Source organism: Triticum aestivum, chromosome 1A, assembly GCF_018294505.1.
Source record: "Triticum aestivum cultivar Chinese Spring chromosome 1A, IWGSC CS RefSeq v2.1, whole genome shotgun sequence".
In the NCBI taxonomy this organism is placed as follows: domain Eukaryota; kingdom Viridiplantae; phylum Streptophyta; class Magnoliopsida; order Poales; family Poaceae; genus Triticum; species Triticum aestivum.
The window spans coordinates 88,898,845-88,970,765 of record NC_057794.1 but is presented as its reverse complement, the minus strand read 5'-3'; the positions used below and the strand labels follow the sequence as shown (position 1 = coordinate 88,970,765).

Below are 71,921 nucleotides of genomic sequence, written 5' to 3'. Positions count from 1 at the left end.
AAATGCCCGTGGTACCCCTGAACCGAAAGAACCGCCTCAAATCGGTGGGGGTACTTTCGTAACTTACCCCACATTTCGGACAAGCGCGTCTCTAAGCCATGGTTCCCCACTGCCATCCCATCCGCCCACCCATTCGTACACCGAGGCCGCGAAAACCCGCGACGAAACCCCACACCCTGCTCCGTCCGCCACCCAGCCGGAGCCTCTTCCCCGACGACGTCGTCCACAGCAACACCTCGACGTCCCTCATCCACCGTACCGGATGAGGATCCGTCGTCGATCTCATCGTCCCGCCGGTTCAGCCACCCCGTCCTCCACCTCCAAGGAGCTGCCCCGACGTTCCCCTCGTCTTTCGCGCCACCTCCATTCCCACACCGCCGTCTTCACCTGCACCACCGGAAGAGCATCATCATCACCGTTTCCTCGGATGAAGCTGCGGCCTAATCGGCGCCACCAAAGAGGTTGTACACTAATCGCCGCATTTTCTTCTTGATTCGATCTCATGGTGCTGCCGGCGCTCGGTCCCGAGCCGACACGGCGCGGCTCCATCCACGGCGGCGTCGCCGGCCACTTCCTCCATGGCGTCGCTCCCTCGGCGGCGACGTCCACATCAGTAGGACCTGCTGCTGCTTTAGCTCTCGCTCGCGCTGCTGCTCTGCTCTTGCTCTCGGTCCCCTGCCTGGTCTGCTCTTGCTATTGCTCTTGCTCGCGCTGCTGCTCTCGCTCTTGCTCTTGCTTGCGATGCTGCTCCGATTTAGCTACACTTCACTCCGATGCCGCCGGGGTGAAGGAAGAACCAGCCACAGCGGGGAGGGGGCTCGCCGGAGAGGTACCCCACTATCTATCTTAGGGTTCAGGATGGGGGCGGTGGTCGCGGCGGTGGCGGGCGTTGGCGGGGCGGTGGCGTGGGGATCGCCGGAGAAAAAGCTCGGCACGGGGGGGCCTAGAGGGATGGCCGGGGCGGCGGACCGGCGGTGGGGAGTGTTTTCGGGCGGGCGGGGCGGCGCACCGCCGGCCGCGGGCGGCGGGGGGCTGCTGTTTGGCCGGCTCAGGGGGGTGGAGGTTGAAGATGAACCGTAGGCCCTTGATTTCGTATCCAACGGCTGCAAAATCGACTGACCAGAGATGAAAAAGTCAGTCGACCGACGTGTAGCCTCACCTTGCTAGTGCGTTCAGTTTCGACAGCAAAATTCAGTTTCGACAGCAAAATTCAGTTTCGACAGTTAAGTTCAGTTTCGACAGTTAAATTCAGTTTCGACAGTTAAGTTCAGAGATGAGCGGCTGATGTATTTTACATCTAGCACTTTGTGTTTATGTATTTTACGTCATGTATTGGAGATGCTATTAGAATTCCACTCAGGTTAACGTTGTTCGTTGTCTCTCTTGTCCTGCTTCAGCCTCGGCGTCGTACAACTCACCGGAGCTGCTCCAACGACGAAACCCTCCATCACAGCGGAGCAGTACCTCGGGCTCCATCTCCAGACGCCTAAGATCTTCTTCCCCTCCTCCGACAGCCAAGTCAGCCGGAGCATCCTCACCGGCCAACCCAATCACGCTGAGATCGACATGGCTTCGCCAAAGAGGTTGTACACTTGTTGCATCTCTTTTTTACTCTACATGTTATATATATTGTCCACTGAGCACACGGATTTGTTCCTTTAGTGTCTCCTTGAAAGAAAAAACGTAGGAATTTTAATTTTCACTTGTCCTCCTTTTCAAATTCCTATTCATGAAGCACAAGACTAAGAGATAGTAGCATAATAGCATTATAACCGTACATTTTCTTGTGGTTTGACTTAATCTCACCATGCTTCTTTGCATCCTGTGATCTTCCAATTGTTGTGAATCAAACACCCAGATTGGCAGAAATCCTGTGTTTTTAAATTCTCTGTTTTGCACGTGCATTCCTATCCTATTCCTGTCTATTTCCTATCCCTGCATTGTTGGAATCCTCCAATTCAAACGAGCCCTTACAGAATTACTTCTCTTACAGATAGTTGTCAAAGAAAACCTTGCGTGGTTTGTCCCGCTCCTGCTGCGCCGTCGTCCACCCCAGCTCAGCTGCTCCAACGACAGAAGGGTCCAGCACAGCAGGGATCCGGCCTCCAGACTGTCTTTCGCCGCCTCAGATCTTCTTCCCCGCCGCTGGCAGCCATGAAAACTGCACTACCATCATCAACCGAGCAGATGACCTCGAGGACTACACGGGTCCGCAAGAGAGGTCGCACTCTTTCGTGTCTGCTTACGTTATGCATCGCTTAATATTACATGCTACTTTATCGTCCTGTTCACCGATTAGACTCTGAGTCAGCTCCAAACTAATGGTCAAACTTGAGTTTTTAAATGGTTGTGGGGTACATATCGGGGCCGCTATCAATAGTATCTATCTACTATCTGGTTAATCTCCGGTGTCTACTATGAGTTTCATGTTGGGTGGGAAACAAACAGTAAAGAAGCCATTATCTGTATTTTTTAACTGAAGCCATTATCTGCCTGCTATTATTGGTTTTGGGTCTATCCACAGGTTGCTACCATCACTCTGGATTTCTGCATGCACTCCTTACATAATCTCACTATGTTTTATTCCTATGCATGACAGTTATTGTAAACAATGGAACTGAACATGTAGAGCAAAAGAGACGAGCCTTGCGTGGCAATAAAATTTCATGCAGACGTCGCTCCATGGTAGGCGCAAAGGCAGCCCCCCTCCACGCATTTCGGATTGTAATCGAGAGGAAGATATCTGTTCTGAGGGGGATTCAGAAGGAGAAGACAACTCCTATTTACCCCCTGAGGTCTTCGCTCTAACTTGGCATGCTGATGTTGGTTATATCATGCATATGGTGTCTTGCATTGCTTACTTTATACATCAAATATGTCATCTGCTTAGTTTAGACATCCTTTGTGCGAATGCCATCTGTTTAGTTTATTCATCGTTTATGTGAATTATGCAACGCCATCTTGTTTAGCCAGGCATCATATATGTGAATTTTGCAATGCCATCCTGCTTAGCCAGTCATCTTATATGTAAATTATATCAGGCCATCCTTTTTTTCGTTACATATTACATTTGTCAACAATGTTATTACATTCAACTGCTCTTCGTGTGCATCAGCCATTTGACACGGTGATGGCAAATTCTGGAGTGAAAACAAGGTCTTCAGAGCAGACTATGCTATCTGACGAAGCGCATATCTCGCTGGTTACGGATAGCTCCTCAGAGGAGGATTCAGAGACAGATGACCAGTCCTATTCCCCCCCCCCGAGGTGTATGCTCTAACTTGGCAGGGTTATGTTGCTCATATCGTGCGTATGGTGTCTCGCATTGCTATGTCATTTGATTAGTTTAGACATGCTTTGTGTGAATGCCACCTGTTCAGTGTCTAATTACCATATATGTGAATTATGCATTGCCATCTTGTTGCAAGACATTATATATGTGAATTATACAATGCTATCTTGTTGCAAAGGCATTATATATGTGAATTATGCAATGCCATGCTGTTTAGCCAATCATCATGTATGTGAATTATATCATGCTATCATTTTTTGTATTACGTGTTCCATTTGTCGACAACGTTTGTATATTCAACTACTCTTCCTGTGCATCAGCCATTTGAAGCGGTGATGGAAGTATCTGGAGTGAAAACAAGGTATTCAGAGCAGACAATGCTACCTGCTGAAGCAGACATCTTGCTGGTTACAGAGAGCTCCTCAGAGGAGGATTCAGAGACTGATGACCAGTCCTATTTTCCCCCTGAGGTCTATGCTCAAACTTGGCAGGGTTATATTACCCATGTCATGCATGTTGTCTTGCATTGCTTAGTTTTTACATCATATATGGATTGCCATCTGCTTACTTGCTTACTATATAAATCATATATTTGAATTATATCATGCCATCATGTTTACATAGTACATACACATCATCTATCTGAATTATGGCATGGCAACCCATTTAATAAAGACATCATATAGTTATATCATCTCATCCTGTTTAGTGTTTACAGTCATCATATTTTGAATTATGGCATTCTATCCGTGAATGTATGTGAATTATGGCATGCCAACCTATTTAATAAACACATTATATAGTTATGTCATGTCATCCTGTTTACATAGTCTCATATTTTGAACTATGTCTTTCCATCTTTTTTAGTTAGCCATCATAATGTGAAATTGTGTCATGCTATCCTGTTTAGTTAGCCATCATATATGTGAAATTGTGTCATGCTATCCTGTTTGGTTAGACAACATAAATATGAATTATTTCATGCCCTCTTTTATTCCCCACTATCCATTGCACCTGTCTATCATACAATGTCTATACTTTCAATTACTTTTCTTGTTTATCAGCCATTTGAATTGGAGAGCGTGATGGCAGTATCTAAGGGAGTAACAACACGGTCTTCAGAAAAGATAGTGCTACCAGTTGATGCAGATAGAACCACGGTTGTACTTGCCCAAGGACCAGATCCACCACACATAACCCAGACTCTCGCAGATTGTACCCCTACCCAGTTGGACAGAGAACCAGCTACACCCCTTCTAACCCCAACCCCGGCAGATAGTAACCCAGTTCCAGTTGACACAGCACCGTCTCCACCACAGAGCACCCAAACACGAGCAGTTAGTAAGGGAACTGCAGTGCCCAAAGCACGAGGACCACCACTCCGAATCCCAACTCAACGCTTAAAGGAGAAGAAGATTTGTTCTCAGGTCAGGTTCTGTAGCTATGGTTCATACTCCTTTGCTCTTGCATGACTGTATTTACTCATACCAACTATTTTCAAATTTGAAGGATGGAATTGAAACTCCAATGGCGCAACAGGTATGTTTTAAACCTGTTTCTTTAACTGGTTTGCTGTTGTAACCTGCTCTATGTTGATTTCAGTTTCAATTGAATAAACAGTTATGTTCTCATGTCATGCACATTACAAGTGTTGTTATTGCTCTATAGTTACCCACACTTATATTCTGTCTATTCTGCTTTGTCTTGAACAAATATTATTTGAACTGTGTCTCTATCTTGATTTGGCAACAAAAACTAGAATGATATAGACCATAAAGTGACCATGGTACATAGATATATGTTTGTTTCATGCTGTTATCCTGTCCACTTTACTACTGAACTCATTTACCAAAATGAGTTTCATATACAACATGGTAAACATGTGATGTGTCTGCTTGTTTCTCTTTTAGAATGCGGACAAAATATTGGAGAACAGTACCGCGTTATCCAATGGTAAAGGAAGTAATGCAGATAAGGTTCAAGATAGTGAGACATCCCTGTTGGTCTCCAAGAAAGCTGATAAAAACTATCTTGACGACAGTGAGGGAACCCAAAAGTCCTGTCTTGATGTAGTGTTCGAGTTACTGGCCACTACTGCTGGCACAAGCTCTTCGAACTCGCTGCCTGAATCAGTTCGTCTTCTTGAGTCTCAACTTCAAGTTGAAAGACATCGATCAGATGTGCTGCGACAGGAAGCTGAAGGACTGAGGAAGTCCCTGCAGAATTCAGATGCATATTTTCTGGTGCAACAGCAAGCGCTGGAGGATTTAAGCGCCAAACAAGAGAAAGTTAATAAGCTTGCTAAGCATCTTGCCAGCATTATGGGTACCCAGGATATTGTTTCTTGAGATCTTCTGAAGTGGTTTCAGTTCTGGATTTGTTTTGCTGCGGCGTTTATTTGCGCTGGTCGCCAACTTTGACAACCAGTGTATATGATATGCTGCTTTGTTCCCTATATTTGCACTGGTGGCGAACTTTGATGCCCAGTGGATGTAATATGTGTAATAGCCGTGATAGCCTAGCGTTAGTTGCTTGCTTATTTATTTCCTTGTTGTCTTGTTTATTTGTTTGCTTGTAGTCATTGCAGTTCTTTTTCCGCGGTTAGCTAGTGGCTGCAATAACCTATTTTTTAAAACTAGGCCACAATAACCATGGGCTAATATTTACTGTAGTGACACTGGGCCTCCTACTGGCCGTAGAAACAGTGGGCCTTCTACGGGCCGTAGAAACAATGGGCCTTCTGCGGGCCGTATTATCAATGGGCCTTATACGGGCCGTATAATCGATTGGCCAAACATGGGCCAAACAGACCGCATTATGGCCGTAAACGGGCTAGAGTTGGAATCGTCCGTTCATGGGCCGACCATAACGGGCCATCGTTAATAGGCCGTATTTGATGACGCTATGAAATCGGCCCAACGTATTAACGGACCACAAACGGGCCGACTGTAACCACGGGCTGAATTTGGCCCACAAGCAGAAAATGACAGTAACGGGCCGTAAGTAAACGAATGCTGGAAATGAGCCCAAGAATAAATGGGCTCTGAGAAGGCCGAAAGATAACATGGGCTGGAAACGGCCCAACGGAATAACGGGCCGTTAATGGGTATAAAGTGATACACTGTTCATTACGGGCCAGTTTCACCACGGGCCGTTAATGGGTGTAAAGTGATACACTGTTCATTACGGGCCAGTTTCACCACGGGCCGTTAGTAGGCCAAGAGTTACATAGGGCCTCATATGGGCCGAAAGACGTCATGGGCCATACATGGGCCAGAAGTGAAAACGGGCTGGAATCATATTGGATGGCCCAGATGACGCTACTGGGCCTAATTCGGATAGGGCGTAACGGGCCTTGGGTTAGCGGGCTGTAAATGGGCTATATTCGAACAGGCCGTTAACAGGCTTTCCATGGGCCGGCCCGCCAGCTTTTGACCAAGTCAAACGGGCCGGCCTTTTCACAGGAATGGGCCTCTGTTGGGCCGTGCCACGTGTCGACGTATCATAGGCGCCTTCCGTCCAATGAGTGGTTGACATCTGTCCCAACGATGAGCCGACACATGTTTCCTCCAGCCAATGGTGATTTTACACGTGGAAAATCCCCATTGGTCGGGGCTGTTAATGGGTTATCGGACCCAAAACCTGGCCCGATAGCTTAACGGTGTTCCGTTACGGTGGATGCCACATGTCGGTCACCCTTGACGAAAGCACTTCTGTGACGCACGATTTATCGTCATGGAAGTGGACACTTCTGTGATGATAATTTTGGTAATATCATGGAACACTTCTACGACAGCACAGGTATGACTATCTTGATTCTGTCATAAATTTGTCATGGATGTACATGCATGACAGAGAACGCGACCTACTGGGACAAACACGTATCATCACGGAAGTGTATTTTTTTTGTAGTGTCGTCGCCTCCTGCTGCTGCAGCCCATGCCCCATCCCCCATTCTCGCGTGGTTGCCAACGAGGTATCCTACTACAACAGTGGTCACCGCCCAAAACTCTCTCCGGATCATTTTGATCTACTTTTGCACATTTGTTCTTTATCTCATGAATTTTGTTATGTAGGAGGTGAACAATTGTTGATCCTGAAGTTTCATCACATGATTTTTTGTCTCTGAATGTTGCACCAATTCTTGATCCTAAAGCATCAATGCTTGAGCACTGATTTTAGTGTGTTAGGTGGGTGTACAGTGCGTTCGGCATGTGTTTTTATTTTATGTTCTGAGCAAAAAATCAACTACAAAAATTGTGCCATGCAAAGTTCATGTACACCTATTGAGGTGGTTCTAAAATTAAAACTTTTAAAGTTAAAAAATAGGAAATCGGTTATTTGGTTGTGGAGGTTCTTTTGTCCTTGAACTATATAAGAGTTCAACTTTTGCTTGCTTTTCAGTTCAAATTTTGCATTCTTTTCAGTACATCAACTTTAATGTGCAGAACATCAAGGAAATCTTGAAAAATTATATGTGCACTCTATGTATTTTCTTATGCTTACAAGAATTCTGCACTCATACTGTTATGCATCAGTTCAAGTCGCTTGTGGAGTTTTATATATATGCAATCGGATTAGAGCACCATGCTCTCAACTAAAAGTTTGAAAAACCATTGCTTTCAGTTCTGGTAACATATATTTTGTTTCAGTTTTGCTAATTCTTTCTCCAATGGCCTTTATATATTATCTTTCATATGTCTTACTATATGAAAAAATGTTGCCTTCACCAAGCAATCTTGCTCAGTTTTCTGGTTTAAAAAACAGACAACATGGATTACTACCATGGGAATTCAAAGAAATGTCATCTATAAAAACAGTACAATTTGTGAGCTTCTTGCAGACTAATGATGAGTTACTAGATAAACTAAGAGTCATCGTTTGTGGGCTCGTGGCCGGAACACGAAGCTCAAGTTGTGGTCCAGTATGTCAGAAAATTTTAGTTCACCTTCGTAGGCTTTTTCACTTCATCTTATCAAAAGCAAAAAAAAAAATCAAATGTGTTTCATAGGATTTGTTATATATGTGTACACCTTTGTAGGCTTTTTCGGTTCAAGTTTTGCTATCAAAAATAGATTTGTGGCAGTTCAACATAGTTTGTTTTCAGAAAAGCTCCTTGGTATTTCTTCGGCTGCAACATGTACATGCATCCCTACAAAAAAATGGTGAGCATGCCGCCAGTTGCACGCTGCTGCCTCCATCCTCTACATTTTTCTTCTTGGAGCCAAGCTGTTGTTGCTAATACATTTGGATTTGATAAATAATAAAGAGAATAAAAGGGACAGGGTGAAGAGAGAGCAAGTAGAGGAGAAAAACTGCGGGAGCCAGGATTCTTGAAACATTGTATCCGAGTTGATTCTGGCTGCCTCACGAGTTTACAACTAACTTATTTTTGTGTGGTTCGTGCAGTCCTATAGGTGTTTGTGTTCATGCCTACAAGTGATTTGTTGTGAAGTTAGGCAAGATGAAGCTGGGACAAGGCCGAATCGTGTGGCAGAACCGCCTCCTTCTAGTGCGTCGCCTCCTCTTTCCAGCATGCCGCCACCGCTGCAACCCTCCACCGTCAATGTCGCACGTGTGTCCTCCTCGGTCCAACCACATGGCATTAGGGTGGTCGAGTTCATCACGAGTAGCGGTCCATGGCTGTCGGGTTCAACTTTCCTCATCACGAGGCTTGTACTCTTCTCCTATGAGCTCTCTCTCACTTCTGTTGTTCATTTTTACTGCTGCTTCAATTTCCTTGTGATGCAAAATGTTGTTGATGAACATTACTGGTTATATATATTGTTGTACTCTTCTCCTATGAGCTCTCTCTCACTTCTATATATATTGTTGTTCTGTATGCAATCCCATCGCACAACACACACGTCTTATTAGCAGCAATTGTCCGTGTTATTATCGGTCTTCACACACATTTCTAATTACAAACATGTTTGCCGCGTACCACACACATCTTGTTAAGTTGAACCGTTTCTGTTCTCATGTCTCAACGCAAATAGTTCATCCGAGTGAACCGCATGTCGTATATCGCACACACCTTCATCTGGCTGACCATTTCTTTTGTGTTGCCTAATCACAAACAGTTCATCCGAGTGAACTGTATGTTGTATATCGCACACACCTCCATCTGGCTGCCCGTTTCTTTTGTTCCTCCTCATCGCAAACAGTTAATTGAACTGAACCGTATACCCTACATCACACATGCAACTAAAATCTGAACCGTGTTTGATGGCTCCACCATCGCAAACGTTTTGCACCTTTTTTGACGGTTTTTTACACCATCGTTTGCGATTATGGCATCGCACACAGTTTCGTCGAAGGGCCTCTGATCGTAGTGTCACGTTAGCAGCATCTTGTAGTAGTGATGTTGCAGTTAACACACCTTTCCACTTGTTTTTCTTTACTAGCGTGCTTAAACCTGCACATTGAAGCTATCTTTTGGAGATTATTTTGTTTGTCGTGGATATATTTGGTTGATATTTAGCCTGTTGTGCTTAACATGCCTCTCGATGTACTTATAGACGAACAACTGTTGTTTTCTATTGAGGTTAGTTTCATCCCATGGCTTATATATACTCATTGTTCAGGATATCGGTAGCTGGTACCATATAGGCTGGGGGCTAATAAGGGACTAATCAGTGAATCGGACTTTTAACTGAATATATATGTAACCCATTTATCGTTAGGTTAACTAGGGCCATATGTAATATATCTGAGGCTACATAGCAACATGCATTGTACTGATCATGTCTAAATATGCAATCCTAGGCTACATAGCAACAAGGAAGAGTGTTACCTTAATGTTCTGATGATGTCTAGATATACGTAGAAGAGCAACAGCAACAACAACAACACAGCCTTGTTTGGATACTCTAACTTAGCTAGAGGTTAGAGTTAGTTTCTAGCTAACTAACCCTGAACTAACTCTAGCCAAAGAGGTGTTTGGATGACAGGGTTTGATTGACAATAAATGCACTAGGAGAACTAGCTCCAATTAGAACCTCTTGGGTGGGATAGTTTTTTTAGGTGGGTTAGATGCAACTAGCTCAAACCAGCCCTCATGTTTGGATATACTTTAGGGCTATTTGAGTCCAAACTAGCTCAAACTAACTCTAACCCATGGATATAGCAGCAGTTGATCAGCCGATAATTTGTAAAAATGCAATAAAATCCCTTCGGCCCATAATTAAGATGTTAATTCATCTAATATGTGAGTATATTGAATGTTATAAGATATTATATAAGAGTATTGTACTACATCATTGTGCAATTGTTGTTTAGCTTCTAATATTAACTTGGTGCTTTTAGGTAGATATGTCATTGGTAAAGATCCGCAATTCGACCCTTTCTGCGTATGAGGCAATGAGATATTGATGAACCAGCATCAAGTGAGGAAGTTGATAAATATTGTTAGTAAAATGGGTCAAAAGATGGCAATTAAACTATTTGTTTACACTTTATCCAAGACAATAGTGAACTACAGGATGGTAAGTAAGAACTCTGCATCCTTATTTTTACTGCCCATAATGAGTTGTGTTAGATGACAATGTCTGAATTTTTTTCCTTTGCAGTGGTTCACAAAGCAGTTTACTCAAGGTTACCTCTCAAACTACATGATTGGTGGGCATGCAAAGGTTAAAGTATTTCTATCAGAACACGATGATTATCTAGATGTGTTCATGAAGACAGTGAAGGATGGGCCGTCGACCATCACAAGGGGTTGGACTAGAGTCGTGCGTGCCTTCTGCATGGAGGAGGGCATAATACGGGCATTCCGCTTCACCTTGTTCAGCAATCAGAATGTATTTCGCCTCTTTCTTTACCGTCTTTAATAGTACAAGTATACAAATGTGGTTCATCATTCTTTATTTGGTGCTTATGTAATTCTTGAACATATGTACTTGTGAATCGAATAATGTATTGGTTGTTTGAACCTAATGGATACGAATAAAGCTATAGCATATTTTCAAATTCAAATCCGGTACAACTTGAAATAGCGGCAATTACATAGTCAAAAATAATAGCAGCAATTAAATTACGGTGAAATTATGCTCTGCAGGTTGTTATGGCGCACGCGGTCGGTAAAACACAAATGTTTGTGATATACACCATAATCCAACACGGTTCACAGAGAGGAAACGTGTGCGAGCATGTACACAGTTGCCGTTTGCAACGCGTGTGTGATGTCAGACAATATCACAAATGGTGTGGGCAAACTAAACGTTTGTGATATTTGCCTTATCATACACGTTTTGCAACCATGAACTGTTTCTGATGTGGTACGGATCGTAAACGTTGCACCACGGAATAGCGTGTGCGATAGTTGTCATATACGACGATGTTACGATGGTACGACGTTTTGTAATCCTATCCGACACTCGTACGACGATTAGCTGATTCTTAATTAGTTATCGCATATGGTTCGGGCAAAGTGAACGTGTTGATTGTCTACTTATCATACACATTCTATAATCGTGAACCGTTTGTGATGGGCCGCGCATCGTAAACGTAGCACCACAGAATACCGACTGCGATGGCAATGCGAGCACAAACGAGTTGCAAGGATGGAGCGTTTGGGATATTTGAGATATCAGAAACAGTTTTATATGCACAACTGTATGCATCTTTGCTCCCTATCCCCGGCGATTATTGGGTCATGTGGGAAGGACCCCCTGTCGGTGTCAAAACCGGCGGATCTCGGGTAGGGGGTCCCGAACTGTGCGTCTAAGGCGGATGGTAACAGGAGGCAGGGGACACGATGTTTACCCAGGTTCGGGCCCTCTTGATAGAGGTAAAACCCTACGTCCTGCTTGATTGTTCTTGATGATATGAGTATTACAAGAGTAGATCTACCACGAGACCAGAGAGGCTAAACCCTAGAAGCTAGCCTATGGTATGATTGTATGTTGTCCTACGAACTAAAACCCTCCGGTTTATATAGACATCGGAGGGGGCTAGGGTTACACAAGGTCGGTTACAAAGGAGGAGATATCCATATTCGTATTGCCTAGCTTGCCTTCCACGCCAAGTAGAGTCCCATCCGGACATGGGACGAAGTCTTCAATCTCGTATCTTCACAATCCAACAGTCCGGCCAAAGGATATAGTCCAGCTGTCCGGAGACCCCTTAATCCAGGACTCCCTCAGTAGCCCCTGAACCAGGCTTCGATGACGATGAGTCCGGCGTGCAGTATTGTCTTCGACATTGCAAGGCGGGTTCCTCCTCCGAATACACCACGAAAGAGTTTGAATACAAGGATAGTGTCCGACCCTGCAAAATAAGTTTCACACACCACCGTAGAGAGAATAATATTTCCACAAATCTAATCTGCTGACACGTTTTGACAGCATGACATCACGCCATGGCCCAGTCATTATTTGAACCGTTTTTCTTTAACCAGCCCCGCACATAACGCGAGGCGGTTTCTTGACACGTCTTGTCAAAGCAGAGATCGTGTTCCCCTTATCACGGGATTCTCATCAATACAAACGTGGGTAACCCAACCGTGCCAGTTGGTATGACTCCTAGATCTTAGGTAAGTCTCGAACGGCCACGAGGAGGATGCCTGATATTCATCCCCTTTATAAAGGGACAAGGCCTTTTCTTTTTCCTCTCCCGTGCTCAATCGAATACTTCCCCCGCCTCGAGTTCTAACACCCAAAGCTCAGGTCAGGTGCTTCGGACCTTCAACCATGTCTGGATCCAGCCTTCAAGGCTGGTGGATGCCTTCCTCCATCACGGAGGACATCAAGAAGTTGAGGGAGGCCAGATATCTGACCGCCGAAATTCCGCATAGGCTGCCCGCCCGAGGGCAGGTCGTCCCTACTCCTGAACCCAACGAGAGTGTTGTGTTCGTCTCCCACTTCTTCCAAGGACTAGGCCTTGCTCTAAATCCCTTTGTTAGGGGTCTCATGTTCTATTACGGGCCGGATTTTCATGATCTGACCCCGGATTCCCTTCTTCACATCTCGTCATTCATTGTCGTATGTGAGGTCTTCCTCCGCATTACCCCTCACTTTGGCCCATGGCTCAAAACCTTCGATGTGAAGCCGAAGATGGTCGATGGGCAGTATGCAGCGTGCGAAGGTGCTTTAATAAGCAAAATTGCTGACGCTCCATGGCCAAAGGGTTCCTTTCCAGAGGTGCCCAGATTGTGGCAGCGGGAGTGGTTTTACGTCACAGCTCCCCGAAGTGCCAAATGGGTAGCTGCCCCCACCTTTCGCTCGGGCCCCCCACCACAACTGATGTCATGGATCAGCAGGGGGCTGAGCTGGGGTCCAGCCAAGGACGTGCCAATACTGCAGAGCCGTATCCGAGATCTCTTCGAGGGAGATTTCAGTCTGGTTATGGTAATGCAAGTTATGCTGGTTCATCGAGTCCAGCCTTGCAAACGCCGACCCCTCCGCATGTGGGAATTCAACCCGGAAGGACCGCACACTATTCAGCATTTCCTCGGCATGACGCATGAGGAGATGTACAAATCATTCTTTGGACCCCAAATAGAGTGTCCGGACACCATCGAGGACGTGGGCCTAAGTTGCAACTGCCCCGCTGCCCAAGTAAGTAATCCCATGGCCGAACACACTGTCCTTTTATTTATCATGACATCATTCTGAAGAATCGCTCTTTGACCAGGACTGGATAACGAAGGCTAAGCTGATCCGGTGTTCGGCTCCCCTTCCTAAGGGCTTGGACAATCCGGTGCTGGAAAAAATGCTCGAGCCAGCGCCTTGTCTAGTGCCCTCAAAAGAAGATGAAGGGGGGAATAAAGAGGGCGAAAGCAGGCCTCCATCGCTATCTATTCCAATCAAGGGAATGAGCGCCTCCACGAGGGAGGATAACCAAGGGGAAGAATCTGACATTCTCTCTCCCCAGGGAAGGAAGAGGACTACCTCTGAAGATTCGGAAACTAAGGTTTCCAAACGGGAGAAGAAATCTTCGCCAGAGGGTCCTGCCTCGGAGGGTATTCTGGCCGCACAATGTCCGCGCGGGGATCAGCCCTCTAGCGAGTTGTAAGTAATCAAAAAGTACTTACTAGTGAAGATATCCTATCTTACTTCCGAAGACAATGACCGATGCTTATAAATTGTAGTCCGGATCGCAGCCCTTCTCGACAAAGTTCATCTTTGGGGGATCTTCTTCCGGAGATGATGGAGAGCGAAACACCTCCTCCAGACTCCCCAGCTCAAGAAGCGGGCGACCTTGAAGTGTCGTCGCGAAGGGTATCTCCGGATCCACTAGGGCCAGAGGATAACCCTTTGGCTGCCCGGCATCCCCAGTATCCGGCTCCTGAGGGGAGCGACAGCAAGGGTCCGTACAGTGTGCGGTCGGACGCGCTAAAGGATCTTCTGGGGCAAGCTGTCGTCTCGGAAGCGCATCGTACGCTAATGGGTATGGTGATTGAAAGGATTTCATCCGCTGAAAGCGGTTTGCATGAAGCTTTTATGAGTCTGTTGAAAGGCTTCGAGGTACGTGAAACAATGTATGCCTTTAACAGTACCGCATGCGTTAGGTATGCCCATGTAGATAGTAGCCCCTGAGACTCTGGTTGTCTTCGGGAACGGCGGTAAACAGAGGATCATAGTCCCAGGTAATAACCAGATTGCCTTTATGTGCAGGTGGTTGAAGCTCCGGTGGTTAGCCGGACAGATGGTTTTGCCGAACTAAAGCGGCAACTGGATACGGCAGATGCCGACATCATGCTTGTCAACAAGCGGCTTGACGAGGCACAGGGTGAGTGATTTTTCTGGTGATCGTCATGTAATAAGAGCAACATGATGCCAGTATCGTTAATATGTTGTGACTGCGGATGGAGCGGCCACCGTGGAGACCCTTCGGGCGGAGCTTGCCCGAGCCAAGGAGCAAGCAAGGAGTAGCAATGCGGCCGCTTTAAAGGCGGATGAAGAGTTAAGGGCCGAACAGGCCGCGCATTGCGAGAGCAAGGAAAAAAATAGCCAAGATGGCTGTAGAGTTAAAAGATGCTACTGACCATTATCGGCTTCTTGAAGAAGAACACCGGGCGAAGGCGACGGGCCTGGAGAAGGCCTGGGTGGCCGCCAAGGAAGCCCGCTCCAAAATTAGAGCGGCGAAGGAGGAGCTGAATCAAGTTGCAGATATCGTGTCTAGGAAGCCCTTCTTGTTGTGGACTAAGTTCAGAGATCCGAAATATACTTCTCTGGACCGGCTATGGAGTTCTGCAGATGCGTACATGGATTTGGCTGCAAGTGCTGCTGACGCAGTCGAGTACTTCAAGGATCAGAAAGGTCCCGAAGTGGAAAAGCTGTTCTGGTCACAGTTTCATGCTCCAATCCATCCGCTGCTGCTGAATGAGCGATTGACCGGTTGGGCTGAGCTCCATAGGTTGTCCGGACTTGCCATGAGGTCCGTTGTGGATCACCTGTGGCTGGGAGGGCCAAGGCCGAGTAGCTACTTTAGCTTAGGGAAACAATTCCTTGAAGCTGTGCCACACGTCGATGTTGTAAAGAGATCAGCGTGCATAGAAGGTGCGAGGATGGCCCTTGCCCGTGTCAAAACATACTGGGCAGAGATGGAGGCCACCACTGTTGCGGCACAGGGTTCGGCCATAGGTTGAGTTGCTGCTGAGCACTACTTTGAAGAAGTCCTTAAAGGCGCTCGTTCAATAGAGGCTTAGTGCTCGAAGAATATTATTTTCCAGTGACATGTAGTCCCATTGTACAAACAATGTTTTTCTGAATTAATCAAGGCTGTATTTATACTTTTGCCCGGAAGTACTATGATGCCTCCTGTGAGGCCGTTTATGTATATATGTATATAACCTGAAAGTTTGCAGTCATCGGCTTCCGCCCCCACGCATATAATGCGGGGGTGTTTGCAAAAGATGCATATCCACACTTGATCCAACGTCTTGGTCCATTAAGGAGGTGATAGCGTAGCGAACGAGGCAATCAGACTATATTGCTTTAACACTTTCACTTAGCCATAGGAGTTTGACAGTGGGGCTACTATATAGCCCCTGGTACTTCTGCACTCGTCCAAATACGGTGCGCGTACGTACATGACCGGAAAACGGCCCTTCGTTAATGCGGAGGAATCACGAAGATTCCGATTAGTCGTCGAGTGGTTGACTAGTCTCTCGCTATATCATGACAGTCAGTTTTCGGCTTTCTCTACTGAGGTGCTCATCCGGGTGAACCAGGGCACAATCGCAGTAGTTCTCCCAGTGCTACCTTAGCCGATATAATAGAACGTAAGGTACCTAAACGTGGGAGCCGGGCAAACCCAACATTTGACCAAAGACATGATTCGGAGTTGATGCATATAGGTCCAAACTCGCGACGCCGAACACTCCCTAAGGTGTTTGGTCTTTATAACATATACCGGGCTAAACAATGCCCTTTATAAGAAACCCCATGTGTTCAGGTACGTGCAAAATCCTGGCGTGGCCACATGCCAATAACGTCGGCATCCTTCTCGGTTGTGTGGAGTATTCGGAGGATGTGAGCAACAAGAGACAGTAAAAAAGGTTTACGTAGGGTCTTAATCTAAAAAGAAACCTTTGGGCGGGTCCCTAGTGCATGTCTGCGCCTGTGTCTCCGTTGTACCGTGTCCTGGACGGGTGTAGCACGAGCGTCATCTGCAAAAGGAAAGAACTTAGGTGAAAGTTGTCATGCCAACAAGAAGAATGAATTATCAAAAAAATTCCAGAGAATCTTAGTTGAGCCGGGCTGGCCCTAATTACACATGGGAAGCCCCTGGTATCGTTTTATGAGGGTTTGAAAACCAATCTCATTTATATATGATGGAGCGCCGGACTCGTCTAACCGTGTCCGTGGTCTTGACGACCTGCTATTTTTTTTGGTTGGTGAGGCCGTCTAATGTGCGGCTGTTAGAGCCGCCGCGTCCTCCTCCGTTCATAAGGAACGGTTGGTATTTCTGCTAACTGTGATGACGCCTCGTGGACCGGGCATCTTTGAGCTTGAGAAAAGTATAATGTGGTATTGCGTTAAAACAAGTGAAAGCCGCTCTTCCGAGCAGTGCTTGATAATCACTTCGGAGTGGAGCGATGTGAAAAGTTAATGTTTCGCTTCGGAAGTTATCGGGAGAACCGAATACCACCTCTAGTGGTAGAGAGCCCGTACAACGGGCCTCTTGGCCTGGTATTACTCCCTTGAAGGTAGTATTACTGTGGCTTATTTGTGTCGGGTCTATCCCCATTTTGCGGACTGTGTCCTGATATATCAGATTTAGGTCACTACCGCCGTCCATTAGGACCCTTGTGAAATGGTACCCATTTATTATTGGGTCTAACACCAAGGCCATCAGTCCACGCGCCGGATATTTGTATTGTGATCCCTACGATCAAAAGTGATTGGGCAGGCCAACCAGGGGTTGAGCCTAGGGGTGACGGGCTTTATGGCGCATGTGCATCGGTGTAACACCCCGGATATGACTTTCCCAATATGTATTCCAACTCTTGTCGTTTCCGGTGTTAAGTTATTTTATTTTCTCGGGTTCGGGTCTTTGTCTCCGTGTGTTGTTATCGTTGTCATGCTTCTCATATCATGTCATCATGTGCATTGCATTTGCATACGTGTTCATCTCATGCATTCGAGCATTTTCCCCGTTGTCCGTTTTGCATTCCGGCGCTTCGTTCTCCTCCGGTGGTCATTTCTACCTTTCTTTCGTGTGTGGGGATTAAAAATTTCCGGATTGGACCGAGACTTGCCAAGCGGCCTTGGTTTACTACCGGTAGACCGCCTATCAAGTTTCGTATCATTTGTACTTCGTTTGATACTCCAACGGTTAACCGAGGGACCGAAAAGACCTCGTGTGTGTTGCAGCCCAACACCCCTCCAAGTTGGCCCAAAACCCACCAAAACCCTTTCCATCATCTAGATCATTCGATCACGATCGCGTGGCCGAAAACCGCACCTCATTTGGACCCTCCTAACTCCCTATATGCCTATATATAGACCCCTCATTCCAAATTCCGGATCCCCTCTTCGAAACCCTAAAATCCTAGATCCGCCGCGCCGGACAATGTCCGTCCCGGGCCGGACACACCGCGCCGCCGCGCCCAGCCAGTGAAGGGCCGCCACTTGTCCCGCGCGGGGCCTCCCTCCGCCGCCGGCCAGCGAGGCCCAAGGCGGGCCCTCCTCCGCCGTCGCCCGGGCCGAGCCGCCCCAACGCGCCGCCCGCATCTTCCCCGTCGCCAGCCAACCCCGCCGCCGCGCGCCATCGCCGGTGAGGCCGCCACATCCGGCCGCCACGAGCCCGCCCGGCCGCCGCCTCACCGCCCTCCTCGCCGCGCTGCCCTCATCGCCGGCAGGTGCACCGGCGACCAGATCCGGTGCCGCGCCGGCCCTCTCCCTCGACGCCGTCCTCGTCGTCCACTCCGGCCGGCAACTCCGGCGAGTTCTTCCACTGTTTCGGCGAGATCTTGGCGAACCTCGGGAGACGTACCCTAGATCTGGATCTGGAAGTTTGGATCGGTTGACTTTTTGCCCGAAACCCTAGTTCATTTGCTCCTGTTCATCGCATCGTAACTCCTCATCCGTAGCTCCGTTTTAGGCATATAGCATATCAAAATGTTCGTCTCAGAGAGCAAATCATTTCATTGCATTGCATCATTTTCATTTGAGTTCATCTTGATGCCCGAAATGCTGTTAGAAGAGGGCTACTTGAGATAATTGTCAGATCTGTTGCTCCATTTAGATATTTGTCTTTTTTGCCATGATTATTGTGTGCATGATATGCCCCTGAGCTCTACATATGTTTTGTTAAGGGTTTTGCCATCTTTTGAGAGGTGCAACCCATGTATTTTTGTGATGTGTGTGGTGTCTAGCACAAGCTTGCAAAGTGAGGCACTTGGTAATGCTGATTTCAGGGACTTAGCATTTCCACCAAGTCTTTGAGTTGTTTATCTCATATGGCCATATGTTCATGTTGTTTCCTAGTGATCCGTGCCTCTTTTGAGGATGATCAGTAAGGATGTTTTGTTAATCTTGTAGTGCTCTATCCATCCATGTCTTTGTTTGCAATTATGGAGTACCCTAGCTTGAGTCAATCGAGCTCTACTTTTGTCATTTCATGAATCTAGGCAGATTGTCTACTTGTTAGCGATTTTGCCGAGGATGTTGTAGTTGATCCGTGCATACTATGTTATTGTTCTTGCCATGTCTAACTTGAATTTTGTGTATTCTTGATGGATGTATGCTTAGCTTTTCATGACCTGCTCCGTAGTGAGTGCATCGAGCTCGTAAACATGCCTACTTGATATCTGTTTTCAGCATGTGCCAGTTTTCACTAAGTCTAAAAACTGATTATGTTTTTGCCATGTTCACATGCTTGTAAATGTGTTTTCTGATCCCTTTTGGCTCAAGGTCACTAAGGGACTTTTGTTAAGCTTTTTGAGTAGCTCCATTCCATGTTTTACTTTTCCATGTTCAGGTCCTGTAGCATGTAGTTTTGTTGCTCCAAAGAGTGCTACCTGATCTGAAATTCCAGACAAGTGTTAATTTCACTAAGTCTGAGATCTGTTTGTCAAATGCATTTTTGCCATGCTTGTTTGAACCTGTTAATGGATGAATTGGTCGTAGCTCAGTGCTAGACTTTTGTTAAGCATCATGAATGCATCCCTGCCATGTATTTTGATGCCATGTTTGGGTGCTGTAGCATGTTCATCTTGTTGCATTTAGATGGCTACTTGGTGTAAATCACAGAACGTGGTCATATTTGAATTGCTTGCCATTTCCAAACCGTAACTCCGATTCCGGCGTTCTTTATATCGTTTTCAAGCGGTTTCATCTCATCTTTCCAGTGGCACACTTGGATTTCCAAGTTGAGGCCTGGTTCATACATCCCTTGTCAAATCTTGCATATGCATCCCGCATCGCATCCCGCATAACATACCATCTTTGCATCATATTGTTTGAGCCTTGCACGTGGTTGATTATGTCCTTGTTGCTTGTTTGTCTTGTTTGGGTAGAGCCGGGAGACAAGTTCGCTAACGAGGAGCCCGTTGAGTTTGCTTTCGAGGATCCAGTCAACTCTGACAACTTTGCAGGCAAGATGATCATACCCTCGAAATCACTACTATCTTTGCTTTGCTAGATGCTCGCTCTTTTGCTATGCCAATGCTACGATGCCTACCACTTGCTTTCAAGCCTCCCAAATTTCCATGTCAAACCTCTAACCCACCATGTCCTAGCAAGTCGTTGATTGGCTATGTTACCGCTTTTCTCAGCCCCTCCTCTAGCGTTGCTAGTTGCAGGTGAAGATTGGAGACCGTTCCTTGTTGGAACATTATTTATTTGTTGGGATATCATTATATTGCCAAGTTATCTTAATGCATCTATATACTTGGTAAAGGGTGGAAGGCTCGGCCTCTCGCCTAGTGTTTTGTTCCACTCTTGCCGCCCTAGTTTCCGTCATATCGGTGTTATGTTCCCGGATTTTGCGTTCCTTACGCGGTTGGGTTATAATGGGAACCCCTTGATAGTTCGCCTTGATTAAAGCTTTTCCAGCAATGCCCAACCTTGGTTTTACCATTTTCCACCTAGCCTCTTTTTCCCTTGGGTTTCCGGAGCCCGAGGGTCATCTTATTTAAAGCCCCCCCCCCCCCGGGGGCCAGTGCTCCTCTGAGTGTTGGTCCGAACCGAGTAGACTGCGGGGCCACCTCGGGGCAACTTGAGGGTTGGTTTTACTCGTAGGATGTCTCATCTGAGTGTGCCCTGAGAACGAGATATGTGCAGCTCCTATCGGGATTTGTCGGCACATTCGGGCGGTGTTGCTGGTCTTGTTTTAACCTGTCGAAGTGTCTTGAAGAACCGAGGTACCGAGTCTGATCGGAACGTCTCGGGAGGAGGTCTATTCCTTCGTTGACCGTGAGAGCTTGTCATGGGCTAAGTTGGGACTCCCCTGCAGGGATTTGAACTTTCGAAAGTCGTGCCCACGGTTATGGGCAGATGGGAATTTGTTAATGTCCGGTTGTAGATAACTTGAACCTTAACTTAATTAAAATGAATCAATAGTGTGAGTTGCCGTGATGGTCTCTTCTTGGCGGAGTCCGGGAAGTGAACACGGTGTTGGAGTAATGCTTGCCGCAGGTTGCCCCCTAGTTATTCGACCGTGCTTTGCCTCCTCTTCTCGCTCTCTTTTGCGAATAGGTTAGCCATCATATATGCTAGTCGCCTGCTGCAGCTCCACATATTTACCTTGCCTTACCTATTAAGCTTAAATAGTCTTGATCGCGAGGGTGCGAGATTGTTGAGTCCCTATGGCTCACAGATTACTTCCAAACCAGATGCAGGGCCTGATGATTCCGCTCCAGGCGACGCGCTTGAGCTCAAGTGGGAGTTCGACGAGGACTCTCAATGTTACTACGTGTCTTTCCCTGATGATCAGTAGTGGTGCCCAGTTGGGGGTGATCGGGACCGTGTCGCATGTTGGGTTATCTTTTATTGTGGCGCCGTAGTCGGGCCATGAGTGTTTGGATGATGTAATGTTATTTATGTACCTTGATTGACGTGGCGAGTGTAAGCCAACTATGTTATCTCCCCTTTATTATTTATATTACATGGGATGTTGTGAAGATTGCCTAACTTGCGACATTGCTTTCAATGCGGTTATATCTCTAAGTCGTGCCTCGACACGTGGGAGCTATAGCCGCATCGAGGGCGTTACAAGTTGGTATCAGAGCCTTCCCCGACCTTAGGAGCCCCATTGCTTGATCGTTATTAGCGACTGAGTTGTGTCTAGAAAAAATGTTTTGAGTCATTTAGGAATTATATATCGGAGAGTTTAGGAATTCTTTTTACTTCCCAGTCTCCTCATCGCTCTGGTAAGGTATCCTGACGTAGAGTTTTGACCCTTCTCTTCTCAAATTTCACTAAAAAAATTTAGAATCACGCGGGTATCTTGGAATCGTTCCGATGGTTTTATGATGAGAACATTGTCTTGGTGCCTCCTGTCAGGGGTTTTGTGGAAGTGTCCCGGGGAGTTGAGCTCTGAGGTGTTGTCGTCATAATTTTATCATTGCAGTTCTGGAATACCTGAGTTTAGTACGCCGACATCGAAAATCTCTTTTATGCAGTTCGTTGGTGAGATAACCTCGACGCCACCCAGTACTGGGGCGGGAGTTCGGGAGTATCGCCATAACTTGTATAACGAATGCTTTTCGAAGGTTGAGGTAGATGGTTTCCAAAGTTTTTCTCAGTTATGTGTTGAAGGATGGATACAGCTGGATGTAGGATTTGCTAGATTTGGGTGAGATATTATGCTTCCCCTGTATCTCCAACACCTGACCTGATTGCATAACCGGAAAGGTTCGGGAGTTTCATAGGTGGGAATTCAAGTAGCTCTAGCTCTTCTTCCACGGATATTTGGTTTGAGATTGGGATTTCTTACCGAGTATTCATTCTTGATCCGTACCTTGTTGATTTATTTCTCTACCTAAATTCTAAGTGGCTTCTCAATTTATGGATTTGTGACCATTTCAAGAGGATTGCATTCGTTCATTTTGTTCGGATGTGAAGACTTTATGTTGCAATTTTCATTCCGTTGGATTCAGCTTCATTTTATCTGTCAATGTGCTAACGGTGGTCAACCTCTTCAGGATGGCTCCCGCTAAGAGCACCAATCAGAATCAGAATCAGGATCCGCCACCACCTCCACCTCCTCCGGAGGCATGGCAAGCTGTGATGGCCGCAACCAATGCAAACACACAGTTGATCATGCAAATTCTTTAAGAGCGTAATCAAGGCAACCAAGGGAACCAAGGCAACAATCAGAATCACTTTGCTACACTCAACCAGTTCCTTGCTAACGGGCCAAAGACTTTCAGCAATTGTGCTGAGGCAACCGATGCTGACGATTGGCTCGTGGATCTGTGCAAGCATTTCGAGTGCAATAACGTCAGGCCTGAGGACTTCGTCAAGTTCGCTTCCTTCCAACTCAAAGACCAAGCTGAAGAATGGTTCCAGCAGTACAAGGATTCCAGAGGAGGACGTGCGATTACTTGGGATGAATTCCGTCAAGATTTCAGAGCTCACCATATCCCTCAGAGCGTGGTTGAAAGCAAGCGTGAGGAATTCCGCAACCTGAAGCAAGGCTCTTTGTCTGTCTATGACTACAATAAGTTGTTTCAGAAGCTCGCCCGCTTTGCTAAGCAGGACGTCCCTGATGATAAGAGCATGATATACCAGTTCAGGGGTGGTCTTAGAGAAGAAATTCAGCTAGCTCTTGTCCTCTTTGAGCCCTTGAGGTACTATGAGTTCTACAACATGGCACTGAAGCAAGAGGCCGCTCAACTGAGGTGTGATGCTTCCAAGAAGCGAGTCAGAGATGCTACTCCTTCTTCCTCTACTCAAGTAGCCAAGCAGCAGAAGTATTGGCTTCCTCCTCCTCCGTTTCCTCAGCCGTATCAGCATAAGAGCAAAGGTGGCAGTGGATCTTCCCACCCACCCAACCCTGGCTTTCAGAACAAGACTTCGTCTCAAGCTCCAAGATCGAGTGCTCCGTATCACCGTCCGCTTTCAGAGGTCACATGCAACAAGTGCCAATAGAAGGGTCACTATGCCAACAAGTGTCTCAACCAGAGGCGTCTTCCTCTTCCTCCTCCTGTCAGATCGGCAAGTACATCTGTGGTCAAGCATAACCCCAAGCACGCCAAGGTCAACTTGATGAATGCAGCTTAGGCAGAGGACTCGTCAGATGTCATCATGGGTAACCTTCCTGTTAACGATGTTCTTGCAAAAGTACTTTTTGATACTGGTGCATCGCATTCTTTCTTGTCATGCCCTTTGCATCGAAGCACAATGTTGATACTGAGATCATGCCCAAAGCCATGCAAGTTGTTTCTCCCGGCAAGCTTTTGACTTCTAGTTTGGTTGATCCCGATATCTCTATCACGTTGGGCGACTACAAGTTTCTTTCTTCTCCGGTGGTTCTTGGTAACTCGGATATTGATCTTATTCTCGGAATGGATTGGCTTTCTAAGCACAAGGCGCATCTTGATTGTGCAGCCAGACAGATTCAATTGACTCATTCGTCTGAGGATGTAATTGTCTTTGCCACTTGGGATAATACCATCCTTCTGTTTTCTCTCAATGAGAAGGGTGAACTGGATGCTATCTCGCAAATTCCAGTCGTTTGTGAATATCAAGACGTCTTTCCAGAAGAGCTCCCAGGAATGCCTCCGCACCGGTCAGTTGAATTCGTCATCGATCTTGAGCCTGGCACGGAACCAGTGTGCAAGCGTCCTTACAAGCTTGGACCTGAAGAGTTGAAGGAGCTGAAGAAGCAACTCGATATTCAAGAGCGTATGGGTCTCATCCGGCCTAGTTCTTCTCCGTGGGGTTGTGGTGTTCTTTTTGTGAAGAAGAAGGATGGAACGGACCGACTTTGTGTTGATTACTGTCCATTGAACAAGAAGACCATCAAGAACAAATACCCACTTCCCAACATCAACGAGTTGTTCGAACAACTCAAAGGTGCCCAAGTATTCTCCAAGCTTGATCTCCGTATGGGTTATCATCAGATTTGAATCCGTGAGCAAGATATTCCCAAGACGGCTTTCAGGACAAGCTTTGGTTCATATGAATACACTGTCATGTCTTTTGGCCTCGTCAACGCTCCTCTGACGTTCTCTCGCATGATGAACTTCATCTTCAACGCCTACACCAATGACTTCGTTTTGGTCTATCTCGACGACATTCTGGTTTTCTCGAAGAACAAGGAAGATCATGCCAAGCACTTGCGTTTGGTACTCGATAAGTTGAGGGAACACAAGTTCTATGCCAAGTTCTCCAAGTGTGAATTTTGGCTCGATGAGGTTCTTTATCTTGGTCATATCATCTCTGCAATTGTGAATTGGGAACCTCCTAAGAACGTGAAGCAACTCCGTAGCTTCCTCGGTCTCGCAAGCTACTGTCGAAGATTCGTTGAAAACTTTTCTAAGATCGTGAAGCCTCTCTCAAATCTTCTCCAGAATCACGTCAAGTACATTTGGTCTCCGGAGTGTGACATTGCTTTCAACACTTTGAAAGAGAAATTGATCACTGCTCCAGTTCTGACTCCGCCTGATGAATCCAAGCCGTACGAGGTCTTTTGTGATGCCTCTCTCCAAGGTCTTGGCGCAGTGTTGATGCAAGAGAAGAAAGTTGTTGCTTATACCTCTCGCCAGTTAAAGCCCAATGAGAAGAACTACCCCACTCATGATCTCGAGTTGGCGGCAGTTGTGCATGCTCTTTTGACTTGGAGACATCTCTTATTGGGAAGAAAAGTGGACATCTTCACTGACCACAAGAGTCTCAAGTACATCTTCACTCAGCCTAATCTCAACCTCAGGCAAACTCGATGGGTCGAAATGATTCAAGAGTATAATCCGGGTATCGAGTATACTCCAGGCAAGGCCAATGTGATTGCTGACGCATTGAGCAGGAAGGCTTATTGCAACAGTCTGATTCTCAAGCCTTATCAACCCGAGCTTTGTGAAGCTTTCCGCAAACTTAATCTGCAAGTTGTTCCTCAAGGTTTCCTCGCCAACCTTAAAGTCTCTCCTACCTTGGAAGACCAGATTCGCCAAGCCCAGCTTCTTGATGCTATGGTGAAAAAGGTGAAGATTGGGATTGCCAAGAGTCAACCCAAGTACAAGTGCTACCGCCTTGATGACAAGGACAGTCTCTTCTTCGAGGATCGTATTGTTGTGCCCAAATGTGACCTCCGTAAAGTGATCATGAACGAGTCTCACAATTCTCTCCTCTCCATCCACCCTGGGAGCACGAAGATGTATCAGGACCTCAAGCAGGCTTATTGGTGGACTCGAATGAAGCGCGAGATTGCTCAATTCATGAATGAATGTGATGTCTGCAGAAGAGTGAAGGCAGAACACCAAAGGCCAGCTGGTCTCCTCCAACCTCTTGCCATTCCAGAATGGAAGTTTGACCACATTGAAATGGACTTCGTGACTGGGTTTCCAAAGTCCAAATGTGGCAATGATGCTATATTCGTTGTCATCGACAAACTCACCAAAGTGGCTCACTTTCTGCCTATCAAAGAGTCAATCACTGCAGCTCAATTGGCGGAACTATATACCTCTTAGATTGTCTCTCTGCACTGTATTCCTCAAGTGATCTCTTCAGACTGTGGCAGCATCTTTACCTCCAAGTTTTGGGATTCTTTTCAGAAGGCCATGGGCACCAACATCCACTTCAGCACAGCTTTCCATCCTCAAACTAGCGGTCAAGTCAAGCGTGTCAACCAGATTCTTGAAGATATGCTTAGGGCTTGTGTGATCTCCTTCGGCATGAAGTGGGAGGATTGTCTTCCTTATGCTGAATTCTCCTACAACAACAGTTTTCAAGCAAGTTTAGGCAAGGCCCCTTTTGAAATTTTGTATGGCAGGAAGTGTCGTACCCCTCTCAACTGGTCTGAAACCGGTGAACATCAGCTTTTGGGCAATGACTTAATCACAGAGGCAGAGGAAATGTGCAAAGTCATTCGAGATAACCTCAAAGCAGCCCAATCCCGCCAGAAGAGCTACTATGATAGTAAGCACCGTGATTTGGCTTTCGAGATCGGAGATCATGTTTACCTCCGCGTCTCTCCTATGAAAGGGACTCGTCGCTTCGGTATCAAAGGGAAGCTTGCCCCGAGATACGTGGGACCTTTCAAGATTGTCAGCAAGAGAGGAGATCTCGCCTATCAACTCGAGCTTCCTTCAAACTTTGCAAATGTTCATGATGTGTTCCATGTCTCTCAGCTCCGAAAGTGCTTCAAGACTCCTGACCGCATCGTCAACTGCGAGGACATTGAGCTCCAAGAAGATCTCTCTTACCGTGAGCACCCAGTTGCTATTCTTGAAGAGACTGAACGCAAGACTCGCAACAAGTCAATCAAATTCCTCAAAGTCAAGTGGTCACACCATTCCGACCGTGAAGCTACCTGGGAACGCGAGGATCACCTTCGTTCTGAGTACCCGGCGTTCTTTCAGTCCTAGATCTCGGGACGAGATCCTTTCGTAGTGGTGGAGTGTTGTAACACCCCGGATATGACTTTCCCAATATGTATTCCAACTCTTGTCGTTTCCAGCATGAAGTTATTTTATTTTCTCGGGTTCGGGTCTTTGTCTCCATGTGTTGTTATCGTTGTCATGCTTCTCATATCATGTCATCATGTGCATTGCATTTGCATACGTGTTCATCTCATGCATTCGAGCATTTTCCCCGTTGTCTATTTTGCATTCCGGCGCTTCGTTCTCCTCCGGTGGTCATTTCTACCTTTCTTTCATGTGTGGGGATTAAATATTTCCGGATTGGACCGAAACTTGCCAAGCGGCCTTGGTTTACTACCGGTAGACCGCCTGTCAAGTTTCGTATCATTTGGACTTCGTTTGATACTCCAACGGTTAACCGAGGGACCGAAAAGGCCTCGTGTGTGTTGCAGCCCAACACCCCTCCAAGTTGGCCAAAACCCTCTCCATCATCTAGAGCGTTCGATCACGATCGCGTGGCCAAAAACCGCACCTCATTTGGACTCTCCTAGCTCCGTCTATGCCTATATATAGACCCCTCATTCCAAATTCTGGATCCCCTCTTCGAAACCCTAAAATCCTAGATCCGCTGCGCCGGACAATGTCCGTCCCGGGCCGGACACACCGCCCCGCCGCGCCCAGCCAGTGAAGGGCCGCCACCTATCCCGCGCGGGCTCCCTCCGCCGCCGGCCCGCGAGGCCCATGGCAGGCCCTCCTTCGCCGCCGCCCGGCCGAGCCGCCCCAGCGCGCCGCCCGCGTCTTCCCCATCGCCAGCCACCACCGCCCGCGCGCCATCGCCGGTGAGCCGCCGCATCCGGCCGCCGTGACCCGCCCCCGGCCGCTGCCTCACCGCCCTCCTCGCCGCGCTGCCCTCGTCGCCGGCAGGTGCACCGGCGACCAGATCCGGTGCCGCGCCGTCCCTCTCCCTCGATGTCGTCCTCGTCGTCCACTCCGGCCGGCAACTCCGGCGAGTTCTTCCACTGTTCCGGCGAGATCTCGGTGAACCTCGGGAGACGTGCCCCAGATCTGGATCTGGAAGTTTGGATCAGTTGACTTTTTGCCCGAAACCCTAGTTCATTTGCTCCTGTTCATCGCATCATAACTCCTCATCGATAGCTCCGTTTTGGGCATATAGCATATCAAAATGTTCGTCTTAAAGAGCACATCATTTCATTCCATTGCATCATTTTCATTTGAGTTCATCTTCATGCCCGAAATGCTGTTAGAAGAGGGCTACTTGAGATAATTGTCAGATCTGTTGCTCCATTTAGATATTTGTCATTTTTGCCATGATTATTGTGTGCATGATATGCCCCAAAGCTCTACATATGTTTTGTTAAGGGTTTTGCCATCTTTCCAGAGGTGCAACCCATGTATTTTTGTGATGTGTGTGGTGTCTAGCACAAGCTTGCAAAGTGAGGCACTTGGTAATGCTAATTTCAGGGACTTAGCATTTCCACTAAGTCTTTGAGCTGTTTATCTCATATGGCCATATGTTCATGTTGTTTCCTAGTGATCCGTGCCTCTTTTGAGGATGATCAGTAAGGATGTTTTGTTAATCTTGTAGTGCTCTATCCATCCATGTCTTTGTTTGCAATTATGGAGTACCCTAGCTTGAGTCAATCGAGCTCTACTTTTGTCATTTCGTGAATCTGGGCAGATTGTCTACTTGTTAGCGATTTTGCCGAGGATGTTGTAGTTGATCCATGCATGCTATGTTATTGTTCTTGCCATGTCTAGCTTGAATTTTGTGTATTCTTGATGGATGTATGCTTAGATTTTCATGACTTTCTCCGTAGTGAGTGCATCGAACTCATAAACACGCCTACTTGATATCTGTTTTCAGCATGTGCCAGTTTTCACTAAGTCTAAAAACTGATTATGTTTTTGCCATGTTCACATGCTTGTAAATGTGTTTTCTGATCCCTTTTGGTTCAAGGTCACTAAGGTACTTTTGTTAAGATTTTTGAGTAGCTCCATGCCATGTTTCACTTTGCCATGTTCAGGTCCTGTAGCATGTAGTTTTGTTGCTCCAAAGAGTGCTACCTGATCTGAAATTCCAGACAAGTGTTAATTTCACTAAGTCTGAGATCTGTTTGTCAAATGCATTTTTGCCATGCTTGTTTGAACCTGTTAATGGATGAATTGGCCGTAGCTCAATGCTAGACTTTTGTTAAGCATCATGAATGCATCCTTGCCATGTATTTTGATGCCATGTTTGGGTGTTGTAGCATGTTTATCTTGTTGCATTTAGATGGCTACTTGCTGTAAATCGCAGAACGTGGTCATATTTGAATTGCTTGCCATTTCCAAACCGTAACTCCGATTCCGGCGTTCTTTATATCGTTTTCAAGCGGTTTCATCTCATCTTTCTAGTGGCACACTTGGATTTCCAAGTTGAGGCCAGGTTCATACATCCCTTGTCAAATCTTGCATATGCATCCCGTATCGCATCCCGCATAACATACCATCTTTGCATCATATTGTTTGAGCCTTGCACGTGGTTGATTGTGTCCTTGTTGCTTGTTTGTCTTGTTTGGGTAGAGCCGGGAGATGAGTTCGCTAACGAGGAGCCCGTTGAGTTTGCTTTCGAGGATCTAGTCAACTCTGACAACTTTGCAGGCAAGATGATCATACCCTCGAAATCACTACTATCTTTGCTTTGGTAGATGCTCGCTCTTTTGCTATGCCAATGCTACGATGCCTACCACTTGCTTTCAAGCCTCCCAAATTGCCATGTCAAACCTCTAACCCACCATGTCCTAGCAAACCGTTGACTGGCTATGTTACTTCTTTGCTCAGCCCCTCCTATAGCGTTGCTAGTTGCAGGTGAAGATTGGAGACTGTTCCTTGTTGGAACATTATTTATTTGTTGGGATGTCATTATATTGCCATGTTATCTTAATGCATCTATATACTTGGTAAAGGGTGGAAGGCTCGGCCTCTCGCCTAGTGTTTTGTTCCACTCTTGCCGCCCTAGTTTCCGTCATATCGGTGTTATGTTCCCGGATTTTGCGTTCCTTACGCGGTTGGGTTATAATGGGAACCGCTTGATAGTTCGCCTTGATTAAAGCTTATCCAGCAATGCCCAACCTTGGCTTTACCATTTGCCACCTAGCCTCTTTTTCCCTTGGGTTTTCGGAGCCCGAGGGTCATCTTATTTAAAGCCCCCCCCCCCAGGCCAGTGCTCCTCTGAGTGTTGGTCCAAACCGGGTAGACTGCGGGGCCACGTCGGGGCAACTTGAGGGTTGGTTTTACTCGTAGGATGTCTCATCCGAGTGTGCCCTGAGAACGAGATATGTGCAGCTCCTATCGGGATTTGTCGGCACATTCGAGCGGTGTTATGGTCTTGTTTTAACCTGTCGAAGTGTCTTGAAGAATCGAGGTACCGAGTCTAATCGAAACGTCTCGGGAGGAGGTCTATTCCTTCGTTGACCGTGAGAGCTTGTCATGGGCTAAGTTGGGACTCCCCTGCAGGGATTTGAACTTTCGAAAGTTGTGCCCGCGGTTATGGGCAGATGTGAATTTGTTAATGCCCGGTTGTAGATAACTTGAACCTTAACTTAATTAAAATGAATCAACGGTGTGAGTTGCCGTGATGGTCTCTTCTCGGCGGAGTCCGAAAAGTGAACACGGTGTTGGAGTAATGCTTGCCGCAGGTTGCCCCCTAGTTGTTCGACCGTGCTTTGCCTCCTCTTCTCGCTCTCTTTTGCGAATAGGTTAGCCATCATATATGCTAGTCGCTTGCTGCAGCTCCACATATTTACCTTGCCTTATCTATTAAGCTTAAATAGTCTTGATCGCGAGGGTGCGAGATTGCTGATTCCCTGTGGCTCATAGATTACTTCCAACCCAGATGCAGGGCCTGATGATTCCGCTCCAGGCGACGCGCTTGAGCTCAAGTGGGAGTTTGACGAGGACTCTCAACGTTACTACGTGTCTTTCCCTGATGATCAGTAGTGGTGCCCAGTTGGGGGTGATCGGGACCGTGTCGCATGTTGGGTTATCTTTTATTGTGGCGCCGTAGTCGAGCCATGAGTGTTTGGATGATGTAATGTTATTTATGTACCTTGATTGACGTGGCGAGTGTAAGCCAACTATATTATCTCCCCTTTATTATTTATATTACATGGGATGTTGTGAAGATTGCCTAACTTGCGACATTGCTTTCAATGCGGTTATGTCTCTAAGTCGTGCCTCGACACGTGGGAGCTATAGCCGCATCGAGGGCGTTACAATCGGGGTGCGTGATTGCTTCTCCCCTTTGTCACCTGGATCATGTTTACTGTTTTAACCTCTGGTGGGAACTTTTTCTGTCCTCCAGCGCTTTGCTGGCGAGGTTCATCCTCGTCTTCGCTTGGTGTCTCTTCCCCTTTGTGTTCGGCGTTTAGCTTATCGGCCTGCTTGAAGACCCAACATTCTCTGTGGGTATGATTTGCATGTTTGTCTGGGGTGCCGTGAATCTGACAGAGTTTGTCAAGAATTTTGTTTAGGCCAGATTGTCCTTCTCTGTTGCCCTTGAAGGGATTTTTCCGTTGACCTGGTCGAGAGCCCCTGAATCTGGCGTTTACCGCCGTGTTATCTGGGCTACCTTCTTTATTTCGATGCTTGTTTTTGGTGCGTCGTGGTTTACCTTTGCCATTCCTGACTTCGGATGTGCTTGGGTCGCTGGTGCTGCTACGGGCCAACTAGCTGTCCTCACCCGCACAAAAGCGGGTCATGAGGCTTGTTAAGGCCGCCATTGTTCTCGGTTTTTCTTGACCGAGGTGTCTGGCGAGCCATTCGTCTCGGACGCTGTGTTTGAAAGCTGCTAAGGCTTCAGCGTCCGGACAGTCGAAAATTTGGTTCTTCTTAGTGAGGAACCTGTTCCAAAGCTTTCGGGCGGACTCTCCGGACTGTTGGATTATATGACTTAAATCGTCTGCATCTGGAGGTCGGACATAAGTCCCTTGAAAATTGGCCCGGAAAGCGTCCTCGAGCTCCTCCCAACTTCCAATTGAGTTTTTGGGGAGGCTTTTCAGCCAGTGCCTAGCTGGCCCTTTAAGCTTGGGGGGCAAGTATTTAATGGCATGGAGATCGTCTCCATGAGCCATATGGATGTGGAGGATGAAGTCCTCTGTCCATACTCCAGGGTCTGTGGTTCCGTCGTACGCCTCTATGTTCACCGGTTTGAATCCCTCTGGGAATTCATGATTCAGCACCTCATCAGTGAAACATAAGGGGTGTGCGGCACCCCTGTATTGGGATGCGCCATGGTGTTCGGACGATTGTAGTATTCGGTGTTGGTTGTGTACCGTAGCGCGCTTCCTAGATCCGTAGATAGATCGGGTCGCGCCGGATTTTTGACGCAAGTTCTCCGTAGATCGTGTGTTGACTTATGCGTGACTTTGTTAGCTGCTCTATCGCGTTCCCAGGGTGGTGGATCCGGTCGGTTGGCCGTATCACTTTTCGACTGTATGGGCTCTAAGGCCTCATCATCGAATTCCGGTAATAGCTTGCGCTTTGGGTAGCTTTTTGGATGGTAACTTCCACCATACTTTGTTACTTTGTTCCACTTGTTGTTGAGCGTATCTTGTGTGACCTTGAGCCTTTGCTTCTGTTTCTTCAGGCTTCTCGTTGTGGCAGTAAGCCTTCTGCGGAGGTTCTCTTACTCCGAGTGTGTTTCCGGGATGATGGGTGCATCTTCGTCCGGACTGCTTTCTTCCCTAGCGGGGATTGATGAGGCTTATCTTTGGTGTCATCGTGTTCGGATGTTGGATCCGTACTATGTTTGCAGTTTGCATCTTGATCGTTTTCTACCACCCGGGTGGTGCAGTTGTCGTCTTTTCCAGAGTCGCGTGGACTATTATTATCGTTGTTCTTGCTATGGCGGGGCTTAGAGCGGCGCCGCTGACGTCGGCGCTTGGGTTGCTTCTTGGAGGGGTCATCCTCCGTCTTCTCATCGCCATTGGCTTCTTTGGGGGTGTCCACCATGTATATATCATATGATGAGGTGGCGGTCCAGTCCCTTGAGGGTGGTGGATCCTGTTCGTCTCCGGCTTCGTCCATACCGTCGAAGTCTTCGGAGCCGAAGTCGAGCATGTTGGTTAAGTCGTCGACAGTGGCTACTAAGTGGGTGGTGGGTGGGCAGCGAATTTCCTCGTCGCCCGCATCCCATTCTAGCCGGACATAGTTCGGCCAAGGTTCTCTTGACAGGGAGAGAGACCTTAAAGAATTTAGCACATCCCCGAAGGGTGAGTGCTGAAAGATGTCCGCGGAGGTGAACTCCATGATCGGCGCCCAGTCGGACTCGACGGGCACAGATATGAGCGGCTCGGAGTCCGTGGCCGTAGATGAATCCAGTGGTTTGGCGACACGGCTCTCGTAAGGGGTGAAGTCAGTATCCAGCTCTATCGCCATTGAGAGTGCGGCCTCCATGGCGGGGTCCATCCCTCCGCTCTCGGATGGCGCGACTTGCTCCGGATTGATGGATGGAGTAGCTGCGAATGCGATCTCCCGAATACTGTCCGACGGCAGAGCTACGTCATGCTCGTCAAGACTGTACGGCGCGTCCGACATGGGCTCAAATCCGTCAAAGATCAAGGCTCCGCAAATGTCGGCTATGTAGTTCAAGTTTCCAAATCTGACCTGATGGCCAGGGGCGTAGCTCTCAATCTGCTCCAGATGGCCAAGCGAATTGGCCCGCAGTGCAAAGCCGTCGAATATGAAGATCTGTCCAGGCAGGAAAGCCTCACCCTGGACCGCATCTCTAGCGATGATCGAAAGAGCCATCAAGCCTTATGGTGATGACACAGTGGAACTCTCAATGAAAGCACCAATGTCGGTGTCAAAATCGCGGATCTCGGGTAGGGGGTCCCGAACTGTGCGTCTAAGGCGGATGGTAACAGAAAGCAGGGGACACGATGTTTACCCAGGTTCGGGCCCTCTTGATAGAGGTAAAACCCTACGTTCTTCTTGATTGTTCTTGATGATATGAGTATTACAGGAGTAGATCTACCACGAGATCAGAGAGGCTAAACCCTAGAAGCTAGCCTATGGTATGATTGTATGTTGTCCTACGGACTAAAACCCTCCAGTTTATATAAACATCGGAGGGGGCTAGGGTTACACAAGGTCGGTTACAAAGGAGGAGATATCCATATCCGTATTGCCTAGCTTGCCTTCCACGCCAAGTAGAGTCCCATCCGGACACGAGACGAAGTCTTCAATCTCGTATCTTCACAGTCCAACAGTCCGGCCAAAGGATATAGTCCGGCTGTCCGGAGACCCCTTAATCCAGGACTCCCTCACCCCCCATCACAGTCACTCACTTGACGACGGTTCCAAATGCCATTGCGGAAAGGGGTTAAAAACCATGTGTATAGCACATGTTGTACCATTGTATACCAAGGATCTTTTCAAGAAGTTCACATGCAAGAAAGCAAAGGTATGAAAATACCCATGCCTACTAGTGGACATCTTGACTTGACTAAGGATGCAAAACCGGTTGACCAAAAGGTTTAATGCTCTATGATTGGTTCATTGTTATATCTATGTGCCTCCCATCCCGATATTATGCTAAGTGTGTGCATATGTGCATGATATCAAGCGGCTCCAAAATACTTTCTCATCAAGCGTTTTGGTGAATATATCCTTCGCGTCCATCGCCATCACCGAGGAGAAGTAGAATACGGGAGTCCGCCACCGATTGGGTCCCATGAAGGCCGCCACGTAGGTGACACCGGCGTACACAGCCGGTGTCTTGCCCGGTTCTTCTCTTTGGAGGACCTCCGTCGATCCCACATGGGCTTCACGAAAGCGGAGGCGCCGCCTTCCCCACCCGCTGAAGCATCAACCGGGGGTTCTACTCCGATGAGTGGCAGGGAAGCGAGTCGTCCTTTGCGCTGAAGCATATACCTCCAGGGCTCCCGGCAGTCCGGTGATCGGGCTGCCGGACATGAGGAAGACAAAGAAATCCGCGGGCAGCGATTTAGATTAGGTATTAATTATACCTTCAGAGCAGGACTAGCACCGTTGATGTAAATGTACTGAAATCCTCATGTTTATATGAAGATCCGCCTTTTTATATGAAACTCGTCATATTTGCATGAAATCCGGCTGTGTTTGCATGAATTTCGTCCGATTGGTTTGAATTGTTGTGAAAATGTATGTGGCTAGCATTGGATGGCTGCCTCCCGCATCTGTGTCCCCAGACTAGTCCTCACTGTCCGTGGACGGATGCGGGAGGTTTTTTGCGGGTTACCGTTGGAGATGCCCTAAGGATGCATAGGAGCACCCGTTTTTTCAAAGATAACAAAAAAATTCACGATTAACTAATATGTAGTGGGAAACATGTAAGACATTTTATCATCAATTCCATTCATTTATATGTTATATAATCTATATATGTCCCAATTAGGTGTTGTGTTGTTTGTACCAAACACAAATTTGCGTAGGGAGGTGGTGTCGTTGGGCACCGCGGTGACGTCGACGGATGGACAGACTGGCAAAGATGATACAAATCTCTTTCCTGAAGATGGATCGGCGATTTAATCATCGTGGCGGCTTCTAAAATGTGTGCACGTGGTGTACGCTTTAGGTTTGCTGCACCGGCCATAGGTTTCGATACATTATGGATGGATCGACGACGACGCCGGTTTTAATATGAGGAGTGAGAGCACTATATATTATCAAGTTTATACGTGTGAGTGGTAGCTTCGGGTGACTTGATGTATGTTCTTATCAGACATTTGTTAAATAATTAATAAAAATGGTCGATTGATGTTTTGACCTCCTTTTTCAAAAAAAGTTCCGCCATATATTCTTATCGGTGATTTGAATGTGGTGTTTTGAATATCGTGTATATTGTCAAAGTGTTTTGTTACTCACAAATGAAAAAAGGGGCGTGCTATGTGACGCGAGCCCTTCTTCTTTAATTTCTTGCAGCAATACTCTTGTTGCGAAACCTCCTCGTTTCTAATTTCCTGCAACAAGACCTTTATTGAAAAACCCTCTTTTTTCTAATTTTCTACAACAAGTCCTCTGTTGCAAAACCTCTTCTTCTCTAATTTTCTACAGCAAAACCCTTGTTGCAAAAATTGCAAACACATCCACCACCGTGTCTAATTTTCTGTAACAGGACCCTTGTTGCCCTCGCAAAAAAACCCTTGTTGCAAAAGACGCAACAACATCTCCGAATGAATCACGCACTAACATAGTCGTCTTTTGCAGCCGCCATTCCGCAGCACCGTTGTTGTTGCATAAACTTGGAGTAGATGTGGACGTATGGCGTGGTGATGTGGCTGCTGCCAGTGCCGGTGGTGTCAGGAGGACAGTGAGGTTGATGGCGCTCTATACCAGTGTGGCGGATCTCCGGATCCGTTGATCCGGTCGTCGGGAGGCGTTTGGCGACAGAGATTCAGCATGGATGCACTCACGACGACGACCAACAGGCGGTGACGCTTGGCAAAGACGACCTACAAGTAGCAACACTCGACTTGGCTACTGGTTGTGAGTGCTCGTTCTGCAACATATTATTTGTTTCAATCAAGCCAATTGAAACAAGTAAAAACTGTACTATAATAGAGATTGCTTGTGAGTCATTCGATCCAAATCAAATCTGACGGCCACAAAGAAGATCGCCGCGCGCACAAACATCCGCCAGTTGAGCGGTAGTGTTTCCCATTAAAAAACAAATGGGTGCTAAAATTATTCTCTTCGTCAGGAAATATAAGATATATATGTTTTCCAAAAATTTGGTTTTAACTGACAATTTGTCTAACTGTGTCGATTATCTCATACAAAAAGAAATACCAATGGGAGAACCAGTCTCTTCCTACCCATGAGGCGACACAAATAGGTGATTAAGGTTTCCTCCTTCAGTCGGCGCCACCGTCGACCCGTCCCGCCTCCGGCATCCCTTCAGCCATGGAGGTGCGGAGTACCCTGGCCACTCATCGGCAGGAAGGATCCCATTCTTGATTTAGGTAGTGTTAGTGTCTTGTAGGGTTGCGAGGTGGCGACGATGTCCCATAATAGAAATAATGTCTCCCACATCCCATCCTTGTCACCACGGTGCGTCTAGCATCGGCGAAGAGAGCGTGAGTGTGTATTTGGCAAATCTCACGGGATTCCGTCACCGCTGGTCTTCGGTGGATCTGCTTGGATTTTGTCTATGTTCGTCTGAGGCAAATCCATATGGATTAGATTAACCAACATTTTCATCAGTTTGTTTACAGCCTTGACCCTTCCGATTTACGCTTATCATCATCGGCAATGACTGTTGTTCTAGTGCCCTGGTCCTGTGGGACATCTTAACACGATGACTTCTCGATTGTTTACTACAACAATATTTGATCGGCTCCAATGATAGAGTGATGATGACGGCACGACTTTGACTCGCTCCAATGCTTGTAGTCGTCGCTAGGTGGTCCACTGATCTCGTTGTAATTTTTGTTACTTCTAGTATTCTTTGTACTGCCATGACATAGTATTAATAGATCGGAAGATTTTTCTGAAAAAGTGATACCAATGGAAAGTGCTTTTCAATACAAATCCAACGATATAATTTTTATAATATAAATGACATTGTTGGACCAATCTTTTTTCAACCTTTAATCTTAAAAAAACATGGACGCTGTATATTTCCAAATGAAGGGAGCATACATCATGGCCATAAAACAAAATTAAAACAAGTGAATGGCCATATATTCAGTTTATAGTCTAATTACCGTTCTTTGTCCTTTTTTAAGAGACTGTACTCGTGTTATCTATAGGTGGCAATGGAGGGGAGACCCATGGGCACTTAAAAACATAGTTCTGGTAACATCTTGCAGTGCTTGTATCATAGATTTCTCATTAGCTTGCAATTTAGTTATATATTTTCTTAAATATATGGTGCCAAAATATATTTGTTATGCATATATACTATTTTAGTACACAATCTTAAAAAGTTTTATCTAGATGATATACAAAATATAAACTAAATAGACAAAACAATAAGATATTTCTTTTTTCTATGTCCATGCATGGAACTTCATCACTTGTGTTGCCCCTCCATCCTATGTCAGGGGAGGAACCAATGTAAAGTAACACCCTTAAATTATTTTATTGTACTTACTATCTATTATTTTAAAGAAAATATAACCTTTCAATTACACTTATACGATTTCATGCAAAAGAAAGAAAATCAGGAAAAAAAACTAGGCAACGAGACCACATAACCCTGAAAGAACAAGACCCTACAAGATATTTGAGTAATATTCTTTCAGTAATAATTTTTCAGCCATGGAACCCCCTCCCAGGGCGACACATGCAGCTCCTAAAACCATAGCTGGCGGGCCTCACCCTTAGCTTCTCTTCCCCTAGTAGTTGTTTGAGGAGGCCGCAGAGCAAAGCCTACACGACATGGTCAATTCTGCTCGTTTCATGGCGAACGATGGTGGGCTTGCACATGATGTGAGAGTGGCAGATGCAAAGGGTGCGACGAGGTGCTATGATTTGAAGGTGAGACATGGTGATGTGAAGAATTGCACTAAGCATCCCTTGAGGGAGCTACTGGGTGTGTGGAAGTTACATATCTAAATGAGGAGCTCAAGTTTAAGGCCGAGGAGAGGAATCCTGGCTTGAAGGCGTGTTGCACGACCCTGTCCGGGTGTGAATTTGCGGTCCTGATAGGTCGCTGGGCGACTTGAAGTGCCCGATGGGCCACCGGTCTAGGTGGTGGCGAGGTTGTAGTCAGTTTTCCTTTAAGAAATTGAGTTTCCTCTAAGAAATCATGTTTGTATGATTTCTAGTCCTGTTTCTGTTATAAATTGGTCAACTGATGCTCCTTCCACGCCTACTATATCTCGTTGTTACCGGTGACTGGCTATTGCGGTCTTCAAAGCGTTGTATAGTGTAGGTGTTTGCAGGTGTTTCCATCTCTTACCGTCTAGAAGCAATTTTATTTTTTACAGGTCGTTTTGCGTCTGGTTGTCCTTCTTCTTTTGTATCGTTTCCTGTTTTTTACATAAATATCTGATGCACTTTCTACAAAAAAAAAAAAACCAAACACAGAACACAAAAATAGAAAAGGAATATGGAGCCAATAAAAAAAAAGCGCCTTATCACCAGCCCCCCAAATTTGCCCATTGCTTGCTTTCTCATCTCACCCCTGGCCCCTGGCTGGCTGCCATCTCGTCCCAGAATTACACGCCAAACCAGACCCAAATCGAATTGAGCTATATATACTCGCGAGATAAATCGAGTAGCCTAACCTAAAACCCTCACCTTATCCTCTCCTCCCCTCTTCCCTCCCCTCCATCTCCTCCTCCGACGACGGAATCCGACGACTTCTGCTGCTGCTTTGCTTGTGGGCGGAGCAAGAGGCGGCAGCATGGCGACCACCGACGCCCGAGTCGCGCCCGTGGCCGACGAGCGGCCTCCGGCCGCTGATGCGGACGAGGCTGCGGCGGCGGAGGGGGCCAAGAGTGCAGGGGCGGCGGCGGCGGAGGTGGGTGGAGTAGGGGAGGGCGAGGAGGTGAGATTTGAGGGAAAAGACCGGAGCTTTACTGGTTCGGAGGCCAACAACGGCGGGGTGGTGGAGGCGGAGGACGGCGGGGAGGTGGAAGCAGCGGTAGGAGATGGGAAAGATGCAAGTGAGGGGGCTGGAGAAGAGAAGGAGGAGGAGGCGGCTGCGGCCAAGGAGGAGGAAGGTGACCGGGAATTGTCGGTGGAAGATGTGAAGGCTGCGTTGTTGGTGCAGGCGCTTGTTGCAGCGAAGTCTGAGTCCGACAATGGTGAATTGGGCGAGGGGGATGCTTCCCTGCCATCCGCTGATGCGCTGGTAGGTGATAAGAAGCCTGAATTGACAGACGAACCAGAGGAAAGTGCCTCTTTGGAGGTGAAGGAAGTGGGCAACGTGGCACTCGATGCTGAATTGTCCGAGGAGAAACCAGAGGGTGAGAAGCGTGCAGAGGTGGCCGCTGGAGGCGAAGATGATGGTGAGTTTGACAGTGAGAAGGCGGTTACGGCGTCCACCACGAGCATGGAGGCGGCGGAGCCGGAGGATAAGGTGGCTCCTACAGCTGAAGCCAATGGCAGTTTGGGTGGTGAGGCTGAAGCGCCTGCTGAGTTGGTGGTGGTGGGAGGTGAAGAAGCTCCAGAAGCATCATTGGAGAATGAGGCTGATGTGGAAGACAAGGCTGCAAAGCAGGGACCTGAAAGCGATGCAAGTCCAGTGGTAAGTGGGCCTCTTCAATCTGATAATTTTTGTTGATAGTATTGATATTGGTAAGATATCTTATGAACAATTCAAATGACCCAATCCAGGTTGCTGACGATGGTAACCGCGCTGATGTTGAAGACGAGGCGGCAAAGCCCGAGCCGGAGAGCGATGCAACTCCAGTGGTAAGTGGGCATATTCGTTCTAGTTCTGTTACTAGTTGTCTTGACACCAGTAGAGGATGTGAACAATTCAAATGTAATGAAGCAGGTTGCTGATAACGGTACCGTGGAGAACCATGCTAATGTGGAAGACGAGGCTGCAAAGCTTGATCTGGTGAATGATGCAAGCCCAGTGGAGAACCATGCTAATGTGGAAAACGAGGCTGCAAAGCCTGATCAGGTGAATGATGCAAGCCCGATGGTAAGTGGACATGCTCAATATAATTTCGTTGCTACTACCTAGTAATGTTGACACTACTGGAGTTTAAAACAAATAAATGATCCAAACCAGGTTATTGACAATGGTAGCCTGGATTACCAGGCTAATGAGAAAGATGAGGTTGCAATGCCCGAGCCAGAAAGCGACGCAAGTCCTGAGGTAAGTGGTCATGTTCTATCTAAATCTTTTGCTAGTAGTGTTAACATTAATGTGGATTTTGGGGATATAAAGAATTCAAACGATCCATACCAGGTTATCGATGACATTAGGTCGGAGAGTTTGGTGAAGCTTGCTCCTTCAAGCGTGGATGTTCCGCTTACCGAAAGCAATGAGAAGGCACAAAATGCAGAGGACCAGGTGGTTGCTAGTGGAACTGTGGAAAATGTTGGTGTTGAGAAGCCTACAGAGGTTGAGAGTGTTGTTGCTGGTGGTGATGCTGTTATCTTGTCTCGGGAGTTGGCTCCAGAACCAGTCAAGGAAAACAATGATGATGTCGATGAGAATGAACCTGCTGCAGAGGTGGTTAGCCACAAAGAAGAGGCTGGTGATGATGAGATAGTTGTGGCTGCAGTTGCAGATGATCAGAAAACTGTAGCTGCAGCTGATGACGAAGACACAGGTGGTGAGGAGAATGAAGGTGCACAAGATGTTACTGACCGTGAAGTAGAGGCTGTTGATGATGAGATAGTTTTAGCTGCAGCTGATGAGAAAGATGGGAGTGGTAATGAGGGTGATGAGGACGATGATGAGGTGAGCTTTGACAGGAGTCCTGCACGTGTTGCAATCATAGAGAACTCTGAAGCTGCAAAGCAGATCATGAAGGAGCTTGGTGAAGGATCCTCAAGTGGTAGTCCTGTGTCTGGCTTGAGCAGCTCAAGGGAGTACACTAATAGCATGGATGGACAAATTGTTCTTGATGATTCTGAGGACGATGATGATGACGACGATAATGAGGATGATGATGAGAAGGGTTTTGACTCTGCTGCTTTAGCTGCCCTACTAAAAGCGGCTACCGGTGCATCCCCTGATGGGAACATCACAGTTTCTTCGCAAGACGGTTCCAGAATCTTTTCCATGGATAGACCTGCTGGTCTGGGCTCCTCAGCCCCATCTTTGCGGCCAACTGCCCCCCGCCAACCTGCCCGGTCAAACCTCTTCAGCCCCTCTGAGCTGGCAGTGACTGCTGAGCCTAATGACGAGATGACAGAGGAAGAGAAGAAATTGCATGACAAGGTTGAGTTGATTCGTGTAAAGTTTCTGCGCCTTGTCTATAAATTGGGGGCGACCCCTGAAGAGACAGTAGCAGCACAAGTGCTGTACCGTCTGAGCCTTGCTGAGGGTATCCGACATGGAAGGCAGACAAACAGAGCTTTCAGCCTCGAGAATGCACGGAAGAAAGCCTTGCTGCTTGAAGCGGAGGGAAAAGAGGATTTGAGCTTCTCCTGCAACATACTCGTCTTGGGAAAGATTGGAGTTGGCAAAAGTGCAACTATAAATTCTATATTTGGCGAAGTGAAGTCCAAAACTGATGCTTTTGGTGCAGCCACCACCAGCGTGCGTGAAATTGTTGGTAATGTGGATGGTGTCAAGATACGGATCATTGATACACCAGGCCTTCGGCCCAATGTGATGGACCAAGGAGCCAACAGGAAAATTCTCGCATCCGTCAAGAAATATACCAAGAGATGTCCCCCAGATATCGTTCTATATGTGGACCGTCTCGATAGTCTGAGCCGTGATCTTAATGACTTGCCTCTTCTAAAAACCATTACTTCTGTTCTGGGTTCTTCCATATGGTTCAACGCCATTGTTGCTCTCACCCATGCTGCTTCTGCTCCTCCTGAAGGCCTCAACGGTGCCCCTATGACATATGAGGTATTGATGGCACAGCGATCCCACATTATCCAGCAATCCATCAGGCAGGCTGCAGGGGATATGCGTCTGATGAACCCAGTAGCCCTTGTTGAGAACCATCCTTCTTGCCGGAAGAACCGTGAGGGTCAGAAAGTGCTTCCAAATGGCCAAAGTTGGAGGCATCAGATGCTGCTCTTGTGCTACTCATCAAAGATATTATCAGAAGCCAACTCACTTTTGAAGCTTCAGGATCCTTCTCCTGGGAAGCTTTTTGGGTTCCGCTTCCGCTCCCCGCCACTTCCTTTCCTGCTATCCTCCCTGTTGCAGTCAAGAGCTCACCCAAAACTTTCACCTGATCAGGGTGGTAATGAAGGAGATTCTGATATTGATTTGGATGAGTATTCTGATATAGAACAAGATGAAGATGAAGAGGAATATGATCAGCTTCCTCCCTTCAAGCCTTTGACCAAAGCGCAGCTTGCAAGGCTCACAAAAGAGCAGAAGAATGCTTATTTTGATGAGTATGATTACAGGGTCAAACTTCTGCAGAAGAAACAGTGGAAGGATGAGCTCCGCAGGTTAAAGGAGATGAAGAAGAGAGGCAAGTCTGATATGGATGCTTATGGCTATGCTAGTATCGCAGGTGAAAATGATCAGGATCCTCCTCCAGAAAATGTTTCAGTTCCCTTGCCTGACATGGTGCTGCCTCCTTCATTTGATTGTGACAATCCGACATACCGTTACCGTTTTCTGGAACCAACCTCTACTGTCCTTGCAAGGCCTGTTCTAGATGCGCATGGGTGGGATCATGACTGTGGCTATGATGGTGTAAGCGTTGAAGAGTCGCTCGCTCTCCTTAACAAATTCCCAGGTACTGTGGCAGTTCAGGTTACCAAGGACAAGAAGGAATTTAGCATCCATTTGGATTCTTCCATCTCAGCAAAGCATGGGGAGGATGCGTCTTCCCTTGCTGGTTTTGACATCCAGACTGTTGGGCGGCAGCTTGCTTATATTCTCCGTGGTGAGACCAAATTCAAGAGCATCAAGAAGAACAAGACCACTGGAGGATTCTCTGTGACTTTCTTGGGTGACATTGTAGCAACTGGGCTGAAGGTCGAGGACCAGCTCTCTGTTGGTAAGAGGCTGGCGTTAGTGGCAAGCACAGGCGCAATGCGAGCTCAAGGGGATACAGCCTATGGAGCCAACCTGGAAGCACGCTTAAAAGACAAAGATTATCCAATTGGTCAGTCCTTGTCAACCTTGGGCCTGTCCCTCATGAAGTGGCGCCGTGACCTTGCCCTGGGGGCTAATCTTCAGTCCCAGTTCTCGATTGGAAGGGGTTCAAAGATGGCTGTTCGCCTTGGGCTCAACAACAAGCTGAGCGGACAGATCACCGTCAGGACAAGCACATCGGAGCAGGTCCAGATCGCGCTACTGGGTCTAGTCCCAGTGATAGCCTCCATCTACAGGAGCTTCCGGCCCGGTGAACCATCGTTTGCTTATTAGCTTGTCAAGAAGAGCATCTATTTACTTAAATCATCAATGTGTTGTGTTAGCAATTTTCCTAATTTCTTGAACCGGTAATCTGTATCAGTTTCATTTTTCCTTTCTGCCCCGCAGATTGTTCGTATCATAATTTTGGCTGGAGAGTGTTGTTATATTCATCTGGAACTATAGTTCAATAATGTTGGTAGATCTATATGATCCTTCTACCATTCTATCAATCACCGTTGTTGCTGTCCATCTTTTTAATGTTCTTTACCGCATGATGAGGAAATAAGCACTGTCTGCATTTCAAGATTGACTTGGAACAAACCCAGAACTTGTTTTATTTTGGGAGGGAGTACCAACCCAGAACTTGCTTTATTTTGGAAGGGAGGTACTCACTCTCTTCACAAATGTAAGACATTTTGGCAGTTTTAAACAAAGGGAGTAGTAATTAACAGGTTGTATCATACTCTGAATCTCAGGTAGTGTTACTTGCTACGGCAACAATCATGCTTAATATCTCCACTATACCGACTGTGCGGTTTTTGAGTATGAGAAAATAGACAATAACTAATAACTATTCAGATGAATCATACGAACAGGTGGATCCTCGTCTGAACAACAAAAGATGCAAACCCATAATGATCCTGGTACAGTAGTTCTATAATTCTGTGATCCTTGTATCACTCTATTACTGATGTTGGGTCTGACGAAGAAATTTCAGTTCGGTTCAAACTTTGGATTTGGATTACTGATACCTGTCACCCTACATGTTTCTGCAGTTCTGCTTTCTGCTGGTGATTATTGACTATTACCTGGCTCCTTAAATCCCATGCATTGCATTTCGATGGTGATTTTTCTGTATGTTGAACGTCAACTAAAATTTATTCGAAAATTTTGTAAATATGTTGAAACCGTGTGGATTCAGTTTGAAGTCGCGTGAGAATTGAGAATCCGATCTTCTTAAACTAATAAAACCTACTCTTGCTAGTTAGTACTGATAGTATGCTGAAACGTTTGTGAGATTTGTTCAAACTTTGACCCCAAACCTCAAATCACCATTGAGCCTTGTTGAAAGAGAAGAAAACACCCACAGAGCTTGCTGGGGGCAATGAAACTTCTTAGGGCTTCTTTGATTTAAAGGAATTTTATAGAATTTCTGGAGGATTGAAATCCTTAGGATTTTTTCATATGTTGGTCCTTTGATTCATAGGATTGGATTCCATAGAAATTTTTCCTATGAAATCTTCTGTACTACATTTCATAGGAAATTTAACATCCACTTGAACCTCTTTTTACAATTCTTTTGTTTTTCCCGTGGCATCAAACAATCATTGCTAATTCTATAGGATTCAAATGGGCATGCCACTCCAACCCTACATTTTTCCTATTCCTATGTTTCCAAAATCCTACGAATCAAAGAGCCCCTTACTACTAAGAGCATCTTCGACGACTCTCCTTTTCCCTGATAAATTTCCCGTGTTGAGAAGGAACCACTCGTTGACAGGGCTAGCTATACCTTCTACTATTGGTCGAGTGGTTTGTAAGGACTGTCAAAAGGCATCTCAATTAGCATCTGCAATCTGCGTAATGGGCATGACCTAAGGCATGTCTTCAAGCTGCTGCCCCATATATATGCCATGTAGATTCGCATGTCAGGGGGTGATGCCCTGCAATGTGTCGGATTCTTTTTTGCAGGTTGCGAGTGCTTCACCCGTGAAAAAAAAGGTTGCGAGTGCTTGATGTGGTTACGTGCAAAAGTTTGGAGTGGAGGGCGAGAGAATAGATATGCATGTCACCCATGTGTATGGGAGTTTTTTTTTTGCTGGACATGGATTATCTGCTCCCAAGCTTAAATACACACGCATGAACAATAAAATTCAAAAACAGTAAACATTTTTTTTTAAATCTTAAATTTTTGGATGAACATCAACATATGTTCTAATATCATGTAAAAATTCACCTAGAAAAGACATCTATGGAGGCTTGTAAAAAAAGGTCAGGACTAAAAAAAACCGCATTTGAAGCACTCATTTTTCTGTTTTTCCGGCACATGCCACTATGGGTGACTTTTGGTGGTGAAATTTTGCATGATGCCAGAACACTCGTTGATGTTTATCCACAAAAGTTTTCAGAATTTTTTGATTGTTTTTACACACTTTCAAAAATTATTGTTCATGCGGGTGCATTTGTGTTGGGGATTAGATCCGATACTTTATATTTTTTGCTATCTTTCTTTTATTTGAGGCCCACTAGGTAGCAACTTGGGTTGAAGAAATAAAATTAGTAAAGTTGCCTCAAGTTACCTTTTCCTATGGGGCAGCAAGATAATGATGTCTTCATAACCTATACCGTTAGCAAGTGTTAAAGCGGTCCCTATAAGGGAATGAAATTGTCTAGCATCAACACGGAAATTAAGATCAAGTTTGCTAAAACATCATACTTTTTTCATAATCTAGGGAAACCGTAATTTGGACGGGCCGTAAAAAAGAAAGTGCTTATGATATGGGACATTGGCTATTACTCCATCTGTTTCAAATTACTCGTCGCAGAAATGGATGTATTTAGAACTAAAATACATCTAGATACATCCATACCTGTGACAAGTAATTCGGAATGGAGGAAATAGATTTTTTAAAACACGGTACGACACATATGCTCATATTCGCGTATATATACTCATCTTCATAAACGCACACACTCTTTTTTTTTGCGGCTGGTGAACGCACACACTCTAACCTCATTGTCGATGCAAGCGACATGTCCCACGGAACCAGTATCAACGAAAAATTGATTTTTTTTTTAATAAACATCAATGTCAAATCTAGAACATAACCTCCAACGGATGGTTCCACTGCAGAAAAACCAAAACCAAACCCCCACCTGAGCTACGCGTCCAGTTGGGGCCTTGTGAATTACTCGGAGGTTATGTGGTCGACACAAAACCGGTGGTCTTGTTGCGGAGAAAGCCTCTCCGTCAGCGTCAGGTTTTCGACAGAAAGCCACAGATCTCTAGACCTCGTCTCGAAACTTCCAGCAGCGTAGCAGCACCACAAAACATATTCCATTCCAAGAACACACACAAAAAAAAACCGAAAAGCGTAAAACACGGCGAACGCCGTTCACACATCGCGCACCGCCCCTCGTAAACGCAAAACCGCCCGTACACGTCACACCGTCCCCCGTCTCCCTCACAGACGCGCCGGCCCCACACCCAACCGCCTCCGCGTCACGGCGCGTAGCCACCACCCACACCCACTGGGACGCGGGCCCCATTTTGCCTGCCCCACTGTCGGCGACCCGCAGCGGGCCCACCCACACCCCCTTCTGGAAGCCCCGGCGCGGACGCGAAACGGACAGGCGCAAAATTCCTTAACGCGGAAGGCAAAAGAAAAAACAAACGCGTCCGATCGGTTTCATATTGTCTCTCTCTTCTCTTCCCTATAAGACCCCCGATTCCCCACCTCTGCCAAATCCATCCACCGAATCCCCAAAACCCTAGCAGCGAAATCGCCTCGATCGAAAAAGTTCTTCGTCTCCCTCTCGCGGTATCAAGCGCAGCTCCGTCGATCCCCCACCTAAGAGCAGTGATGGCGCAGTCAGGCAACAACGACGCCGCCCCGATCAGCACCCAGCCCGCGGCGGTAAGGGATCTCGCCCCGAGATTTGTTTCGGCTTTTCAATTTCGGTTGTGATTTGGTGCTGATCTGTGGTTTGTTTTGTTGGCGCGCGCGCAGGAGGAGGTGACGGTGGAGAGGACGCCCGAGGAGGAGGAGGCCAGGCTGAGGTACCTCGAGTTCGTGCAGCAGGCGGCGGCGCAGGCGGTCGTGCTGGCCGCCGCGGCCTACGCCTACGCCAAGCAGGGCGCAGGCCCGCTCCGCCTCGGCGTCGACCACGTCGAGGGGACCGTCAAGGCCGTCGTCGGCCCCGTCTACGACCGCTACCACGCCGTGCCGCTCGACCTCCTCAAGTTCCTCGACCGCAAGGTGAGAACAATTGAGAAACTTGAACTTTATTTCTTAGCTGTATGTGATGATTTATTATCCGATCCAGTTCCTGGCTGTTGCTTTTTGCGACGGGAGTATCTAGTTCTGTGCTCCTGATTTCACATCGCATCTGCGTAGTGTTATGAGCCGTTATGTCAATTAAACTGCTGGATTGTTTATCCTGTGAATCTAGTTTTTTCTTAGTAATACTGATGATGTCCTGATAGTTTGATACTACCTAGGAGAATCAAGGTGTTCTTGCCAATCTGTTGATCACATACCTTGTCTGAACACCAGAGGAACTGACTTATTAGGCACTAGTTATAATTTGTTGTTGGCAGCTGTCTGCTTCATTTTCTATCTGTAGAGTTGGATTGTAGGATCTTAGTTGGTACAGGGCAAAATTGAGTTGATGTTAACTGAGGATATCATATTTTGCTTGCATCTATCTGGGCAATTCGAAATGGGATTGGCTACAACTCTTGCATCAATCAATTTATGTCCAATTTATCAACACAATAGCCTGTAAAGCAAATATCATTATAACATGGGCATTTGAATTCAGATGTTGCTAGTTCTTGCAACTGATTTATTGGTTAGCGCGAGGCAAGGCTTATGCAGTGTTAACTAACTGTTTCTTCATTTCTACACTTCCACGTGCATCGTATTTTAATCATTTGATTGCTATTCAAGTAACTAATGTCTGCATGTGCTTGTGCCTTGCAGGTTGATGAGTCTGTCCAGGAGCTTGATCGTCGTGTCCCACCGGTCGTGAAGGAGGTGCCAACCTATGCCCGCTCTGCAGCAGCTGAGGTGCAGAAGACAGGCATAATGGGCACAGCAACTGGACTGGCCAAGTCGGCCATTGCTCGCGCTGAGCCAAAGGCCCGCGACTTGTATACCCGCTACGAGCCTGTGGCCGAGCGCAAGGCTGCCGAAGCCTGGGCTGCCCTGAACCGCCTCCCGCTCGTCCCCTCAGTGACCCGTGCCGTCCTCCCCACAGCTGCACAGCTCTCAGCCAAGTACAACTCTGCCGTGCTTGATGGTGCTAAGCGTGGCAACTCCGTCGCTACCTACCTCCCGCTTGTCCCAACGGAGCGCATCGCAAGGGTTTTTGCCTACCCGGCAGCTGACCCTGCGCCTGCCACAGCTCCTGAGATGCAGCCCATCCCGACGCAGTAACAATAAGAGCTACCCGGAGTTTTATTATTACCTAATAGCTGTAGGAGTCGGTATCTCGATGTAGTGTCTTGTCTGGCTTGTGGTGGACAGTGGTACTATATGTGGATGGTCACTGTGGTATCCGCCTCTGTTGAGGGGATTCGAATGCTGTTGCTGTGCAGCAACACCTGCTTTGTGTTTTAGTTTGTTCTTCATGAACCACTGTGTGTAATGCTTTGAATCAAAGTTACAGGAAACACCATCTGTAAATTCATTACTGTTTTTATGCGAGTGTGTATCGACTGTTGGCACTGTTTTATTTGCTATTACAAGAGCAGTATGCATTGTTTACCACTGCTGTTCAAGTTATTTGCATGTTTATGTAGATTCCTTTGGCTGATAAAGTGTGGGCAAATGATTTTGAGTGTTGTTAGATGAATGATTTTTTGCATATTTCTGGACTGATTAGCAGTCTCAGAAAGCTGAGTTCCATTGAAACTTGTGTATCACCATGACATCTGCACAGATAGGATGGCAATTTCGCTTGAGCTTGGTTAGTTATCATGTTTACTTGCCAATTTCGCAAGAAGTTGCCATTTTTTGGGAACTTTCGATATTGCTAATTGTTGGCTTGCCAAGTATTGGCAATGCCAAATGTTGGCATCAAACAAATTATCCACAGAATTTTATGCTGGGCTATGCAAACGCTACAATCCAGATTTTTTGGCCATGACAAAGGCGATTCTCGGAGCTCTAGATAGTCATGCATTATATAAGCAAAAGGTGAACATTTTATAAGCTTCAGGACACGACATGGCCAAAAGAACAACCACAAACGGAAAACAAGCTGCACATTTCTAGCCTTTCTCTAATGAATTGTAGTAGGAGTATATGCAAAGATACTGAACCGTTAGTAGGGCCTCCTTTTCTTCTCTCGAACACACAGGTCAATTAATTAGAAAATTTGTTCAGTACTCCCACAAGGGTCACAACCACGTTTTCAGGTTTTGAATATCCCTTGTTTGATTTCAGTGATGAACCAGGAACAGAATTTCACAGTAAGCTATGCAAAGGCTATACTCTAGAAATTATTTTGCCATGACAAAGGAAGTATTTAGATTATCGGAGCTATAGATAGTTATGCATTAGAGGGCCAAAAGAACAAACACAAACGGAAAAGCTGCTCATTCAGCACGAGTATCTGATATCTGATGAACATCCACCACTCCGCCATTAGTACTCAGTAGCAACTATGCCCAATACTGCTAACAAGAAGATTCAGCAATATCAGGCTCCCACCTCATGAAACATATTCAATACGCCCCAGTACGCTTGATAAGATGCCACATACCACTCACCACGTTCCCAAACACATCTAGTACTATCGCTTGAACACCTGAACTATATACATGGAGATATATCTCACTGTATCATCTCCTAAACCCTCTTTTTCATCTCAGCAATGATCTCTGGGAATTTCAGAACCAGCAACGCATAACCATCGGTGAAGATGGCCTTCTTGAAATTTTACTCCACCACAAAGAAGTCAATGCACCTGTTCTTCAACTCCTGGCAATTGTAGATTTCAGCCCAAGCTAAGATAGTTGCAACTGTATCTACCGACACTTTATCCCATAACTTCTGGGCGCAAACAATCTTCAGTCTGTCCAGTGAATACCGATCGGCCCCAGCAAGCAGGTTCTGGAACATCTCGGTGGAAGAGTCCTCAAGCTCGTCTTCTAGGGGCAATTCATCTGTGTATATGAACCGGAGCATAACTTTGAATGTTGCAGGTGTGATGTCGTGCAGCGTGATGGATGGCATTGTAGCTTCAGACATGGGCTCTGCTCTAAAGACTGGTGAGCGGGCAGCAAGCACTGCTCGGTGAGCATGGAATGTCTCATGGTCAACGATGAATGACACATCTGTCCCATCAGCGTGATCTAGCAGGCGGCCAAGATGGGTCCCGATGTCTGAAGGAGGGACAAGAACACAGTTGTCATCGATGATCATGATGGAAAATACAAATGTGACATGCCCCTCTGTTAAGTAACCTTTCTCCAAAATAGTTCCCTGGATGAACTGACCCCATCCCCAGCAGTCGCTGCTGTCTTTATCTTCCATGATTTCCAAGGTTTGAACGAACCTTCGTCTGTGCGCCATACATGGCTTGCTGTCCCTGCCCATCATAAAGACCTCAAACATGACCTCCACACTTCTAGACTTGCTCATGTGCTCCAGGAAGATCGAAACATACTCCTGGTCGGCCTCTAACTCCCCACGCGGGAAGAACTTAACCCTCCACAGGTGTCCCCCGGCGGAGACGATGTCGGAATAGAAGGCCATGCCAACGGGAATCTGCTTGCTTCGTTCATAGTCTACTTTGAATTGGAAGACACAAGAGCCCACACTGATGTTCTCCGCTGGTCTGTTCACTGAACAAAATTTAAGTTGATGTAAGGACAAATTGCCCAAAACAACATCGAGCAGGCAAAGAGAAAGTACCGCAAAATTGACAATGCAGAGCACACAAGCTAGTGAATCCGTGAGCTCAACGAACCGAAGAAGAGCATGAGAGGAGTGGACACTCACTGGCTTGCTGAATGGTGCCGGACGATCCAGTTGGCGATCGGTGAGAGGAGATGACAGCGATTGTCCTGCGGGTGGTGGCGATCGGTGCCGAGGCGCTGCCGGACGCTCCTGAGGCACCGGAACATCCGCCGTACGCCGTGTGTCCGCCTCCTCTTCCCCGCCGCTCCTCGTCGCCTGGGCTCGTGGCCGCCGCTACTCGCGGCGAAACCCTTGAGCACAGAACTGTTTTTTTACAAGGAGCACAGAACTGTTCTTGGAAGCAACTAGTTAACGAGCGCTTCTTTGAGAGCCTGGCAACGATCAGCGCCACTTAGCGCGCTCTCAGCCATTTACCACGTGTCGCACTCTGGACGCTCCCTTCGGATTTTGTTTTTTTATTTTTCCGCACGTGTTTTCGGCTTTTTAAACGGGTTTTTTCGACGTTTTGGTTTCCCCCGGTCTTTCTTAGCTTTTCGACCAATTTTTTTTTGAAATTTTCTTTTGCGCGAAAAAACGCGTTTTTTTTTCCTTTCGCGAAAGTCACGAATTTTCTTCCACGAGAGGCACGGTTGTGCTTTAGCAAAAGTAACGGCCGTGCCTTTCGGAAACGAAAAAAACGCGTTTTCTGTTTTTTTCGCGAGAGTCACGGTTTTGCTTCCACGAGAGGCACGGTTGTACTTTCGCGAGAGTCACGGCCGTGCCTCTCGGAAAGGGAAAACAAAACGTGTTTTTTGTTTTTTTTTCTTTCGGGAGAGTCACGGTTTTGCTTCCGCGAGAGGCACGGTTGTGCTTTCGCGAAAGTCACGGCCCATCAGACCCCAGTGGAAGGCAAGATCAGAAAACACCAGCGAAGCTCAGCTAGCCGATCTGGATCCCATCATTGTCGCCGAGGAGGAGTCTGCCGCGGGGAAAGGATCTATCCGCCAATGCAGCAGCCGCATGAGCCAATCTCTTCACACCAGTCTGGAACTTCATCTTATCATCTTCTTTAAGCAAACCTGCCCAATATAACATAAAAGAACATGTAGTGAAAACAGCCTCCAGCGAAATACGAGCAATATGTTTATCAAAAGTGACTTTATTGCGAAGGTTCCAGATCCCCCAGCAAATAGCAGCGATAATCATCATATAGAAATGTTCCCCTCCTGGAAAAAACATATACAACCACGCCCAACTTTGCCAAAGCGATCAGGGACAACAAGATGCTCCACCCGTCATTCCCAGCACGCCCCAAATTGTGCGGGCAAGTGGGCAAGTAAAGACTAGATGGTTCGCTGTTTCAACATTTGTACAAAAAGAACATGTAGGATCTCCATGCCACTTCCTAGCCCGCATATTATCTCTTGTAAGCACAACATTTTGAAAAAGTTGCCACAAGAAAATTTTGATTTTTAGTGGGATAGGGGCTTTCCACACCCACTTATAGTTAGGGCCAGATAGGTTCCTTTCTAGCCACTCATAAACCGACTTAGTCGTAAATTTTCCTTTACTATTATGCTTCTATGAGATAGTATCTGAAGAGTTATTCAAAGACAGCTGCCTGGCTTTCATAACCATCCAAGCCCATTGATTATTCAACTCACCAAACAATCTGCGTCTAAAATCCAGATTATAATTATTTGCAACCCAGGAAGCAACAGTGTATTCTTGATCTTGGTAAATAGTAAATAGATCTGGGAAGCGCTCACACAGAGCTGTATCATCTATCCAAGGATCATGCCAGACTCTAGCCAGGTTACCACTATTGATATTAACTTTCCTTCCAGCCATATATGTGTCTTTGACTTTCATGATAGCTTTCCAACACGGGGAGTCCGAGAAACGGCTCCGTATATCAGCTACTGTTTTGTTTCTAAAGTATCTGACCCTCACAATACGTTGCCATAGACCATGATACGTCTCCAACGTATCTATAATTTTTGATTGTTCCATGCTATTATATTATCAACCTTGGATGTTTTATATGCATTTATATGCTATTTTATATGATTTTTGAGACTAACCTATGAACCTAGAGCCCAGTGCCAGTTTCTGTTTTTTCCTTGTTTTAGAGTATCGCAGAAAAGGAAAATCAAATGGAGTCTAATTGACCTGAAACTTCACGGAACTTATTTTTGGAAGAAAAGCAACCCGGGAGACTTGGAGTCCACGTAAGGGAAGCAACAAGGAGGCCACGAGGCTGGGGGCGCGCCCACCACCATCGTGGGCCCCTCGTGGCTCCCCCGACGTACTTCTTCCGCCTATATATCTCCATATACCCTAAAACTATCAGAGAGCACAATAGATCGGGAATTCCGCCACCAGAAGCCTCCGTAGCCACCGAAACCCAATCTAGACCCGTTTCGGCACCCTGCCGGAGGGGAGAATCCCTCTCCGGTGGCCATCTTCATCATCCCGGTGCTCTCCATGACGAGGAGGGAGTAGTTCTCCCTCGGGGCTGAGGGTATGTACCAGTAGCTATGTGTTTGATCTCTCTCTCTCTCTCGTGTTCTTGAGGTGATACGATTTTGATGTATCGCGAGCTTTGCTATTATATTTGGATCCTATGATGTTTCTTTCCCCCCTCTACTCTCTTGTAATGGATTGAGTTTCCTCTTTGAAGTTATCTTATCGAATTGAGTCTTTAAAGATTTGAGAACACTTGATGTATGTCTTGCCGTGATTATCTGTGGTGACAATGGGATATCACGTGATTCACTTGATGTATGTTTTGGTGATCAACTTGCGGGTTCCGCCCATGAACCTATGCATAGGGGTTGGCACACGTTTTCATCGTGATTCTCTGGTAGAAATTTTGGGGCACTCTTTGAGGTCCTATGTGTTGGTTGAATAGATGAATCTGAGATTGTGTGATGCATATCGTATAATCATACCCACGGATACTTGAGGTGACATTGGAGTATCTAGGTGACATTAGGGTTTTGGTTGATTTGTGTCTTAAGGTGTTATTCTAGTACGAACTCTAGGGCTGTTTGTGACACTTATAGAAATAACCCAACGGATTGATTGGAAAGAATAACTTTGAGGTGGTTTCTTACCCTACCATAATCTCTTCGTTCGTTCTCCGCTATTAGTGACTTTGGAGTGACTCTTTGTTGCATGTTGAGGGATAATAATTATGTTATTATTGTTGAGAGGACTTGCACTAGTGAAAATATGAACCCTAGGCCTTGTTTCAACGCATTGCAATACCGTTTACGCTCACTTTTATCATTAGTTACCTTGCTGTTTTTATATTTTCAGATTACAAAAACATTTATCCACCATCCATATACCACTTGTATCACCATCTCTTCGCCGAACTAGTGCACCTATACAATTTACCATTGTATTGGGTGTGTTGGGGACACAAGAGACTCTTTTTTATTTGGTTGCAGGGTTGCTTGAGAGAGACCATCTTCATCCTACGCCTCCTACGGATTGATAAACCTTAGGTCATCCACTTGAGGGAAATTTGCTACTGTCCTACAAACCTTTGCACTTGGAGGCCCAACAACGTCTACAAGAAGAAGGTTGTGTAGTAGACATCAAGCTCTTTTTTGGCGCCGTTGCCGGGGAGGTTAGTGCTTGAAGGTATATCTTTAGATCTTGCAATTGAGTCTTTTAGTTTCTTGTTTTATCACTAGTTTAGTTTATAAAAGAAAACTACAAAAAAATGGAATTAAGTTTGCCTCATACGCTTCATCTTTTTAACTTTCGTGAGTATGATGGAAAGGAAAATTGTGCCAAAGTGCTAGAAGAAGAATGCATTAGAATGTTTGGCACTAAATATTTGAATGATGAGCATGATTGCAATGTTGTTAGTATGAATTCCTTGAATATCCATGATGCTAATGATATGCAAAGCCACAAGCTTGGGGAAGCTATGTTTGATGAAGATGATATTTTTCCCCCAAGTTTTGATGAGCAAATTTATTATGATGAAAGCATGCCTCCTATTTATGATGATTATATTGATGAAAGTAGATTTGGAGAGATCATGACTTTATTTAGTAATGATTCCACTATTCCAGAAGAGGTTCCAATTGATTATGAGAACAAAGTTGCTATCTATGATGATTATTGTGATGGCTTGTATGCTATAAAGAATAATGATATCCATGAAACTTGTCATCATGATTTTAGTTTTCAATTGGATTATGCCTCACATGATAATTATTTTGTTGAGTTTGCTCCCACTATTATTCATGAAAAGAATTTTGCTTGTGTGGAGAGTAATAAAATTTCTATGCTTATAGATCATGAAAAGAATGCTTTAGGTGCTGGTTATATTGTTGAATTCATTCATGATGCTACTGAAAATTATTATGAGGGAGGAACATATGCTTGTAGAAATTGCAATAATATCAAGTTTCCTCTCTATGCGCTTAAAATCTCGAAGCTATGCTTGTTTTACCTTCCTATGCAAGTTGATTCTTGTTCCCATAGGTTGTTTGCTCACAAAATCCCTATGCATAGGAAGTGGGTTAGACTTAAATGTGTTAGTCATATTCTTTAATATGCTCTCTTTATGTTTCAATTCTTATCTTTTATGTGAGCATCATTGAAATCATCCTGCCTAGTTAGGGGCGTTAAACGATAGCGCTTGTTGGGAGGCAACCCAATTTTATTTTAGTTCCTTGATTTTTGTTCCTGTTTAGTAATAAATAATTCATCTAGCCTCTGTTTAGATGTGGTTTTATGCTTTTAATTAGTGTTTGTGCCACATAGAACCTTTGGGAAGACTTGAGAAAAGTCTTGTTGATCATGCTGTAAAAAACAGAAACTTTAGCACTCACGAGAAGTGTTGCCATTTTTTATTGGAGAGTGATATTTAGTTAAGTCTTTTTGAAGATAATTAATATATAAATTCCTCACGTCCAGCAGTTTATTTGAGAATTTTATGAGTTCCAGAAGTATACGTTTGATCCAGATTACTACTGACTGTTCTGTTTTTGACAGATTCTATTTTCTATGTGTTGTTTGCTTATTTTGATGAATCTATGGCTAGTAAAATAGTTTATAAACCATAGAGAAGTTGGAATACAGTAGGTTTAACACCAATATAAATAAGGAATGAGTTCATTACAATACCTTGAAGTGGTGATTTATTTTCTTATACTAACGGAGCTTACGAGTTTTCTGTTAAGTTTTGTGTTGTGAAGTTTTCAAGTTTTGGGTAAGGATTCGATGGACTATGGAATAAGGAGTGGCAAGAGCCTAATCTTGGGGATGCCCAAGGCACTCCAAGGTAATATTCAAGGACAACCAAGAGCCTAAGCTTGGGGATGCCCCGGAAGTTATCCCCTCTTTCGTCTTCGTTCATCGGTAAATTTACTTGGAGCTATATTTTTATTCACCACATGATATGTGTTTTGCTTGGAGCATCAATTTATTTTGTTAATATTTTCTTGATGTTATTTAGAACAATGTTTTGCATCTTTTATTTCAATAAAAGTGACATTGATAGCCTTTACTATGCCTATTTTAGAAGTCCACATGTTGCTGTTTGAAAACAGAAAGTTTACCGCTATCGCAATAATTCCCTAGAAAAGTCAGAATGTGATAAAATGTTGAAACCTTTTGAATATTAAGATCTGATAAATTTAATACAGTGGGAATTTTCTTTCATAATTTTTGGAGTTAGGGAATTATGGATCTTGCTGCACTCTTTACAGACTGTCCTGTTTAGGCAGATTGCTGTTATGTTCGCATTGTTTGCATATGTTTGCTTCTTTAATGATTCTATTTGAGGATAGGACTATTAAATATGAAGAGGCATTTAGTATGCAATGTTTAATAATAATTTTAGTGATTTTCTATAGTAGAGTATGATAAGGTTTTGGCAATGGTTTATACTAACTTATCTCACGAGTCCTTGTTGAGTTTTGTGTGGATGAAGCTTTTGAGATTTAGGGAGACCGTGATATGAGAGGAATTAAGGACACACAAAAGCTCAAGCTTGGAGTGTTGGAAATATGCCCTAGAGGCAATAATAAAAGTATTATTATATTTCAATGTTCATGATAAATGTCTTTTATTCATGCTATAACTATATTATCCGGAAATCGTAATACACGTGTGAATACTTAGACCACAATATGTCCCTGGTGAGCCTCTAGTTGACTAGCTCGTTGTGATCAACAGATAGCCATGGTTTCCTGACTATGGACATTGGATGTCGTTGATAACGGGATCACATCATTAGGAGAATGATGTGATGGACAAGACCCAATCCTAAGCATAGCATAAAAGATCATGTAGTTCGTTTTGCTAGAGCTTTGCCAATGTCAAGTATCTCTTCCTTCGACCATGAGATCGTGTAACTCCCGGATACCATAAGAGTGCCTTGGGTGTATCAAACGTCACAACGTAAAAGGTGCATTACAGGTATCTCCGAAAGTATCTGTTGGGTTGACACGGATCGAGACTGGGATTTGTCACTCCGTATGACGGAGAGGTATCTCTGGGCCCACTCGGTAATGCATCATCATAATGAGCTCAATGTGACCAAGGTGTTGGACACGGGATCATGCATTACGGTACGAGTAAAGTGACTTGCCGGTAACGAGACTGAACAAGGTATTGGGATACCGACGATCGAGTCTCGGGCAAGTAACGTACCGATTGACAAAGGGAATTGTATACAGGGTTTGATCGAATCCTCGACATCGTGGTTCATCTGATGACAACATCGAGGAGCATGTGGGAGCCATCATGGGTATCCAGATCCCGCTGTTGGTTATTGACCTGAGAGCGTCTCGGTCATGTCTGCATGTCTCCCGAACCCGTAGGGTCTAGGTTCGGTGACGCTAGGGTTATTAGGAAGACTAGTATGTGACTACCGAATGTTGTTCGGAGTCCCGGATGGGATCCCGGACGTCATGAGGAGCTCCGGAAGGGTCCGGAGGTAAAGATTTATATATGGGAAGTTGTCAAACAGGCAACGGGAAGTTTCGGGGTCATACCGGTAGTGTACCGGGGCCACCGGAAGGGTTCCGGGGGTCCACCGGGAGGGGCCACCCCTCCCGGGGGGCCACATGGGCTGCGTGGGGCAGGGAGCCAGCCCCTGCTGGGCTGGGCGCACCCCCTCCCTTGGGCCCTTGCGCCTAGGGTTGAGGGGGGGAACCCTAGAGGGGGCGCCCCCTTGGCTTGGGGGGCAAGCCACCCTCTCCCCCTCTCCCCTTGGCCGCCGCCCCCCCTCTAGATGGGTTCTAGAGGGGCCGGCCCCCTTCTCCCTTCTCCCTATAAATAGAGGGGTGAGGGGAGGGCAGCCGCACCACCCTCCAAGGCGCAACCCTCCCCTCCCCAACACCTCTCCTCCTCCGTTGTGTGCTTGGCGAAGCCCTGTCGGAGTACTGCCTCTCCACCATCACCACGCCGTCGTGCTGCCGGTGGAGCTGTCTTCCTCAACCTCTCCTTCCCCCTTGCTGGATCAAGAAGGAGGAGACGTCTCCCGTCCCGCACGTGTGTTGAACGCGGAGGTGCTGTCCGTTCAGCACTTGGTCATCGGTGATTCGAATCACGTCGAGTACGACTCCATCATCACCTTGCAAGCTTCCGCACGCGATCTACAAGTGGTATGTAGATGCAAACTCACTCCCTCGACTCGTTGCTTAGATGAACTCATAGATGGATCTTGGTGAAACCGTAGGAAAAATTTTAATTTTCTGCAACGTTCCCCAACATGGAGATGCCCAAGGCATCCCAAGATAATATTTCAAGAAGTCTCAAGCATCTAAGCTTGGGGATGCCTCGGTTGGCATCCCACCTTTTTTCTTCAACAACTATCGGTTAGTTTCGGTTGATCCTAAGTTTTTGCTTCTTCACATGATGTTTGATATTATTAGATGTCATTTTATTTAGTTTTGCTTGCTGTTTGAATAAAGTATCAAGATCTGGAATTATTAAATATTAGAGAGTCTTCACATAGTTGCATAATTATTCGACTACTCATTGAGCTTCACTTATATTTTTCGGAGTAGTTTGTCGTTTGCTCTAGTGCTTCACTTATATCTTCTTAGAGCATTGTGGTAGTTTTATTTTGAAGAAATAATTGATCTCTCATGCTTCACTTATATTATTTTGAGAGTCTTTAGAACAACATGGTAATTTGCTTTGGTTATAAAATTAGTCCTAATATGATGGGCATCCAAGAGGGATATAATAAAAACTTTCATATAGAGCGCATTGAATACTAAGAGAAGTTTGATGCTTGATGATTGTTTTGAGATATGGAGGTAATAATATCAAAGTCGTGCTAGTTGAGTAGTTGTGAATTTGAGAAATGCTTGTTTTAAAGTTTGTGATTCCCGTAGCATGCACGTATGGTGAACCGTTATGTGATGAAGTCAGAGCATGATTTATTTATTGATTGTATTCCTTATGAGTGGCGGTCGGGGACGAGCGATGGTCTTTTCCTACCAATCTATCCCCCTAGGAGCATGCGCGTAATACTTTGTTTCAATAACTAATAAATGTTTGCAATAAGTATGTGAGTTCTTTATGACTAATGTTGAGTCCATGGATTATACGCACTCTCACCCTTCCACCATTGCTAGCCTCTCTAGTACCGCGCAACTTTCGCCGGTACCTTAAACCCACCATATACCTTCCTCAAAACAGCCACCATATCTACCTATTATGGCATTTCCATAGACATTCCGAGATATATTTCCATGCAACTTTCCACCGTTATGCTTATTATGACACGCTCCATCATTGTCATATTGTTATGCATGATCATGTAGTTGACATTGTATTTGTGGCAAAGCCATCATTCATAATTCTTTCATACATGTCACTCGTGAGTCATTGCACATCCCGGTACACCGCCAGAGGCATTCATATAGAGTCATATTTTGTTCTAAGAATCAAGTTTTAATTCTTGAGTTGTAAGTAAATAAAAGTGTGATGATCATCATTATTAGAGCATTGTCCCAGTGAGAAAAGGATGATGGAGACTATGATTCCCCCATAAGTCGGGATGAGACTCCGGACGAAAAATAAGTAAATAAAAGAGGCCAAAGAAGCCCAAATAAAAAAAGAGAAAAAAAGGCCATAAAAAGAGAAAGTCTCAAATAAAAAAAATAAAAAAATGAGAGAAAAAGAGAGAAGGGGCAATGCTACTATCCTTTTACCACACTTGTGCTTCAAAGTAGCACCATGATCTTCATGATAGAGAGTCTCCTATGTTGTCACTTTCATATACTAGTGGGAATTTTACATTATAGAACTTGGCTTGCATATTCCAATGATGGGCTTCCTCAAAATGCCCTAGGTCTTTGCGAGCAAGCGAGTTGGATGCACACCCACTTAGTTTCTTTTGTTGAGCTTTCATACACTTATAGATCTAGTGCATCTGTTGCATGGCAATCCCTACTCACTCACATTGATATCTATTGATGGGCATATCCATAGCCCATTGATACGCCTAGTTGATGTGAGACTATCTTCTCCTTTTTGTCTTCTCCACAACCACCATTCTATTCCACCTATAGTGCTATATCCATGGCTCACGCTAATATATTGCGTGAAGATTGAAAAAGTTTGAGAACATCAAAAGTACGAAACAATTGCTTGGCTTGTCATGAGGGTTGTGCATGATTTAAATATTTTGTGTGGTGAAGATGGAGCATAGCCAGACTATATGATTTTGTAGGGATAACTTTCTTTGGCCATGTTATTTTGAGAAGACATGATTGCTTTATTGGTATGCTTGAAGTATTATTATGTTTATGTCAATATTAAACTTTTGTCTTGAATCTTTCGGATCTGAACATTCATGCCACAATAAATAAAATTACATTGAGAATTATGCTAGGTAGCATTCCACATCAAAAATTCTGTTTTTATCATTTACCTACTCGAGGACGAGCAGGAATTAAGCTTGCCGATGCTGATACGTCTCCAACGTATCTATAATTTTTGATTGTTCCATGCTATTATATTATCAACCTTGGATTTTTTATATGCATTTATATGCTATTTTATATGATTTTTGGGACTAACCTATTAACCTAGAGCCCAATGCCAGTTTCTATTTTTCCTTGTTTTAGAGTATCGCAGAAAAGGAAAATCAAACGGAGTCCAATTGACCTGAAACTTCACGGAACTTATTTTTGAAAGGAAAGCAACCCGGGAGACTTGGAGTCCACGTAAGGGAAGCAACAAGGAGGCCAGGAGGCAGGGGCGCGCCCACCACCCTCGTGGGCCCCTCGTGGCTCCCTTGACGTACTTCTTCCGCCTATATATCTCCATATACCCTAAAACTATTGCAGACCACAATAGATCGGGAGTTCCGCCGCCAGAAGCCTCCGTAGCCACCAAAACCCAATCTAGACCCGTTCCGGCACCCTGCCGGAGGGGGGAATCCCACTCCGGTGGCCATCCTCATTATCCCGGTGCTCTCCATGACGAGGAGGGAGTAGTTCTCCCTCGGGGCTGAGGTATGTACCAGTAGCTATGTGTTTGATCTCTCTCCCTTGTGTTCTTGAGGTGATACGATCTTGATGTATCGCGAGCTTTGCTATTATATTTGGATCCTATAATGTTTCTTTCCCCCCTCTACTCTCTTGTAATGGATTGAGTTTCCCCTTTGAAGTTATCTTATCGGATTGAGTCTTTAAAGATTTGAGAACACTTGATGTATGTCTTGCCGTGCGTATCTGTGGTGACAATGGGATATCACGTGATTCACTTGATGTATGTTTTGGTGATCAACTTGCGGGTTCCGCCCATGAACCTATGCATAGGGGTTGGCACACGTTTTCGTTGTGATTCTCCGGTAGGAACTTTGGGGCACTCTTTGAGGTCCTATGTGTTGGTTGAATAGATGAATCTAAGATTGTGTGATGCATATCGTATAATCGTACCCACGGATACATGAGGTGACATTGGAGTATCTAGGTGACATTAGGGTTTTGGTTGATTTGTGTCTTAAGGTGTTATTCTAGTACAAACTCTAGGTCTGTTTGTGACACTTATAGGAATAACCCAACGGATTGATTGGAAAGAATAACTTTGAGGTGGTTTCATACCCTACCATAATCTCTTTGTTCGTTCTCCGCTATTAGTGACTTTGGAGTGACTCTTTGTTGCATGTTGAGGGATAGTTATGTGATCCAATTATGTTATTATTGTTGAGAGGACTTGCACTAGTGAAAGTATGAACCCTAGGCCTTGTTTCAACACATTGCAATACCATTTACGCTCACTTTTATCATTAGTTACCTTGCTGTTTTTATATTTTCAGATTACAAAAAACTTTATCCACCATCCATATACCACTTGTATCACCGTCTCTTTGTCGAACTAGTGCACCTATACAATTTACCATTGTATTGGGTGTGTTGGGGACACAAGAGACTCTTTGTTATTTGGTTGCAGGGTTGCTTGAGAGAGACCATCTTCATCCTACGCCTCCTACGGATTGATAAACCTTAGGTCATCTACTTGAGGGAAATTTGCTACTGTCCTACAAACCTCTGGACTTGGAGGCCCAACAACTCCTACAAGAAGAAGGTTGTGTAGTAGACATCAGGCCATTGCCTGTTTCAAGCTTCCACCACCATTTAACAAGCAGACTAATGTTCTGCTTATGAAATCCTTAATCCCCAATCCCCCAATCTTCTTAGAATGACATATTCTATCCCATTTCACCATATGGTATCCATGTTTCTTGTTTTTTTTCCTCCAAAAAATCGTCTGCGATGTTTATTCATTTTTTCAATAAAAGTTTTATTGAAGAGAAACATCGACATAAGATAGGATGGAATCCCATCCAGGCTGGATCCTAACAGAGTGAGTCTGGCTCCTGATGATGCTGCATAAGAAATCCAAGCATCCAATTTTTTAATCATCTTACCCTCCAGGAAATCCAACTCTATGTTCTTAAGAGTAGAGTATGTAACAGGAACACCCAAATATCTCATGGGCAGGGTGCCCACTTGACAATTAAACATGTCTGCATATACTAAGTCAGTTTCGTTATCCCCTCCGATAGTAAAAAACCTCACTTTTGTCAAAATTGATTTTCAATCCTGACATGAGTTCAAAGAGGTAAAGCAAAAGTTTGACATTCATAGCTTTATCAATATCATGTTCAAAACATACAACCGTATCATCCGCATATTGGAGGATACCAACTCCTCCTTCAATAAGCTTAGCAGCTAAACCTTTATTGAGACCGTTTTTGTGCTGAAAGCACCATTTTAGTCAGCCATTCAGCCGCAATGTTAAACAGAAAGGGGAAATGAGGGTCACCTTGCCGTACCCCCTTAGCACTTTGTATGTAAGGGCCGATCTCATCGTTAATCTTGACACTTACCATGCCATTCTTAAGGATTTGAGATACCCACCCACACCACTTAGAGTTAAACCCACGCTTCTCATGGTAGTCAAGCAAAAATTCCCAATTAACTTTGTCGTAGGCTTTTTCAAAATCAAGTTTAAGGATCACCCCCACTTGCTTTTTGATATGAGTATAATGCAACACTTCTTGCAGGGAGAGAATACCATCATCAATATGTCTCCCCTTAATAAAAGCATTTTTCTGGACACTAAACAACTTATGGGCGTATTTGCTCACTCTAATATCCATAGCTTTGGTGGTAAGTTTATAGGGGCAACAAAGCAAGAAAATGGGTCTATATTGCTGGATTTTTGTAGCATCCGCAGATTTGGGCAAAAGAGTTATGATGCCATAGTTTAGACGTTGCACGTCCAACTTGCCTTCATAGAACCACTCAAATAGACAGAAAAGATCCTAGGCAACCACCTCCCAGCAATGTTGATAGAACTCAACAGGGATGTCATCCAGACCAGGAGCACGGTTGGATTTCATATCAAAAAGAGCTTTTTTAATCTCCTCAAGAGAAAAAGGTCTAGTTAAGTCTTCATTACCAGCATGAGTAATTCTCTCTTCCTGAGACCACAAGTCTGCATCAATATGGCAAAGGTTACCCAGAGCCGGCCCAAAAAGGTTTTTATAATATTTTGTGGCATGAGATAGCAAGTTTTTGGTCCCTTCTATAGTCACAGATCCGTACTCAAGGGATTTCATGGCGTTTTTCCTATGACGCCCATTAGCTACTTTATGAAAGAAGTCAGTGTTATTATCTCCTTTCAACAACCACCTCTCGTTAGAGAACTGGTGCCAATGAAGCTCTTCTTCTGTATACATATCATTGAGCTCTACTAGGATATCGAGCTTCCTAGTATAAGCCTCCCCGCAAAGCCCAGTGGACTCCTCAATCGTCTCCAACTCCTGTAGCTCAAGTTTGATAAGTCTCTTCTTAATCTTATTATGCCCAAACACATTTGACCCCCAACCTTTGAAAAATTTCTTACACCTCTTCAGTTTAATGTTTAGGATATCAATGGGGTTAATAGTATATATTGGCCTTGACCAAATATCAGCCACTAAGGGAGGAAACTTTGGATCATTAATCCAAGCATTATCAAATTTAAAGCACCTATTCCCTGGTGCTCTAGATGAGGCGACCCCACCATCCAATAGTAGAGGGTTGTGGTTTGATAATTCTTTAACCAGCTTGCTCACGAAGCAAGGGGAAATATGTCTTCCCACTCAGGAGACATCAGCACTCTATCCAATTTTTCAAGGGTTGGGTTTTCCTGCTTATTGGACCACGTATAGCATCCCCTAGCCATATGAATTTCTCTTAAACCAAGCAGGTGGATAACCGAGTTAAATACCTCTGAAAAAATGATATAGGGGTGCTTTTTTGTTTTTCTCACCATTGTGGCGAATAATATTGAAGTCCCCCCCCCCACCAAATATGGCCTATTGATACTATGACACAAGGAAGATAATTCTGCGATGAATTTAGGCTTATGCTCATCGTGAGCAGCACCATATACGATTAGGAGAGACCAACTACAATTCTTGTTTTTATCAAACAAGTCCATTTGCAGGATATATTTACCCTATTTAGAGCCGAGAACATCAAATTTATATTTATTGAGGCCACAAAGAATACCTCCCGATTTCCCCCTCGAGGGAACCCATTCCCAATGGAATTTCTGGTATGGGTCTATCTTCCTAAAAAGGAATGTTTATAAGATCCCTTCATAGTTTCTTGTAAACCAATAAAACCTACCTCATTGGCACAAATCATATCCGTGAGGCAGGTAGACATGCCTTTCTTACCTGCCCCCCTACAATTCCAAAAGATGCCTTTCATTTATATCGTTCAGGCTTATTTTTCACTCTGGGGGGTCTGTCAGGGTCCATAGCATCCATACCCTCTCCCATTTTCTTTTGACTTCTTGTCATATGTCTAGCAGATCTTTTTTGGGGATATAATCACCCCTGATCATCTGCGTTTTTCTTTCTTTTTCCTTGCTTTTGATTGAACAAGGATAAATGGTTCCTCCTCACTTCTATTATCATCATCCCAGGTTAGAGATAGAGGGATATCATTACCCAAACCATCATTAATAGTGATACTAGTATTATTTGCATCATTGTTTTTATCATTTAACATATTTCTAGAATGCTCTAGCTCTCGAAGAACATCTATAGTAGAGAAATCATCATCAGGAATTTTAACCCCCATAAGAGCAGCACGTACGTAATATAATGGCATTATCAGATAGAGTAGAAAATTGGTTTTTAGAGTTGGGTATTTTCATACCTTCAGAGTCACGTTTCTTCCTGTTGATAGCCACTTCCTCCACTCGTCCCATTTTCTGCATTTGCCTGCGTGAAGCTTTTCCCTCATGGACCATAGTGTCATGGATAGGAGACCCAATTGGAGATTCAACAGTATAGGTGCTGCATTTCTCTCCCTCTTCTGTGGAACCCTCTTCAAGGGGTACTATATGAGGCAGGGAGGGCCAAACCACATAGTCTGACAAGGAAGGAAACATATTCCCGTGAGTATTTTCATCATGATAGAGGTATAATGGTGCGGGAGGGATAGGAGTAATAATCCCCCATGCACCTTTCTGACTGTTGTTCTCAGAAGTGGGAGACCCACCCATTCTCTCCACCTCCAGCACCTCGAAATTTTCCCCATAGGATGTATTGCCAGTCTGAGAACCATAGTTTAATTTTTTTCACATCATCATGCTCTCTAGTCATGGTCTCAATCAGCAATTCAGTGTGATTTCCCTCATCACTGTCCTCCTCTTCTTCACTCTCAGCAACAACAGCAAGTCGTTGTGTCCCTTTTTCATAATTTTGGGATGAATAATTACCAACCATAGACGCACTGGTTTCTCCTTGCCCAACAGAACAAGCGGGATATAGGTTTGTCCTTGCTTTCTTGGAAAAAGAAGGGGATGCACTACTGTCTACAGCAATAGAGGATTGGCTCTTATCAGCCCCCACTATCACAATTTTTTCAACTTCATAAAAGAAGTCATAATATTGCTCACCCAACATCCCTTCAGCTGAGGGAGGTATTTTCTTCACCTCCATGCACCTAAGCAAGATTCTAGCATATTCAGGTTTATGGATTGTGGCCTCATCTACTTCCAATGTTATCCCCACCAGCCCTCCAACATAGGCAATATGTTCAGCACATATTTTTTCAATGGGAATGTTGCGAATCTTCACCCAAGCCTTTTCCATAACCCCTTTGGCCCCTATCAAAGCAGACCAAGGAGTTATGCATACCACAACAGCCCCCTCCTTCAGAGGCATACGCTTCCCATAGCAGCAAGCTCTCTCCACTTCGCTAGCATTGGTAAAGTGCATGACAAACTGAGTAGGGATAATGGAGCGAGCCGTGCAGCGCCATTTTTTCTTTCTAGGTTTCCGGGCAAAGATTGCATTAAATTCTTGTTCATCTCTTTTATAGAAGCACATCCTTCCACAACAGTAATCACCACATTGTTCATTTTTCAGTATTTTGTTTAGATGCACACATGTCAAGGATATAGAAAAAGCCCTGTCCCGGAGATTGAAACCCGCACATAGATGGAACACACTCGCAGGGCCTCAAAGTTTGACATAATTGAGCCATACAACCTAATTTGTTGCATTTTTTCGCACCGAATGGTAGGAAAGCGCGGAGCGAAGTGACCTGGGAGGTTGCAGTTGATGCAGAGCTCGCTGGTGGTCGACGTTGGTGCAGATGGCGGGGGTGGCGGCGCCGCTTTGGTGGTCACCACCGTCTCCTTGGTCGCCTCGCTCATCGCGTGCACAGCCGCCTCCCATCTGTCCCCGACTTCACCTCCTCCAGATCTCGGCCCCCCGGACGCCGCCGGCGGTGGATCTGGTCGCTGCCAAACCATATTGCGGGTTTGATTTGGCAGCGGTGCCTTGCGCCCTCCGTTGAAGCCGCCTCACGCCGTGTTGTCGCAGCATCCTCCGGATCTCCCCCCACCTTGATCTCCCATCGCCGCGCTCGACGCACCACCCGCCCGCTCCGCCGCAACAACTTGAGCGAAGGAGCGACCGTCCCCGTCGACCTTGCCGCGCCACCAGCCGAAGGAATCGCGTGGGGAATGGATAGGAGGACAAACCCTAGCTCTCTCCCACAAGTGCCCGAAGAGAGGGGCGAGGTGTGCGTCTCGTGCGCTCGCAGTGGTAGGTGGGGGAAGTGATGTGGTTCCCCCCGCCTCGCACGCTCTAGAAAACTCCACGCCCTGGGCGAGACTGGGACCCTACTGGCAGTCGGTGTTCACGTGCCGCCCTTCTGCCATTGGCGGGCGGTGGGTGGGGCTCGAGTCCGCCCCGTCACGATTCAGCTCACTCGCCCGATGGACCGCACTTCTCCCGTGAACCGCACCTCGCACCGGACTGTGCGCCGCTGCTGCTGACGATGACCACGTCGCCGGTAGCCGCTCCCGAATCTTCGTGAAGTGACACGGCAGCGAGATGACATCACCAATGTCGATGTGCTCCCCCGCGCGCAGGAATCGTGCGTCGACCGTGATCCCGCGCCCATCGATCAGGACGATCCGGAGAGCATCTCGCCGTAGCACCAACACGCCATCGTGGAACGAGAGGGTACGCGTCTGCAGATCAGCGGCGAAGGAGACGTGCCATCGCACGTCGGGCGTGTCGCGTGCCATCCTACCTCAGGTGTCGGAGCAACAGCGAGCGACGGATTCGTTCTTGTAGAAGGTGAAGATATCCTCGTTCAGCGCGAGAATGTAATTGACTGGCGAAAATTCCGCGGTGTATATGGGCCCGGCCAATTCAGGTTCCTGCGGGGAGCGGGTGGTAGACGCTATTTTTTTTTCTGCGTGTTTTCGGTGTTGGTTTTCATCGGTTTTTATTACGGTTCTCAGTTTTCTGTGTTTCGGTAGCGTTTTCCCCTCGGTTTTCTTGTTTTAGTTTTTTTTGTTATCTTTGTCGGGTTTCAATGGGTTTTTTGGGTGTCGGTTCTCTGTGTTTCTACACTGGCGCTTTTTGTTATTTCATTTTTAACATTTAAAACATTATTTTATAAATGTCTAATATTTTCAAAATATATAATTATTTTTCATAAAATAGATGTTTTTGTTTTTTAATACGTGTTAAACACCTTTCAAATACACATTGAAACATTTTCTGAATGACATGATTTTTTTAAACTTTGCAAATATATATTTTACATTGTTGAAACAATTTATAAAATTTACAAAAACATAGTCTTGAATGGTACGAAACTTTTTTTGAATTACACATTTTAAAAAATTTATAAAATTTGCGTTGTATGCACATTTAAAAAAATTCTAATATCATGTACATTTTCTTGAAATACGTGAATTTGTATTAATGCCACAAACTTTTTTCTGAATGTTAGATAACTTTTCAGAAAAATTACGCTAACCGAATTTACACCGCGTTAACATTTTTCAAATATGCAGGTTTTAGTTTTTTATGTAAATTTAAGTTTTGGAATATCTGTGTTTAGTTTTTTTTATTCAAAAATATGAACAAAAGAAAAAGAAGACAAAAAATCAGAATGGGTGGCAATGAATCGAAGCCCAAACACGTTAGGGACCTGACCCAATTAGGTTTATCACACAACATTCATTCACACAAGGAAAAAAAAGTGATAAACTGGTTGAAGAAAATCGGAGGCGTCTGCCTCTAAAAAGATGAGTTGTCGGTTTTTAAAGTATTGGGAAATATAATTAAAATGTCCCCAAATTTTTTTAAAAATGATCTAAATAAATTATTAGCATTTAATAACTGTTCAAGAATTTTAAAAGTTTCATAAATTTTTGAAAATGTTTAATTAATTGAATAATATTCAAGAATTGGATTAAAATGAATAAAAGGATCATGAATTTTTAAAATCTTCAATGAATTATGGATGTTTATATATTTTAAAAATATTGATGAAGTGACAAGCAGAATAAAAAATGAAACTAGAAAAAGAAAAGTAACGGAAAAACATATGCCAGACCTAAAGAAAAGAAAGAAAATAGAAAAGAAAAAAGCAAGGACAAAAGACCAAAACAATTGAAGGAGAAAAAAGGGAAAACAACATAGGGCGGCCCATTGCAGCTGTATTATACAATTCGACTCATTTTACTTACTTTCTTTGCTAGGAGCGGAAAATATAAAATTCTGAAATAAATTCCCTAAAAAGCCAAATATGATGTACTTCCAAGAAGTTAAAAATTATGAAGTAAAAGGATAGGTATAAATAATTCATATCTAAATGAAAATACAACTAGATTATTTCTGCGTTGTTAGGGCATATCTCTCTCTAGTAGGTTTTGGTGTTGATGACAATGCACTTTGTGGACTAACCATGTGCATTGCGCATTTCAAATATTATTATATATGGCACAAGACGGTTTACTCTCCTCGGCGATAGAAGGAGCAAAGACGGTTTATTTTTTATGTTTACTTTTGTTTTGTTTGAGTCATAAAAAACTGTATTATTAAGAGGGGGTCCGCATTGAAAGGTATGGATGGAATCAATACATACACGAACCATATGCACCCACATATACTTCCCACATTTTGGAACATCCTTCTGCTGTGTCTGGCTTTACTAAGTAGAGGATTAGCGGTAGTACCGCTTACTACCATGGTAGTATCCTCTAGTAGTACTGCTGGAACTACGGACGATCTCTCTGTTAGGCAAAAGAGATTTTACGGTAGTGCCGCTGGCTGCAGCGGTAGTACCGTCTTTGCGGTACTTCTACTGCAGTGCATCATCGAAGCCTGTGTATGCCTCTTGTTATTTAAAGTTAGTACCGCGTATCGCAAGCAGTAGTACTGCTTCGGCGGTACATCCGTTAAGTAGGTACCGTGGCTACTTCCGCTTAGGCAGAGTCTTCTGTTGCCCTTGGCCAAGATCATAGAAGTACCTTAGCAGCCAACGGTAGTACCGCTCTATGTGGTACTTCTGCTTTGACGACCACTCAACTACCGTTGTTTTCTCTGTATGGCATTCGATAAATTGCGACAGTACCGCTCATTATAGACGGTAGTACCGCTCCGGCGGAACTACTGCGCTAGTACTAGTGCATTACTCGCTAGCTTATGTTGAAATGACCGTGCTAAATGGTTGTATCGCTTACGCACGATGAGGGCACATAACAGTTAGATTTGTACCCTCACTATATAAAGGCGGTCTTCTTCTTCTTCTTCTTCTTCTTCTTCTTCTTCTTCTTCTTCTTCTTCTTCTTCTTCAAGAAGACCACCTCTTTCCCTCCTTTGCTCCACAATTTCCCTAAAGCTCATATTTGCTCGATCTCTCTCCCTAGCCATCAAAACTTGTTGATGCTCTAGGGTTTGGAGAAGAAGGCCTCGATCTACACTTCCACCAAGAGAAATTTGATTTCTTCACTAATCCCTCGTGGATCTTGTTACTCTTGGGGTGTTTGGGCATCCTAGACAGAAGAGGTCACCTCGTAGACACATTCCATTGTGATGAAGCTTTGTCGTGGTGTTGGGAGCCTCCAATTAAGTTCTGAAGAGAGCTCCAACCTTGTCTGTAAAGGTTCGATCGCCGCCTTCAAATGCACCACTAG

The 71,921-nt window shown here is 45.4% G+C and overlaps 3 protein-coding genes across 3 annotated transcripts; 2 read left to right on the top strand and 1 right to left on the bottom strand.

Annotated features, from left to right (window-relative positions):
- Positions 1-39,469: 39,469 nt before the first annotated feature.
- On the top strand, positions 39,470-44,507 carry LOC123191463 (translocase of chloroplast 101, chloroplastic). Its single transcript, XM_044604192.1, has 5 exons — positions 39,470-40,506; positions 40,596-40,673; positions 40,759-40,911; positions 41,002-41,088; positions 41,182-44,507. Exons 1-5 carry the CDS (start codon positions 39,661-39,663, stop codon positions 44,287-44,289), a joined length of 4,272 nt encoding a protein of 1,423 aa, XP_044460127.1. The 5' UTR covers positions 39,470-39,660; the 3' UTR covers positions 44,290-44,507.
- A 3,116-nt stretch (positions 44,508-47,623) lies between these two features.
- On the top strand, positions 47,624-49,769 carry LOC123191454 (REF/SRPP-like protein OsI_017815). The gene is made up of 3 exons (XM_044604186.1): positions 47,624-47,915; positions 48,009-48,257; positions 48,984-49,769. Exons 1-3 carry the CDS (start codon positions 47,862-47,864, stop codon positions 49,437-49,439), a joined length of 759 nt encoding a protein of 252 aa, XP_044460121.1. The 5' UTR covers positions 47,624-47,861; the 3' UTR covers positions 49,440-49,769.
- An 813-nt stretch (positions 49,770-50,582) lies between these two features.
- On the bottom strand, positions 50,583-52,528 carry LOC123100750 (BTB/POZ and MATH domain-containing protein 1-like). The gene is made up of 2 exons (XM_044522662.1): positions 52,011-52,528; positions 50,583-51,853 (listed from the first exon to the last, which is right to left on the bottom strand). Coding segments are annotated over exons 1-2 (909 nt in total). The 5' UTR covers positions 52,012-52,528; the 3' UTR covers positions 50,583-50,945.
- Positions 52,529-71,921: the final 19,393 nt, after the last annotated feature.

Excerpts from the sequence above, each read along its gene's own strand:
- LOC123191454 (XM_044604186.1), top strand. The coding sequence starts at position 47,862 with ATGGCGCAGTCAGGCAACAACGACGCCGCCCCGATCAGCACCCAGCCC. Across the intron at positions 47,916-48,008 it reads TCAGCACCCAGCCCGCGGCG|GAGGAGGTGACGGTGGAGAG; the intron begins GTAAGGGATCTC and ends GCGCGCGCGCAG. Across the intron at positions 48,258-48,983 it reads TCAAGTTCCTCGACCGCAAG|GTTGATGAGTCTGTCCAGGA; the intron begins GTGAGAACAATT and ends TGTGCCTTGCAG.
- LOC123191463 (XM_044604192.1), top strand. The coding sequence starts at position 39,661 with ATGGCGACCACCGACGCCCGAGTCGCGCCCGTGGCCGACGAGCGGCCT. Across the intron at positions 40,507-40,595 it reads AAAGCGATGCAAGTCCAGTG|GTTGCTGACGATGGTAACCG; the intron begins GTAAGTGGGCCT and ends GACCCAATCCAG. Across the intron at positions 40,674-40,758 it reads AGAGCGATGCAACTCCAGTG|GTTGCTGATAACGGTACCGT; the intron begins GTAAGTGGGCAT and ends GTAATGAAGCAG.